General features: G+C 41.3%; 3 protein-coding genes, 2 long non-coding RNA genes and 2 pseudogenes across 12 annotated transcripts in view; 5 read left to right on the forward strand and 2 right to left on the reverse strand.

Moving 5' to 3' along the window:
- Positions 1 to 1,334: 1,334 nt before the first annotated feature.
- LOC144380290 (uncharacterized) lies at positions 1,335 to 8,867 on the forward strand (annotated as a pseudogene). Its single transcript, XR_013444339.1, has 2 exons — positions 1,335 to 1,633; positions 6,206 to 8,867. The product of XR_013444339.1 is annotated as an uncharacterized LOC144380290 (transcript).
- On the reverse strand, positions 6,114 to 10,965 carry LOC144380293 (uncharacterized). The gene is made up of 2 exons (XR_013444350.1): positions 10,906 to 10,965; positions 6,114 to 6,255 (listed from the first exon to the last, which is right to left on the reverse strand). It is a non-coding gene; the product is annotated as an uncharacterized LOC144380293 (long non-coding RNA).
- A 60-nt stretch (positions 10,966 to 11,025) lies between these two features.
- LOC118543248 (uncharacterized) lies at positions 11,026 to 26,890 on the forward strand. 4 transcript variants are annotated; one of them, XM_078063419.1, is made up of 5 exons: positions 11,026 to 11,140; positions 12,408 to 12,598; positions 17,534 to 17,676; positions 18,850 to 18,945; positions 23,039 to 26,890. In XM_078063419.1, the coding sequence occupies exons 2-5, from the start codon at positions 12,591 to 12,593 to the stop codon at positions 24,757 to 24,759; spliced, it is 1,968 nt and encodes a 655-aa protein (XP_077919545.1). In that variant the 5' UTR covers positions 11,026 to 11,140; positions 12,408 to 12,590; the 3' UTR covers positions 24,760 to 26,890. The 4 variants fall into 4 exon arrangements, with proteins under 4 accessions (XP_077919545.1, XP_077919543.1, XP_077919546.1 ...); XM_078063417.1 differs by having other exon boundaries at positions 11,032 to 11,199; XM_078063420.1 differs by having other exon boundaries at positions 11,032 to 11,199; positions 17,550 to 17,676.
- A 1,770-nt stretch (positions 26,891 to 28,660) lies between these two features.
- LOC144380292 (uncharacterized) lies at positions 28,661 to 31,094 on the reverse strand. The gene is made up of 3 exons (XR_013444345.1): positions 30,912 to 31,094; positions 29,061 to 29,140; positions 28,661 to 28,975 (listed from the first exon to the last, which is right to left on the reverse strand). It is a non-coding gene; the product is annotated as an uncharacterized LOC144380292 (long non-coding RNA).
- Positions 31,082 to 50,944, forward strand: ZNF614 (zinc finger protein 614). The gene is given in 5 exon segments (XM_036104086.2): positions 31,082 to 31,221; positions 46,659 to 46,785; positions 47,057 to 47,152; positions 47,489 to 48,972; positions 48,974 to 50,944. Coding segments are annotated over 5 exon segments (1,923 nt in total). The 5' UTR covers positions 31,082 to 31,170; the 3' UTR covers positions 49,139 to 50,944.
- Positions 41,279 to 41,391, forward strand: LOC118543283 (U4 spliceosomal RNA; annotated as a pseudogene).
- Positions 50,945 to 54,733: 3,789 nt separating the features above from the next.
- LOC118543240 (uncharacterized) overlaps positions 54,734 to 67,626 on the forward strand; it is a 15,111-nt gene continuing 2,218 nt past the window's right edge. The window contains exons 1-6 of one of the 4 annotated variants that reach the window (XM_036104055.2): positions 54,734 to 55,067; positions 59,216 to 59,418; positions 60,786 to 60,897; positions 61,580 to 61,706; positions 62,181 to 62,276; positions 65,891 to 67,626. The exon at positions 65,891 to 67,626 is cut by the window's right edge and continues 2,218 nt beyond it. In XM_036104055.2, coding sequence (XP_035959948.2) covers positions 60,874 to 60,897; positions 61,580 to 61,706; positions 62,181 to 62,276; positions 65,891 to 67,626 — 1,983 coding nt within the window. In that variant the 5' untranslated portion in view covers positions 54,734 to 55,067; positions 59,216 to 59,418; positions 60,786 to 60,873. The remainder of the gene's footprint in view (positions 55,068 to 59,215; positions 59,419 to 60,785; positions 60,898 to 61,579; positions 61,707 to 62,180; positions 62,277 to 65,890) is intronic. The other 3 variants (XM_036104056.2, XM_036104059.2, XM_078063411.1) reach the window with 3 other exon arrangements.

Below are 67,626 nucleotides of genomic sequence, written 5' to 3' on the forward strand. Positions count from 1 at the left end.
CGAGCCCCAGTAGAGAGTGGACATCAAGGCTCAGGTGAGCTTTCCCTGTTGGCACTTTCCCCTGCCTACTGTCACAAGTTCATGCTGAGGAAGTGGCACTGCCCATGACTCCATTGTGGGAGGACAGCTGGACGCTCCATGTTTGGAACTTTCCTGTACTCTGCCCTTTGTGCCACTTTTCTTGGCTGAGGTTAATCTATATCCTTTAACTATAATAAACTGTAACTGTGAGTGTAACAGCTTTCAGTGAGTTCTCAGTCCCGCTAGCAAATTATCATGGCCTTACAGAATATTCTCCCTAGTTTCGGTAGCTCAGTGCTGCATTTTGGGTAATTTCTAGTCCACTAATTATCCCTTCAATGCTTCTAATATGCTTTTAAAATATGTATTTCTTTTTTCAGAAATACTCTTCTCCTCAAATCTGCCTACTTGTCTCTTTATAGTTCCTGTTCTTTAGGCATTTTTTAAAAAAGATTTTATTTATTTATTTGACAGAGACAGAGATAGCAAGAGCAGGAACACATGCAGGGGGAGTGGGAGAGGGAGAAGCAGGCTTCCCAATGAGCAGGGCGCCCGATGTGGGGCTCGATCCCAGGACCCTGGGATCATGACTTGAGCCGAAGGCAGATGCTTAACAACTGAGCCACCCAGGCGCCCTGTTCTTTAGGCATTTTAAAATACTTTATTCCTTACAACATTTCTTTTTAGAGAGGAAGAGGGAGGTTGGGAGGGAGGGGCAGAGGGAGAGTGAGAGAGAATCTTAAGTAGGCTCCACGCCTAGCACGGAGCCTGACATGGGGCCAGTCTTAGGACCCTGAGATCATGACCTGAGCTGAAATCAAAAGTTGGACATTCAATCAACTGAGACACCCAGGTGCCCCTACAATGTTTTTTAGAAAACTGCTTGTATTGATGCAGCATATATGGTGACAATAAGCAGAATAACTTCCTTTACATGACATCCGTATCAATAAAAGGGAGGTGCACCTGGCTGGTTCAGTTGGTAGAGCGTGCGACTCTTGATCTCAAGGATGTGAGTTCAAGCCCTGCATTGGGTCTAGAGATTACTTAAAAAAAAAATCTTAAAAAAAAAAATAAATGGGAAGCATTCCTGTTAAAGAGGATCCTGTTGTTACAGGACTTGCTGACACTGGAGGATGTGGCTGTGGACTTCACCTGGGAGGAGTGGCAGCTCCTGGCCCCCGCCCAGAAGGACCTGTACCGGGACGTGATGTTGAAGAATTATAGGAACCTGGTGTCATTGGGTGAGGACAGCTCCCTTGTGTCACTTAGAGGGTCCTCATCAGTGGTCTTTCCTCTGTCAGCCACTTAACGCTTCAGAGTATCTGCAGTGCTCTCAAGTGGTAGATTCTCAGATCCTTCTCTGGCTTCAGACAAGAGTGTATAATGAGTTGTCTCCTGAGAGAAAAGCCTCTGAGTTGCAGATCTGAAAACGTCTCAGTCCCTCAGATACAGCATTCTCCCATCTTGACAGACCCCAGCCCATTTCGAAGTGTTCTGTCTTTTCCATGAGCAGGGCATCAAGCTAGCAAACCAGAAGTGCTTTCCAAGCTGGAATGAAGGCAAGAACTGTGGGCAATAGAAGAGGAAGTCCACAGTCGAACCCATCCAGGTGAGTGGGTGAGAACAGCAAGGTGGACGGCTGAGGAAGTCCCGTTCTCAGCGGTCAGGGAAGGCTCCAGGGCTGTGATGGTGTCTGAGAATGTCTAAACAGCTGCCCCTCATATCCTTCTTCCCTTACTAGATAGAGCTTCTTTGTAGGAGTTGAGGAAAATATGCCCCTTTTATTCTTCCAAGAGCTGATCCCTGTTTATCTTATGTACATCTTGATTTTTTGTTGTTGTTGTTTGGTTCTCCCTACATTTCTCAGATTTTTTTTTTTTTAAGATTTATTTATTTATTTTAGAGAGAGTGAGCATGTGCGAGTGGTGGGGCGGGGCAGAGGGAGAGAGAATCTCAAGCAGACTCTGTGCTGAGTGAGGAGCCCAATGCAGGCTCGATCTCACGACCCCAAGATCATGACCTGAGCTGAAACCAAGAGTCAGACGCTTAACTGACTGTGCCACCCAGGCACCCCAACTCAAATCTCCTTTTTTTATTCATTGTAACAGTGTCTCTAACCACTTCTTCTACCTCCCACCTCCCTTGCTATGAAATCTCACCTTCTAGGCATTACTCCAAACATAGACGTTTGAATTCAACAGTCTTCCAACTAGTTCATCTTCCCATTCCATTGCAAACTAGTGATTTCCCTTCCCAGCGTTCAGCCTCACTTTGGTTGCTGTGCCCACACTGTCCTCTGATCTCTGTGTTTCCATGGTTTCTTAGCTTGTTCTAGACTAAATGTTTGTGTCCTCTCAAGATTAGGATGTTGAAATCCTAATCCCCAAGGGGATGGTGTTAGGAGGTGAGGCCTTTGAGAAGTGATTAGGTTATGAAGGTCCTGCCTCTTCTGCCATATGAGGTTGTAGCTGGGAGCACTGCCTATGAAAAAGGAGGCCTCCCAGACACCAATCTGTTGGTACTCTGATCTGGGACTTCCCAGCCTCCAGAAATATGAGAAATAAATTTCTATTGTTTTTTGTTATAGCAGCCTGAGTGAATTAAGACACTTCTCTTTCCCCACTCTGAAATTGTCCAAAGGTTCTATTTTCTTTTTCTTGCTCTGTTCTGATTTCCTTAAAGCTTGCCTTCATTTTGATGAATTAAGCTGTTATTCTCTATAAAGACTCCTAAGTTCACAGAAACTCCTGAGTGAATTCACAATTTTTCTTAAGGAACTAAAATCACTTTCTCTATAAGAAAATTTCTTCCATCTTCCTCTTTTTTTTTTTTTTTTTTTTTAAGTTTAGGGTCCTCTAATAGTTTAGAAAAACAAGTATCTACTAAAGTAGGCTAAGAAAGAATAGTGGGAGTTAAGAAAGAGGTGGTAAGGTTGGACGATCTAAAAGAGTCTGGTTCTCCAGAAGCAGAACAAAAATGTCTTTCAAGAAAGTAAGAGCTGGGGCATCTGGGTGGCTCAGTCGGTTGGGCATCTGCCTACAGCTCGGGCCATGATCCCGGCATCCTGGGATCAAGCCCTGTGTCAGGCTTGGGGAGTCTGCGTGCTTCTCCCTCTGCCACTCCCTGCTACTTGTGCTCTCTCTTGCTTGCACTGTGTCTCTTTCTCTCAAATAAATAAAATCTTAAAAAAAAAATAAAGTAAGAGCCGTAAACATTATCTGGAGTTGCTGATTCATCAAGTAAGATACAAACTGAGGGATAGGGATGTGATCTTACTGTTGTCTTCCCATTCTTACAGTTGCGTGTATGTGTACTTTTTTCACGTTAAATTCTCTTTTCATGACATGGTCTTTGACCACTCCCTTGTGTTTTCCTTCAATGAATTCTCATTGTACTTTGCGTCCAGACCATTGAAACGCAGCCTTGAAAACAAAAATAGATGGGTACCATCTATTTTTCAAACATTTCCTAAATCCAAGGCTTTTGTTGGAGACTGTGTGCATAATGCATGTATCCAGGCCTCTCCCTCTCAATCTGGTTGATTAGATTTTGGGTACAAGTCTCGGGATGTCAGTATTTAAAGTCCTCTAGAGGATGCTGTTGTGGCAGTTTACTTGGTGACTCATAGCTGAAATGCTGAATTTCAACAGAAGCAAAAAATACTATCTAGTAGCAAAGAGTTTTGTGCTGAATATATGACACGGATACATGAAAATCTGTATGCAATAGAGGTTTTGAACACAAGGTATTGCTGTTAGATTTCAAGGTTGAGGTTACATGTCAAAATGATGAGTAAAGATGTGATATTGTGGAAATCTAGAGGAAACAGAATCTACAGTTATATAGAGAGCATGGGAAATGATGGCATGATATGTGGGAGCATATCTAGATTTTAAATAAAGATCATGTGGGCTGCTCAGGTGGCTCAGTCAGTTAAGCATCCACCTCTTGATTTCAGGTCAGGTCATGATCTCAGGGTCATGAGATCGAGTCCTGTACTGGGCTTCGTGCTCAGTACAGAGTCTGCTTGAGATTCTCTCTCTCCTCCCTCTGCCCCTTCCCTTGCTTGCATATGTTCTTTCTCTCTCTCTCTAAATAAATAAAATCTTAAAAAAAAAAAAAAAGATAATGAAGGGTAAAGAATGGAGGCATAAATAGTAGGAAATCTGCAAAGCCATGGCCAAGACTGCCACAGATTGGTCTGAAGCCAGCCATGTGAAGGCCAGTGTCAGAGGGTATTTGTGGGGGAAGTAGTGGAATGGAAATGGGTAAATGGGGTAATCAAGGCAATGTTAACTTTTATTGCCATGCTGACTGTTTATATTTTATGTATTAGTAATTGAATTATTTGAGGTAGCATGGCTACCTTTTTGTTGTTTTGTTTTTCTCTAGCTCTGGGTAGTCTTAATTTCTATCTGGTAGCAACTGTATAGCAATAATAAGGAACCGCCAGAGGTTGTAGGAAAAACTGAACGTATAGCTGGCTTGAGTCTTGGTTCCAAAGGAGGCAAGTGGTCCTTTAGGCTGCTTAACTGATACCAGCATGGAGACATAAATGCAGGATTATGGAAGAAGATGCAGTCCGATGCAAGATGAGGGGTCAGTGCATTAGGGATATCAAAATGGGAGAAGATCAGCTTGACATCTGTATAGGTACAACATGCAGAATGTGTTTTTCTTATCACGTTTAGAAGCACATATATGGGCGTCTGGGTGGCTGAGTCAGTTAAGTGTCTGCCTTCAGCTCAGGTCATGATCTCAGGGTCCTGGGATCAAGCCTTCTCGGGGGGGAGTCTGCTTTTCCCTCTCTCTCTGCCCCTCCCCACCATTCATGCTCTCTCTAGCTCGCGCTCTGAATGCAGAAATAAAATAAAATCTTTAGAAGCACATCTGCCTCTGGAGAACTCTGTGTGTCCGTCCAGTCTGTTGGAAATTCCTGGATGGTCATTGTCTCTCATCTTTACCCCTTTCTTCAGGAGCAAACCTCAGCTAGACTAAAAGTTGGAGTGTTGAGGTAAGAGTTGCTCTCTAAACGTGTGACCAGTGTGATGGTACTGTGCAGAATAAAGAAAAGGGTAGATTTTAGAAACAGGATGACCACCTAAGAGTATCATAGATACATCGAAATCAAACACTGAGGATCCAACCTTCTGAATTGCCTCTCTGAGCCATTTGTTCATAGCAAGCATCTGCTTCTATCCTTGACCAGCATAATCAGTTTGTTTCCTTTGGTGGGATCTTCCAAACCAGAAGTCTGAATATTTAAGTGACTAACATCTTGGTCCTCTGCCTCAACTTTCTTTCAATCTTTGCATTCTCTGAACATGACCTCAGCTCATCTTTTATCCTTAAATATTTATGTACTGAAGTCTTCCACACTGCTGTGTCCACACAAGCCAATTCTCAACATTGATATATCTAACTGGGTACTGGCACCTTATGGTCTAATAAAAATCTAAATGTTTACATGCTTCTAAAAGTCCACTTATTTCCCCCACATTCTGAACCTCAGTAACATTCACCCCCTTGAAGGCAGTTTCCACTTACCTCTTGACTCAAGCGAAATATTGAGGAGTAAACCTTAATTCCTCATGTTCTTTATTCCCCCACTCCCTATTTTGAACTCACCGGTGAGACTTGTCTTACCCCATAGGGTATCTTCATTTCCTCCACCCCTCTTCATCTCCTTTGCTCCTTCAAACCACTTCTCATAATTTGCAGCTGTCTCCTTTTCTTCTTTGCTTATTTTCCCTAACTAGAGTGTAAGCTCAGTGAGAATAATATGTTTGTGTGTCCCCAGTGCCAGCACTGTGGCCAGTACTTAACAGGCATTTTATCAGGATTTGTGGAATGACTGAATGCAGCCCTTGTAATTTTGGATGATGTTTTTCTTCCACCTCTATTTTCTCTTCTAAAGTGGCTTTCTTATTTTCTACTCTTTCTGCATGTTTTTGCAAGACACTATTTAGAAAGCAGCTGACTCTGTATTTATTCATTGTGAATCATCTAAGCTCATTTGTATGTTTATTGCTTTTTCCACTTGATTTTTGTGTATTGTGTTTTTACTAGTGTTCAAGAAATAAGGAACATTATTAAAGATTCTTTTATCCTGAAATCATGCAGTCAACACTAAAGATTGGCCAGTCCACACCTGGGCATTCATTATTCTCTTCTTTCCTAGAAGTCGAAATTGATGATCATCTGCAGTGATACTTGCATACCCAGAGATCTCTAAAGACAACCAAATATGGAACAATGTGTGAACATAATGTCTTTGAAAATATTGTTCATCTGGACCAACATCATTTTCCTTTAAGGCAAAGTCATGGAAAAACTCTGACATCAAATTTAAATTCAGTCAGTTAAAACAGAAACTGTGAAATAAAGAACCCCGTGTGCATGATGGAGATGGGAAATCCTTTCTCCTTACAAAATATGAGCAAATTCAAACTAAAATGCCTGAAATTGGAAAACCCATCAGCACTAAGGCTCCCATTTGTTAAGCATCGGAGAACTCACAAAATGGAGAAATGTACATATACAGTGAATGTGGTGAATCCCTCATCAGGAAGTCTCAGCTCACTGAAGATGAGAGAATTCACTGGGGAGAGAAACTCCATGGCTGTAGTACATATGGGAAGGCACATACCACAAAGTCTAGACTCACTGAGCACCAGAAAATTCATACACGGGAGAAACCTTATGTAGGTGAATGTGGCAAAGCCTGTTATAGGAAGTCCGTCATTATACATGAGAGAAATGAAAGAGGAGAAAACCCCCGTTGATGCACTAAATGTGGCAAAGCCTTTCTCATTAAATGACATCTTATTTTACGTCAGAAAACTCATACCTGAGAGAAACACTGTATGTGTAATGATTGTGGAAAGGGCTTCACCCAGATTAGTTTCATTGTACATTGGTGAACTCATACTGGCAAGAAACCTTATATATGTAGTGAATGTGGACAAGGCTTCATTCAGAAGATAAGTCCCATGTGACATCAGGGAGTTCATACAAACAAGACTTCCTTTCTATGTAGTGACTGAAAAATCCTGTCCTCAGAAATCAGGTCTCATTAAACATCAGAAAATGCACGCAGGAGAGAAACCTCATAAATGTAGTGAATGTGGGAAAACCTTCATCATGAAACAACAGCTCATTGTCCATTAAAGAACTCATACAGGAAAGAGATCCTATGACTACACTGGGTGTGGGAAAGCTTTTTCCTACAAGTCTTGCCTTATTAAACATAAGAAACGTACACAAAGGAGAAATATGTAGATTCATAAACGTGGAAAACCCTTCCACAGAGAGTTACAGCTTCTTACGTATAAGTGAAACACTATCAATTTGGTCACTGCAAATGCCTTCTGTCACCCCTCAGACATCATTAAGTATTAGTGGAGTCTTAGCAAATAGGAACACAGTCCTTTCAGGAACAAACTCTTGCTAGATGTGCACCCTCAAGAGATAGCAGAAAATTTGCACAGGGGAATAAATACCTTATAACTGCAGTGAATGTGAAGGTGCCTTCACTGGTCAATTAGGTCACATTTTATGTCTAAAAAACCTATGGGAAGGAAACTTAGATATATTTGAGGTAGAAAAACAGTGAACAAAAAATTCCAGGTCATTATATAGCTAAGTATATTTTGAGAGAAATACGAATGCAGAGACTGGGAAAGCATGACAAATTTCATCCTGTTATGTATATTTATGTGTTGATACAGAGACATAGTCTGATGTTATTAATCCCAGCTTCCATCTACCTTGATTGCTCACTTTTGTCAACTAATCTGGAATGTCTGAGATCCTAAGTGAAGCAAAACACTACTGTGATGACAAATAAGATAATTGGTATCTGGATGTTGCTAGGACTGAAAATCTTTATAATATAGAGTTGCTTGGTAGGAAAAAGCAGTATTTGACTAGTGGAGTTTGGGGCACATGTATCTGTTCAGTTTCCCTAGGATAATGTGGAGAATTAATTGAAAAGCGGTACCCCTTTCACAGATTTTCAGGACTTTCTATTATGCAAAGTCACCTGAGAAACAGCCTTACATTGAATCTCTGTTCATTCAGTGAGTATTTGTGAAATACCTCCTTTGGACCTGGTATTATTCTATCAGCTAAGGACACAGGGGTGAACAAAACAGAATGTCTTTGCCCTCCTGGAATGAGTGTTAGCTGAATTACTCCATCTAACATACTCGGGGTATGTAAACTCTACGTTAGGTGAAATGGACATGGACTAACTGGATCATGGGGTTTGGATTTAGAATGATGTGGAGTTAGATCCTAAAAACGTCTTTCCCCAAGGAGGGTATAATAGGAGACAGGGAAACACTCCTATTAATAATGCATAAATAATTGACTGATGAATGGATAAAGAAGATGTGATACACACACACAGGCATATTCCTCAGCCATAAAAAAGAATGAAATCTTGCCATTTGCAACACGTGGATGGAGCTAGAGAGTATTATGCTAAGCAAAAGAACTCATAACTACCATATGATTTCACTCGTGGAATTTAGGAAACAAAACATGAATATGGAGTGGGGGCAGAGAGGCAAACTGACTCTTAACTAAAAAGAACAAACTGATGGTTACTGGAGGGGAGGTGGGGGGGCTAGGTGGGTTTATAAATAGATGATAGGTATTAAGGAATGCATTTGTTATGATGAGCACTGGGTGTTGTATATAACTGATGAATCACTAAATTTGACATCTGAAACTAATACTGTATGTTAACTAACTGGAATTTAAATAAAAACTTGGAAAGAAAAAAGATGTATAAATAATCCAGGATACAAATACTTTTTAAAAAATACCCATGTCTTATCACCCCACATTGATTATACATTCCTTGATAGTTTTGCACTAACTTCAGTAGCCATTAGCTACATGTAGCTATTTAAATGTAAATCAATTAAAATTAAAAATATTTCATCAGTATCAAGGGTTCACATTTCAAAAGTTCAACATTTTTTTGTGGCTAGTGACCACCATGTTGGACAGTACGGATTAGAACATTTCATTGTCACCGAACAGTATGTTGCATGGTGCTGCTTTATAGAGTCACGTATCCTTTGTGATATAGAAAAGATAATTATATATTGACTTGGAAGATGAATGGACTATAAAGAAAAAGTTCTATTATTGCAAAGAATGAATAATTGTAAGGCAGTTCTAAAAGAATGGGATTGTTCAAAAAATGCTTTGTGTACATGTGCATTAGAATAAATGTCGCCTATAAAAGGGGGAGAGCAGAAGAGAAATGGGATGCCCCGGATAAGTCAAATAAAAGGCATGAGAACCTTGGTCTAAGATGGAAGAAAGCTGGAATATGAAAGGATGTAAGATTCCTCTTGGGTGTATTGGAGAAGAACCCTTACATTGCTCACAACCCTATCACCTCTGAAAGTTGCCATAATTCCATAGTTCCCATTTCCTCTGTGACCTGCTTAATTGCACATGTGATCTTCCTTTTCTAGTCCTTCCTCTTAGGACTGGGGCTCTTGTCCTCTCTCATCTACCCAGAGCCTTTCTCTTGATCCAATCAAGGTATCTTGCTAAAAACCCTTGAATCCTGATTAGAGAAGAAGACATGGATATTTGCTATACAGTAGCTGTCTTTCCACCACAAACCTCTGGATTATCAGGGAAATTCAATCCAACATATATTTTTAAGCACCTAAATTTGGTTATCTCAACACTTGAGATTTGATTCTGTAATGCAGTCATTAGATAATTCAGAACAGGAAAATTTCCATGATTGATTTGTATTTTGTACTTGATTTGTATAGGATCACCTTGCCTGCCTTATGAAAACGAGATAGTAGAGACTTAGTATCCGGTAGGAGGCTGGGCCAGCATAGTAATTATGAAGAAGTGACTTCGTGCTTTGACCTGTGGTTACATGGCTTCATCAGGTGCATTCTGAAAATGATGATGGCCTACGGGGTTGAACATAGTGGGGGCAGACAGGTTAACCTGGCATCTGTGCCCCAGCCTGTGTTCTCGCGATCTTTAAGCTCAGTACTGGGGTTGGGGGAGTGGGGAGAATATGAGCTGGAGCAGGGCTAGAAATGGCTAGTAGGCCTGCGAATGGCTGGCAAAGACGGCTTGGTGATGCGGACGCACAGGACTGTGGTAAATCAGTCCTTCGTGGTCATTTCATTTTCTACACATGAACGTTCATAAGATTTCCAGTTGCAATATCCAAAACACTGGAAACAGCCCAAAGGCAATTATGCTGTGTGAAAGAAGCCAGAAAAAAAGAGTACACACACGACTCCTTTGATGAATACGTCTTCAGTGACAAGCGGCTGGCCAGGATGGGTCAGCGGCATGGCTGGGAAGAGGCTGGCAACAGGCGCAACGTCCGCGGCTTCAGCTTTCTTTGCGACCGCCGAACACCCCTCACCATCTCGCTTTTCCGAACCGTGGTGTCCCGAAGGAAGCACCCCTGCTCAGCTCCCGGGCAGCTCGGGCTCCGCCGTCCGGACCCCGAAGTCCGTCCGGGCCAACGCGCACCCGCCCCGGGCGCAACCCTCCCCGGCCACAGCGCGCCGCCTGCCTTCTTGTCAAGCCTGCGTAAATTTTGACACAGCTCTGAGCCTTTTCTCAATGAGAATCGAGACTGCGGAGCCCGGAAGTTATTTTATTTCCCACCGAGCCGCGGCCCTTAGATGGGAAAGGGCTCCGGCCTTTGAAAACGGGGCGCCCTTCCCCGTCCCCTACCACGAGGAGCCCTGCCCCTTCAAAGATGACCCCCACGTCATGTCTGCCTTGCGTGAACTCGAGCCTCTGAACATCTCTCCATTTTCCCGTAAGAGCTGAGGGGCCAGGAAGCGCGAGGGTTTCGGCGGCACTCACCGTCCTGTCACCGCACGAACGCAGCCGCCGTGCCTTCAGTACGTCAGGTGTGCAAAGATGGCGGCCTCCAGGGCGTCGAGGCGGCGGCCGCGCGGACATATGACCTCATAAATAAGCGCCGGAAACCCGTATTCCGTTCTCCATAGAAACGCGCCAGAAACGCCGCTGACCCTCGTCAGGTGTTCTCGGGAGAAGAGTCTGGGTGAGGGGACTAGAGCGAAGGAAGTTTAGGGAAGTAAGTTGGGCCCTGAAGAGGTCGCTGCAGACTCAGGAGAGACTCGATTCCGCGTGTGGGTCAGTCTGTAGAGGAGGGTTGGGGAGGAGAGGGGCGGCCTAACGGTCTCTGGGTCGGTTGTTGGTCCCTTGAGTCTGTGCAGGTAGCGCAGGGGCGGGTGTGTTTTTTGGAGGTGAGCACGGAGGAGTCTGTACTGTATGTACTCGAGATGTCTTTGGGGTCAATCATGGGGGTTCTGGTGGTCAGTGGTTGAAGGTCTGAACAGATGAACTACCGAGAGTCCTGAAGTCAGGGTTTAGAGTCTTGGCGGGTCACTCTCCTTGTAGGTGATTGACAACTGGCGGGGGGGGGGGTGTTTGTTAATGAAGGTGGCGTTTGGCGCGGGTTCTGGAATGATTTGGGAGCTCAGCGATCGAGGAACTATTAAGGGAGGTCAGTGTACGTGTGTCGCTGGTCCGGGGTTGGTATTGCCTGTCTTTTGTGCGGGGTTGTGTGCCAACAGGCTTGGAGGTTCAGGAACACTGGCTGGTTTGTGCGTTGGGCTCAGACTCGCTCCTGAACAGTTGTTGAATGTTAACATTCCTCAAAAGCTTCAGGCCCAAATCCCTCCTCCATATAATTTTCTAATTTCTTTTGGCTCCCCACCTCCTCCCATCCCTTTGAACCTGCAGAAATGAAAGTTTTGAGGGACGTGAACGATTCAGATTTAAAATTAATTAGTCTTTTATTTAAGATTCTGTGTTTATCCTTCTGTAATTTTTGTGTATTCTTTTGGATATTTCCTTTCAGGTTACATATGTATGTAAAGGCTGCCATTTTCCCGGTATTTATATTTTTGAGGGGTTTTAAATTTAAGAAAAAAAATTTTGAGGTGTTTTTAAAAATTTGTATCCATTGCTCATATTCCTTCTCTTTATTTCGGTGTGCTCATTGTTCCTCCTATTGAAATGTAGGTAGGTAGGGTGTGTAAAGACTTTTAAAGAGATAGAGCAAGATAGTTTAAAGGAAAAATTCACTGTTGCTGTCCATATGGCCTCATTTCTAAAATTGATCTGAAAATTACCTGCCACTGAGGCATAGTTCTGTTCTGATTCTCCTTTGCCACTTTCCCCTTGCTTGTTATTTCTGCACATTCAGAATCTTATGCCTAAGGCATGATTTCTGGGGAACCGAATAAAGAGACAGAGATACTGGGACTGTGTGGTAAGGTGAGCGCATAGCAAGAGAGAGTGTAACACTGAAAGTAATTTTGTTCTTCGGCCCACAGGTCCTGACAAGAGACAAGAAATGAATGAAGAAAAAGGAGGTCCCAGGACCTAGATAGTGTCATATCTGGGCCACTTTTGACTGGTGACTAGATTTCTAACTAGAAATTTAGAGCATATCCAGAAGAGACAAAGACAGAATATCCCAGTTGCTGGCCATTTCTCAAAACAGAAGAAAATGATCAATGCCCAGGTGATTTTTGTCTTGTTTTATTCTTTCCTTTGTTCCCAAATGGATGTGTAGGGGCTTGTAAAAGTCAGTTCAGTATCTAGAGAGAAAGAAAGTTTGAATCTAACTCCAACATCGTCACAAAGTAGAATCAAGAATATAGGGTTCAGGGGCGCCTGGGTGGCTCTGTTGGTTAAGTGTCCGGCTCTTGATTGCAGCTCAGGTCTTGATCTGAGGGTCATGAGTTCAAGCCCTGCATTGGGCTCCACACGTGGAGCCTACTTAAAAAAAAAAAAAAGAATGTAGTGTTCATATGATTCCTAGTAAATGACTAATGTTGGAACATCATATGTAACTGAAGGATCCTCTGGCTTACATTAGCTGTCACACTGCATCTAATATGTGTGACAACCAACATAAGAGAATCATGTTATGTGATATGCAGTGACCATGAGGAGAAAGCAGAAAGATTCCTCTGGCACTGAGGACTCAAGAAAAATTTTATATTCTTCTTAGAGGTGATGGGGTGGACAGTGTTGTGAGCAGTAGCCTTCTAATAAAGGCTGCGGCAGACTTCCTACTGCTGTTTATTACAGAGTTCCTCAGAGTCTCCTGTGGGAATAGACCAAGCAAACTCAGTAAACACAATTTTTTTTTTTAAAGATTTTATTTATTTATTTGACAGAGACATAGCAAGAGAGGGAACACAAGCAGGGGGAGTAGGAGAGGGAGAAGCAGGCTTCCCCGCGGAGCAGGGAGCCCGATGTGGGGCTCAATCCCAGGACCCTGGGATCACGACCTGAGCCAAAGGCAGACGCTTAACGACTGAGCCACCCAGGCGCCCCATCAGTGAACACAATTTTTGCAGGAGAGGCTTCACAAACAGGTGGCTGAACTGGCATTGAATTACAGATTTGGCATTAGATAGTTGCAAGAAATTTTGTCTGGTAAGAGCTTGAGTTATAAGGTTCCAGAGTGTTTGCTGTATAACTTCATGTTATCTCAGAAAATGCAGAATCCTTTCCCATTTTAAGGTCTAATTTTTACCTACTCTTCCTTTATTGCTTTTGGTTCCTGTAATTATATAAATGACTCATGAGTACCTTTTTTAAAAAAAAGATTATTTACTTACTTACTTACTTATTTTAGAGAAAGAAAAAACACGAGTTGGGGGAGGGCAGAGGGAGAGGGAGAATCCCAAGCAGATAGCCTCTGAGCCTGGAGCCAATACAGGGTTCGATCCCACCACCCTGAGATCACGGCCTGAGCCAAAATCAAGAGTTGGACGCCCAAGCAACTGAGCCACCCAGGAGCCCCTCATGAATACATTTTTTTTTTTTTTCTCATGAGTACCTTTTAAAGGAAAAAAATCCTCATGATGGTGTACACATGGGCCAAAAAGTAAATTCCCTCTTCATGTCCCCTTTCCTCATTCCCTTGTACCACTTTAGCAGATGCTTGGTGTGTTCTTGCTGTCAGTGAATCTGTGTGTGCATCTGTATACACGTGCCCATTTACAAATGTATTTGGACTTACGTGTATTTGTGTTTGTAAACACACCTATCATGACATTTTGTGTATCAATGGATTCATACTCCAAAGGACATAATCTGTTGGCTTAAGATGGCATAATTCAAGCATCTAAAGGAATAATAACTGCAAATGATTGGTGACTGTTAACTCTACAAAATTCCATTTGTCTGTAGTCGTACTCAACAAAATGAGTTAAACTATGTAAAGCATTTAGTGAGTGCCTCCTAAGTGATATGTGGATCATCCATGCCTGAAATCTTTGCCAGTGCTAATAATAGGACATTATCAGATTGCTAAATTTTCTTTCTTTTTTTTAAAGAAAGATTTTATTTACTTATTTGAGAAAGAGAGAGGGAGCGTGAGGGGGAGAAGCGGACTCCCTGCTGAGCAGAGAGCCCAATATGGGGCTTGATCCCAGGACTCTAAGATCATGACCTGAGCTGAAGGCAGACAGCTGAATGAGCCACCCAGGCGCCCTGAGATTGCATAATTTTCAACAATCCAAATAGTCCCAATATTCTTTTGCCTTATTTTGAGATTGGAATCCTTATTTATTTGTTGGCCAGTTGGATTTTTTCTCTTTTGAAATGCCTTTTACATAAAAAAAGCATTTTTTTCTTACTGATAATTAGAGTTGTTTATATCCACTATATATTAGTCCTTTATTTTGTTTATAAAAAAATATCTCCCAGCTTGTCACTTTTCGCTTTGTCCATGGTATCTTTTTCAATACTGATGTTTTAATTTTTTCCTCTCACAAATTTTATTACTTATTTTCTCCTGTGGATTTTGGCTTGTGACATGAACATCATAGGTTCCTTTGTTTTATGGTTGACTTTAAACAGGAAAAAGTTATTTTCGAGTGTGAAATTAGGTAGGAACCTAAGTTTTCATTTTTCTAAGTGGATCTCCATCTCACATAAAATAATCAGAATGTGATAAGATCAACAGTGTTAAGAATTTGCAGCCTTGCAGCCTCTACCAAGTCTGTTCTCTTCTCTATGTGATCTCTGCAACGATGAGAGATAGATTATCCCATCAGTTTTTCCCTGATAGGGCAATTCCATTGACAAGCAGGTCTCAGCTCATTGCCTGGTGGCATTTGGGTATAAGCTATATGACCACAGGACAGTACACTGAAGACGTTCCACGCTCCTGAACTGTTTTTATTCACAGAACTTCTGACACCAAATGTGTATATTTTCCTCACACCTACTAATTCTGCAACTCTGTGGACACCAGCGAGGTGTCCTACAATTCAACTTAATTCTGACACTCACAACCTGGAGTTAGCATCAGATCCCACAGGCCAAGGGCTTGGTTCCATGAGACTGCCCCCACTTTAGGTGCCAGCCAAAAGTCCCAGGTTGTCACCTATATTTGGGGTGACAAACTGTAAATTTGAGGGTTCCCACAACCCCCCTTTCAGGTTTGGTAATATGCTAGAACAATTCACAGAACTCAGGAAAGCACTTTCCGTACATTTACTGATTTACTATAAAGGCTACAACTCAGGAATAGCCAAATGGAAGAGATGCACAGGGCCAGGTATGGGAGAAGGGGTGAGGAGGTCCTCCCTCAGAGAACCACCCTGCCAGCACCTCAGTGTGTTGGCCAACCTGGAAGCTCTCCAAATCTGTTGTTTAGGGGTTTTATGATGGTTTTCTTATATAGGCACAATTGATTAAATCACTGGCCGTTGGTGATTGAATTCAACCTCCAGTCCCTCTTCCTTCCCTGGATGTTGGGAGTCTTTCAGGTCTCCTATCCTGAAGCTATGCATGGGCCCCCAGCAATTAGTCAGCATGTTAGGATGCAGAAGACACTCATCACTCTAGAGATTCCAACAGATTTAGAAACTGTGCCAGGAACCAGGGAAGGACTAAATATATATTTATCACAACATTTTCCTGGCTTCTATTGTTTTTATTTCACTAAATTTTGTCTTTCTTTAGATGGTAATGAGTCTTCTCTTTCTGGTTGTATTCATAATCTGACTTTTGCAACTGGTATTCTATAGTTTCAGTCTGATGAGTCTAGATATGGATTTCCTGCTTGGTTTTGCTTGCTTGCTAAGTCTGTGTTGTAGGATGTTTAGTCGGTTCTGAACTTTTCTCAGTCCTGAGATCTTCCCATTGCTTCTCTGATTCTCTATAATTGCTTCCAAAAACTGTGTATAGACCTCACTCTATCCTCATTCTCTATTAACTCTCCTTTATATTTTCTATGTCTTTGTGTGTCTGCTTCATTTTTTGTTTTTTTTTTAAATGAATATTCCAGTTCACTAATTATCTCTTAAGTGTATCTATGATGTTAAACTTTTATGAAAGAATAAGAAACATACATTGGTCTCTGCCCCTAGTTTCTGACACAAGGCTCCTAAAATCCTTGTAATTCCCTAAGTGAAAAGAGTACTAGAGGCATCTTTTGTTCTAATATTTGGTCTTGGATGTCATCTGTGACAGAGTTCCTAAATCCCTTGGAATTTCCTGAGTGATAGAAGCATCTCTTGTTCTTTTTTTTTTTAAAGATTTATTTATTTATTTGACAGAGAGAGACACAGCAAGAGAGGGAACACAAGCAGGGGGAGTGGGGGAGGGAGAAGCAGGCTTCCCGCTGAGCAGGGAGCCGGATGTGGGGCTCAATCCCAGGACCCTGGGACCATGACCTGAGCCGAAGGCAGACGCTTAACGACTGAGCCGCCCAGGCGCCCCAGCATCTCTTGTTCTAATGGCATGACTCTGGGTGGTTCCTGGGGGGGCGCTGGTCACCAGAAAGACCAACCCATGATCAGAAGTGTGGGATTTTCAGCTGTACCCCCATTATCCAGAGAGGGGAGAGGGGCTGGAAATGGAGTTCATGACTAGCCATACGTGTGTGATGTAGCCTCCATAAAATTCCGAAGGTGTGTGGTTTGGAGCGCTCCCCGTTTGGTGGATATGGGTGCTGCATGACATGCCCCTCCCCTCGTGCCTCGCCCTGTGTGTCCCTTTGATCTGGATGAAATCTGTGTTCCTGATCATATCCTCTTATAATAAAATAGTATGCAGTAAGTAAACCGAGTTCTCTGAGCCGTTCAAGCAAATTAAACCCCAGGCGGGGGTCATTGGAACCTCCAGTCTATAGCCGGTTAGTCAGAAGTACAGGTGACACCGTGGACTTGGATTGGTATCTGAAGTGGGGGCAGGGGCGGTCTTGTGGGACTGACCCCTTAACCCGTGAAGTGTGACACTAGTTCCAGGTAGCTTGTGTCAGAATTGAGTTGAATTGTAGGCCACCCAGCTGGTGTCAGAGAATTGCTTAAAAACATCCAAACCACACCACACATACATCAGAATTGGTCTCAGCATTGTAGTTACTATTAGCAGAACAACTTCCTTTATATTCCTTATGAATCAATGAAAGAGAAACACTCACATGACACAGGACCATGTTGTTACAGGAATCGCTGACACTGGAGGACGTGGCCGTGGACTTCACCTGGGAGGAATGGCAGCTCCTGGCCCCCAGCCAGAAGGACCTGTACCGGGACGTGATGTTGGAGAACTACAGCAACCTGGTGTCAGTGGGTGAGGACAGCTCCCCTGTGTCACTCAGAGGGTGCCCAGTCAGTGGGCTTTCCTTTCTCCGCTGCTTACACTTCAGAGTCACTGCATTGCTCTGTACGGCGGATTCTCAGTGCCTCCTTGGGCACATGATAAAAGGGTCTGATTTACTACGAGCTGCTCTTACCACCAACACAAATGGTGCCAAACATGGGGGGTTTTTCTACACCAACAACCAGTTCTCCAACTCTCCAGGTACCAGCTAGGTGTCCTGCCATTCATTTCAGTTCTGCCACGACCCAGAGTTAGCATCACACTCCACAGGTTTAAGGGCTTAGTTCCACAGGACTCCCCTCTTTTCAGATGCCAATTGCCAGTACTGGGTACCCACTACCCAGGGTACCCACGCTTCAGTCCCTCTGTAAATTGGGCATTCCCACAACCCCCTTCAGGTCGGCAAGTTGCTGGAAACAGCTCACAGAGCTGCGGAAAGCACTTTACTTAAGATTACCATTTTATCATAAAGGATAAAACTCGGGAACAGCCAAAAAAGGAAGAGATGTATAAGGCATGGTATGGAGGGAGGGGTGTGGACTTTCCACGACCTCTCTAGGTATGCCACCCTCCCAGCCCTTCAGGTGTGTTCACCAACCTGGAAACTCCCAGCCTGGTGGTTTAGGACTTTTTATGGCGGTTTCATTATGTAGGCATGATTGCTTAAATCATGATTAACTCAAGTCTCCAGTGGCAGGGGCAGGGGATTGGAGCTGAAGGTTCCAACCTTCTCATCCCACCAGGGTCTTTCTGGCAACCAGCCCCCATGCTAAAACTCTATAGGGGCCCCTCGCACCAGTCATTAGTTCACAAAAAGACTCATCACTCTAGAGAGTTCAGGGGTGTTAGAAGTTCTTGTGTCAGGAACTGGAACTTAGACCAAATACTCTAACGGAAGATGCTCCTATCATGGCTGTCACTTAGGAAATTACAAGGGCCTTAGGAGCTCTGTGCCAGGAATGGGGTACAAAGACCAAATATATATCATTATATCACGGTATCACATATGCCTTCTCCTGAGAGAGAAGCCTCAGCTTTGCAGATGTGAAAACTGTCTCAGTCCCTCAAATGTAGCATTCTCCCATCTTGACAGACCCCAGCCCGATTCGGTGAGTCTAAGTGTTCTGTCTTTCCCACGAGTAGGGTATCAAGCCAGCAAACCAGATGCACTCTCCAAGCTGGAACGAGGGGAGGAACCGTGGGCGAAACAGGAGGAAGTCCCCAGTGGAACCCGGCCAGGTGAGTGAGAACCTGCCAGCCGGGTAACTGTGGAAGTCACCCTCCGTCAGCGAGAGAAGGCTAGCAGGGTGTTTGAGAACAGAAGCTGTGCTCTGTGCATCTCTCTCCCATAGCAGAACTTTTCCTTTAGGTCTTTAGAGGGAAGTGGAACTCTTTTTTCTCTTCTGATGTCTGATCCTTGCTTTTTTCATTTTACATCTTGATTTTTGTTGGTTTGCCTAGTTTTCTTCCACGGATTCTATTAGCTTACCCCTTCTTTGTACCCTGTCACAGTGTGTGTCCCTGTTCCTTCTGCCTCCCTGGCTATGAAATCCACACCCCACACCCCCCGGGCCTTACTCTAAAGAGAGACGTGTGAATTCACACTGTTTCTGACTACTGTACCTCCCCGCCCGGCTCCTTGGGAAATGCCAGTTTCCCTCCTGACGGCCAACTCCACCCTGTATATTATGCCATCACAATAACCTGGTCTCTTACGGGGCATTAATCCGCTTTCTAGCTTTTCCCTCCACTCGAGATTCTTCAGTTCTTTCCCATTTTCTCTGCTGAATTCCTAATACTTGAGGTTTTTCTTCTGGCTCATGAATTAAGCTCTTTCTGTTGTCTAGAAGAGACTCCAAATTGGTATCTCCCTTCATACTGTATAGTGTTGTAGATATTTTACCTGCCTAAGATTTCTGAGTCCCTGCATGAGGAACAGGAATCCTCTTCCCTCCACAAAAAATCCCCTTCCGTCTCATTTGAACGTTAGATTCTCCTTTAGTACTGCACACCTTACCCCGTCCACACTGCTGTTAGCTATGGCATTCTTGTCTTAAAGGTCTCCGCTGTTTCTGTTGACTGTTTCACTAGAAAAGATGGTTTTACATCCTACATCAGTTCTAGCCAAAATCAGCTTATGCCTGCCTTGATGGCTTCCTTTGTATGGTTGATATTTCTGATTTTCCTTTGGTTCATCCGAGGTCTTCCCATTGTATTCATTTGTCGAAATCATTTATTTTCCCCATTTTTTAAAAGCGGCTTTGAGATAATTCACATAACCCACAATTTGCCAACTTAACACATACAATTTAGTGCTTTGTAGTACATTGATAGGGTTATGTAACCATCCCCATAAGCAATTTTGGAAGATTTTCATCACTTTAAATAAACATTTCCAGGGCGCCTGGCTGGCTCATTCAGTACAGCATGTGACTCTTGATCTGGGGATTGTAGAAATTACTTAAAAATAAAATCTTTTAAAAAATAAAATAAAGTAAAAAATAAAAAGAAACGTTTCTTCCCAGGCCCCCAGCTCTGGGCAGCCACTGATCTACTTTCTACCTCTAGAGATTTGACTATTCTGGATATTTTATATAATCACGAAATATTTGGTCTTTTGTGTCTGGCTTCTTGCATTTAGCCTAAAGTTCCTGAAGTTCTTCCATGCTTTAACATGCGTCAGTACTTCATTCCTTTTTATTGCCAAATAATACTCCCACTGTACGGATATACCACATTTTATTTATTCATTCATCTGCTGATGGACATTGGGTTTTTCCACTTTTTGGCTTTTATGAATTATGGTATGAACATTCATTTTTCTTAGGTATATACCAAGGAGTGGAATTCTTGGGTCATATTGGACCCCCAGGAAGGGTCCAGACATGGTGCTTCCAGACTCATGGCCAGCATTACCTCCTCCCAGCCATGGTGTGTGACAGTATGCAAAGAGTATTGCCAACCAGGGGAGCTCACTTGAGCCTTTGGTGTCCAGTGTTTTTATTGGGGCTCAATCACACATTGCCCACATGGCTGAACTTTAGTTTTTAGCCCCACCAGAAATCAGGCTAATTCCTATAGTCTCCAGTTCCTCTGAGGGTCCGGAGGTTGGAACTGATATGGCATTGCCCAAAGTCTCCTTCATAAATCACATTGTTAGAATATCCAGTGGCCAAAGCCCCCAGGCAAACAAAGGCACTCCTATCAGGTAGGACATTCTGAGGGCCTAGAGATCACTTCCAATAGAGCCAGTGGCAAGGGCCAGACCTCTCTTTGGGTGAAGTTAAATCTTAACTGAAGGTAACTATGAAAATGAACAATAAAGGGATTTACTTAGAAATAAAGAGGAAATAGAGCTTATGGTTGTACAATCAGAATTGAATGACAGCATGATATATACAAAGGACATCTGCATTTTGAATTAGGAAGATGCCACCATGAATTAGGAATGAAGGCATGAAATAGGAAACTGCAAGGCATGGTGTTGACTGTTCAGAATGGCTTGGAGTTGGCTGGATGAAGGCAGTATTAGAAGGTGTCTACAAGAGAAGCACTGGAGTGGACACATGGATAAGTGGGAGTATTCATGATGACGTGCACTTTTATTGCCAGGATGACTGGATTTGATATGCGAGTAATTGAGGTAGCATGGTGGAGGGTTGTGCTTGGTTTTGTATTTTTTGTAGCTCTAGGTTGTATGACCTTTTACTTGGACAGTGATAGTAGAGTAAGAATAAGGAACAGCTAGATGTTCTAAGAAAAACAGAAGGTAAAGCTGACACACCTTGGTCATAGAGGAGGAAGTTGGTCCTTTAGTACAACCAAGACACAAAGGTAGAACTACTGAAATAGATGCTGCTGGTAGCAAGTGAGGGAACAGCGCATCAGGGATGCTGAAATGGGAAAAGCTTGGGTATGATTTCTCTACTGAATGCACAATGTGATCAACATGACAGTTTCTATGTCCTGTGCGGGAGCATATTAGCTTCTGAAGATGGCTACGTGGTATACTGGCCAGCTGCAAAATTTCCTACCAGTCGTGGTCAGCCTATTCAGTATGAATGGAATGGACGATAAAATGACACGGCTGGACTAAGGTTGGAGTGTTGTCCACTAAATCTGATGGATGTTTGTGGAAAGTTAGTTTAATGGTGGTCTACAGAAAGGCAAATTTAGGAACAGGATTACTATGCAAGAGTCTGTCTCAGCTCACTTTAAATTCTGAAGACCTTACTTTCTTACTTGGTAACAAACGCATTTATTCTAGACACCTCAGTTTGCATAGTTCCGCAATGTCTCTAGTCAGATTTTGGGTTCTCTAAGTGAACTTAAAGAATCCCCAGCCTAAATGCTGAAATGTCTAAAACCTTCTTCTGTACCTTCACCATCTTTCATTCTCCGTGTCCTCCCAACATTACACCCAGTCTTCTTTTCTTGGTAACAAGTATGTATTATTTCAACATTGCTATCTCCAGCCAGACCTGGGTGTCTGTACTACAGTATCTAATAATCCTCTCAGAGTTTATGTTCTGCAACACAGACTTTTTCCTACACATTCTGGATTTCAGTAGTGTTCCTCATCTCCATTTGACATGCCTCTACCTACCCAGTGGCTCAAGCCATATAGTTAGCAGGGAAATCCTTCATTCCTCACTGTCATTAACCACTCTCCATTGAACTCATCATTTAACTGTCTTTTCTTTATACAGATATATCCTGATTCCCTCCACTTTCCAGTCTCCATTGCTCCTTCAATCACATTTCACAATATCCAACTCCCTTCTTTTTTCTTTTCTTTGTCATTTGGTTTCCCCTAACTAGATTTACGATCAGTGAAAGTGAGGCCTATTTTATATATTCCAAACACCAGCACAGTGCCTTGTACACAGGAGCCATTCAGTAAACAGTTTGGAGTGAACAAATGCAACCCTCATAGTTCTGGAGAGTAGTCTCTTCTACCTTTATGATCTGGTGCCTTTCCAAGTTCTGTGGAATGGTGTTCCTCCAACCCTGTCGTTTGCTGCCAACAATGACTTGCTTGTGTTTTACTATTCCTGCATGTTTTGTGAGTTCCTAGTTAGAGAGCAGCAAATCTACATACATTGTCAACTGTGTAACCTCATTTATACTTACTGCTTTTTCATTTTGGTTTGTTTATATTACTGTGTTTTTACCAATGTGTAAGAGATAAGGAACATTTATATGTGGCATTTCTTTTATACTGTTATTGTAGGGTTGTCACTAAAATGCCATTTTTTAAGGAACACTAAAGAATTTTTTAAAGTTTTATTCAAAACAACATTACGAAAGGATTCATTGTTCTCTTTTCTAGAACCTAGCAAAGTTGATAATCACCTGCAAGGTCACTGGGAAAATCCAAGAATGCTGAAAGGTATGGAACAAAACCACAAACACAATGCATTTGGAAATACTGTTCCTCAAAGCAAAAGTCATTTTCCTTCCAGGCAAAATCATATGCTTGAGTTCTATATAAAAACTTTGAAATCAAATTTAAGTTTAGTCAACCAGAGCAAAAGCTATGAAATTAAAAACTCTACTAAATTCAATGGAGATGAGAAATTATTTCTGCATGATAAGCATGAAGATTTTAATTCTGCTGTTAAACTCCCTATAAGTGCAAAACCTATTAGCAATAAGTCCCAAGTCATTAAGCATCAGAGAACTCATGAAATAGAGAAACCCCATGTATGCAGTGAATGTGGAAAAGCCTTCATTAAGAAGTCCCAGCTCACAGATCATCACAGAGTTCATACAGGAGAGAAACCTTATGGATGCAATATTTGTGCGAAAGTATTCTCCAGAAAGTCCAGGCTCAATGAACATCAGAGAATTCATAAAAGAGAGAAATCCTTTCTATGCAATGATTGTGGAAAAGTCTTCACCATGAAGAGCCGTCTAATTGAACACCAGCGAACTCACACTGGAGAGAAACCCTATGTATGTAACGAATGTGGGAAAGGTTTCCCAGGGAAGCGTAATCTCATTGTACATCAGCGAAATCATACTGGAGAGAAATGCTATGTATGCAGTGAATGTGGAAAGGGCTTCACTGGGAAGAGCATGCTCATCATACACCAGCGAACTCATACAGGAGAGAAACCCTACATCTGCAGTGAATGTGGGAAAGGCTTCACCACGAAGCACTATGTCATCATACATCAACGAAATCACACAGGAGAGAAACCCTATATATGCAATGAATGTGGGAAAGGTTTCACGATGAAGAGTCGACTGATTGAACATCAGCGAACTCACACAGGTGAGAAACCCTACGTATGCAATGAATGTGGAAAAGGCTTTCCCAGGAAGAGTAATCTCATTGTACATCAGAGAAATCATACAGTAGAGAAATCCTATGTATGCAGTGAATGTGGAAAAGGTTTCACCGTGAAGAGCATGCTCATCATACACCAACGAACTCATACTGGAGAGAAACCCTACATCTGCAGTGAATGTGGGAAAGGCTTCCCCTTGAAGAGTCGACTGGTCGTACATCAACGAACACATACTGGAGAGAAACCTTACAGATGCAGTGAATGTGGGAAAGGTTTCATTGTGAATAGTGGACTGATGTTACATCAGCGAACTCACACTGGAGAGAAACCCTATATATGCAATAAATGTGGAAAAGGTTTTGCCTTTAAGAGCAATCTTGTGGTACATCAGCGAACTCATACTGGAGAGAAACCCTTTACGTGCAGTGAATGTGGAAAAGGCTTCACCATGAAACGCTATCTCATTGTACATCAACAAATCCATACAGGAGAGAAATCGTACATATGCAGCGAATGTGGTAAAGGCTTTGCTGTGGAAACTGAGCTCATTTTACATCAGCAAATTCATACTGGAGAGAAACCTTATGCATGCAATGAATGTGGTAAAGGCTTCACTGTGAAAAGCCGACTAATCGTTCATCAGCGAACTCATACAGGAGAGAAACCTTTTATATGCAGTGAATGTGGAAAAGGCTTCTCCTCAAAGAGAAATCTTATTGTACATCAGAGAACTCATAATGGAAACAAACCTCAATGACACCACGAATAGGGTCACACCCTCAGGAGGAAAATATGCCTTGTGCAACATCAGAGATTTCACACAGAATTGACTTCCTTTATTTGTACTGACTGTGGAAAATCCCATTCATTACCTACCAGGGAATTATGCAGCAAACTATGTATACAGTTAATAGGAGAAAGCCTTCAATACCAAGTCAGCACCCATTGTACATCAAAGAATTCATAGAATAGAAAGACTCTATGGATTTAATAACTGCGGGCCACCTTTCTCTCATTTGTCAAGCCTTGTTAATACACACAAGAAATGTGTAAGTCAAGGTACATAAGCCTTTGCAGAGAATCTGAACTCATTACATACAAGTGAACTCATTCAGGGGACAAACCATGATACTTCAATGAACTCCTTAAGCATCAGTGTGCTCCCAGCATACCTGAATATAGTCAGTATAGATTAATTAGCCTGTTGCTAGATTTTCACCCTTGGGGAATACTGAATTTGCATAGGAGTGAAGTTTAGTGAATGCAGAGAATGTGCTAGTGCCTTCAGTGATCAATTACCTCACATTGTATGTCAAAACAGGAAACAAAACTGATATATTCAATGCAGAAAAGTCCTGAGGAAACATTTCTAGGTAATTACATATCTGAAAAGTATATATTAAGACGAATCTTATGAATGGAGAGAGTAGGAAAGCCTCCTATGGGAATAAAGACCCTGTCTCATCAGTGATCATAATAGATCCCACCAGCGAGCTTACACATAGTAGCAACATGATGACTGTGCAAAAGCCTTTGCCTAGAAGTCAAACCTTAATAGTTGTGTGATATTCATGTTAAAGGAAAATGGCAGTGAATATGAATTTTAGTGATATTCTGCCTCATCATTTCTCATGAATTCATACAGACATAAAACTCATGAACACACTAAATGTGGAGTAACTAGGAAATTATCAGAAATTTTGAAGGAGGGCGCCTGGGTGGCTCAGTTGGTTAAGCGACTGCCTTTGGCTCAGGTCATGATCCTGGAGTCCCAGGATCGAGTCCTGCATCGGGCTCCCTGTTCAGCGGGGAGTCTGCTTCTCCCTCTGATCCCTCCCCCTTCATGCTCTCTCTCTCTCAAATAAAATCTTTAAAAAAAATTTTTTTGAAGGAAAGAAGCCTCATGAAAACGATGCATACCTGAGTTTTTCATCACAAGTCTATACTTCTACATCTGATGTCCATTTTGGGGCAGGATACCTTGAACCATATTCTCAGTGATGCCATCGTTTTAAAGTAGGCTATTCTCAACACTGATTAAATTTTAATGTACACAATGCAGGGGTGTTCTGTACCCAACTTGTATCATATGATTACCTCTTGCATTTCTTGGGTTCTAAAGTCATCTCTTTCAGGCAAAAGAAAAAGGCATATATTTATAAATGTAATTTAACATATTAGGGTGTATTTATTCAAGCTTGTAAGTAGTTTACAAAAATAATCTTATATATGATTTTTTCTAAGTTTTTTTAAATAATTTTAGATTCACAAAAAATTATAAAGTATACAATGTTCCTGAGTACTTGTACTCAGCTTTTTCAGTGACATTATCTTACATAACCGTAATACATAATCAAAACCAATAAAATGACATTGGTACAATGCTGTTAAGTAAACTGTAGACCTTATTTGGTTTTCACTAGTGTTTGCATGCATTAATTTATGTGATGTTTTGTTTTGTTTTTTAGTGTAGAGTTCTAAGAAACTTTATCACATATATAGATTCCTGTAAATCCCACCACAATCAGGATACAGAATTGTTGTGCCAACACAAAGAAACATCCATGTGCTGCCCCTTTATAGTCACACTCTCCCCACAACCCTGACCCATGGCGACCAATGACCAGTACTCCATCACTCTGATTTTGTCATTTCAAGGGTGCTGTTAAAATGGAATGATACAGTGTGACCTTTGGGATAGGCTTTATTTCATGCAGCAAATTGCCCTTAAGATTCATCCAATTTGTTAGGCATATAAATAGTTTTACTTTTTGTTACTGAGTGGTATTCTTTTGTTATGAATGTATCATGGCTTATCTGTTCAATGTTGGTGGACTTTGGGTTGTTTCTAGTGTTTCACTGTTATGAATAAAGATGCTATGAATCCAGTTTTGTGTGAACATAAGTTTTCATTTCTCTGGGATAAATACCCATGTTAAGTTTGTGTTTTTAACTTTATAAGAAACTGCCAAACTTTTCCATAGTAGCCATACTAATTTACATTCCCACCTTCGGTGTATCGATGCTCCAGTTGCATCTTGTCTAGCACGTGGCACAGTCATATTTGATCCTAGACTTCCCATCAGGTGTGTGCAGCATATAATGGTCGTCTTAACTGATCTTTCCCAAACCTCTACATACACTGAGAACTGTATCAGGTAAAGTTGTCATTTTTGCTTTCAGTCATCAAACATAATTATAAAAACTCAAAGGGGAATAGCTTATTACATCTGATGATATATTTACTTTTTCATTCCATTTTCTTCATTCCTGATGTCTCATGTTTCTGTCTGTCATTTCCTTTTTGTTAGAACTTCCTTTATCAATTCTTTTTGAGCAGGTCTGCTGGCAAAAAATCTTAGTTTTCGGACACCTGGGTGGCTCAGTTGGTTAAGCGTCTGCCTTCGGCTCAGGTCATGATCCCAGGGTCCTGGGATCGAGTCCCACGTCGGGCTCTTTGCTCAGTGAGGAGCCTGCTTCTCCCTCTCCCTCTGCCTACCACTCTGCCTACTTGTACTCTCTCTGTCAAATAAATAAATCTTTAAAAAAATCTTAATTTTCGTCTTGTTCTCCCACTTTTTTTTTTCCTGTTCTTCTTTATCCAGTTATTTCCCTTGATGTAAGAATATGTGGGATGCCTGGGTGGCTCAGTCAGTTAAGCCTCTGCCTCTTGGTTTTGGCTCAGGTCATGATCTCACGGTTGTGGGATCAAGCCCCACATCAGGCTCTGTGCTCAGTGCAGAGTCTGCTCCAGATTCTCTCCCTCCCCTTCTGCCTCTCCCCCCACTCACATGTGTGCATGCATACATGCTCTCTCTCAAATAAAATCTTAAAAAAAAAGGATATGCAATCCAGTTTATAAATCCTTGTGCCCCCTCCCCTGCCATTTTGCCATACAGTGTTCTGGCAGAATTCAATTCCCAACTTAGTGTTGAGTAATTCATTCCTTTAAAAATATTTTTTTTGAGCATTTACACTGTGTCAGGCACCGTTGTAGTCACTGGGGACACATCAATGAACAAAACAGGCAAAGTCATGGCCTTTATGGAGCATACGGTTTAGTGAAGGTGACTGAGTAAAATAAATACATAATAGAAATGTCAGTTGTTAAGTGCTATGGAGAAATATGAAGCCAAGTACATAGGTTGTAATGGAGGAGCTATTTTGTTTTTAAAGATTTTTATTTATCTGACAGAGAGAGAGCACAAGTAGGGGGAGCAGCAGGCAGAGGGAGAAGCAGGCTCCCTGCTGAGCAAGGAGCCTGATATGGGACTCGATCCCAGGACCCTGGGATCATGACCTGAGCCAAAGGCAGATGCTTAACCGACTGAGCCACCCAGGCAGCCCTGGAGGAGCTATTTTAGTATGGGTTTTCAAGGAAGGCTGTTCTGAGCAGATGTAATTTGAACTAAGACCTAAGTATACTGAGGGTAACCAGCAAGCATAATACTTATAAGCTGGGAACACTCCAGATCTGTTTCCAAGTGTTTTCTCTGGGCTTCCTGCCTCAGTATTCTCTGAGAAGTTTGTAAAAGATGTGAATTCTTAAGTCAGACCCCAGACCTCCTAAACCAGAACCTCTAGTATTGGGCCCACGACCCTGTATTTATAAAATGATTTTTGTGATCTGTACTTAAATTTTAACATCTCTGCCCTAAATCCTGGATTAGTGCACCTGTTACCACCACTACACTATAACAGGATGGATTCCGGGTAGAAACTCTCTACAGTACAGAATCAGGTATGAGTGTTCTACCAACCAGGCCCTCAGGTCCCCTCCACTTCTTACCCTTTTGTGGATCTACACATCCTGCCATGGCAAGGTCAGATCAGCTCATTCCTGAAACCAATCAGGCAGTGTCCCAGAATGGGCTGCCCAGACTGCCCAGGCTGCCCTGAGCAATCTGGACCAAACGCCGAATTCACTTTTCAGACCTTGACATCCCGAGTGAATGGGGTTACCCATTTAATTCCTGAAGAGAATAAAATACTCTTACTATTAAAAAATTATGCAAACAATAAATTCTTAATGTATAGAAATTAGAAAACAGGGGGTACCTGGCTGGCTCAGTTGGTAAAGCGTGCAACTTTTGATCTCAGGGTCATGAGTTCAAGCCCCATGTTGGGCATGGAGCCTACTAAAAATTTTAAAGAAATTTTAAAAAATTAGAAAACATATATAAACCATTTAAGAAATTTTATATCACCCATAATTGTACCTGAGAGTCTAGCATTGTTAACAATATATTCTCCCCAAATTTTCAAACATATGTAAGTAAATATGAGGCTAGTTTTTAAATATTTACAATGTTATGAACATCTACATCATCATATTCTAAAACTTCTAAAATTGACATTTTTGTAATACTAAAGTAATACAGAATTATGACACAAAGATATAGAAACAATGGAGAATTACAAAAATTGGGAATGTGAAAACTTCTGACATTCACTACCCATAAGTACAAACCCTGAAGTAATCCAAACTAAATGTTTACTTAACCAATCACAAACAGGCAAATGTTTACGATTTGTTTCCATAATGGGGGTCATAAAATTTATATTATCCTGCAGATGTATTTTTTTCTTCTTGAGAATACAGTTATCTTTCCTTATTTATACTGACAGTTGTAGTATATTCTTTTCAGTTGCCATGTACTATTTCGGTGAGTGGATGTTCCATAATTTACCCAAGTAATTGTCTGTCATTGTACATTTAGATTTTTTTTCCTTTTTAATTGCAAAAGCCAATGTGGTTAATATTAGGAAAAGTTTTTTTTTAAACATTTTATTTATTTATTTGACAGAGAGAGACACAGCGAGAGAGGGAACACAAGCAGGGGGAGTGGGAGAGGGCTTCCCGCAGAGCCGGGAGCCCGATGCGGGGCTCGATCCCAGGAGCCTGGGATCATGACCTGAGCTGAAAGCAGACGCTTAACGACTGAGCCACCCAGGTGCTCTAGGAAAAGTTTTTACTAAGTAAACTGTTGCAATTAGGATTTCTAGGTCAGGGGCGCCTGGATGGCTCAGTAGGTTAAGCTGGTTAAGCGCCTGCCTTCGGCTGGGGTCATGATCTCAGGGTCCTGGGATCGAGCCCCGCATCGGGCTCCCTGCTCAGTGGGAAGCCTGCTTCTCCCTCTCCCACTTCCCCTGCTTGTGTTCCCTCTCTCGCTGTGTCTCTGTCAAATAAATAAATAAACTCTTAAAAAAAAAAAAAAAAAAGAATTTCTAGGTCAAAGAGAATGAAAAATTTAAATTGACTGAGGTTGCCTTCTAAAAAGGGAGTAGCTACTTAAATCCTCTAAGATTAAACCTCCTCCCACGCCTAAATAATAATAAAATTTTAAAGTGTGCTCTCTCTTAAAAATTTGGGAACTATGCAAAGTATAATAAATTATCTCGTAATTTCATATTCTCCAAAATCACAGGGTCATCTTAATTTATTTTTGGAAGGAAAACATACATTCCACCTTCACTTCATCCCTTCTCCACTGGAGATAGTAGCTGTGTATCCACTCCCACGGGGGGATTAGCATTTCTTTACGAAGCTCCACCCTATTGGCTTCGCCGCTTCAATGGCGGTCTTCCTTCTAAACGACAAGGGCCTTACCCACTCCACACACAACCACCCTCTCCCTAAACCTAAGACGTTAGGCGACCACTGCTCCTGTCAACTCTGTGACCGCTGCCTCTCCAGCGACGTCTCAGCTTCCTCTTTCCCCAAGTCGGCCTTGGCCTGAGCCCATCCCAGCCGTACGGACACCTGCCTTCCTCTAAGATGGCCGCGCCCACGGTGCTCCAGCCTAACGTCTGCGCTCGGCAGTGCACCGAGGGCGTCGCCATCTCTCTTCCCTCGGCGGATAAACGTGCTTGGTGGCCTTAGGTAGACACCGACCTCTGAAGTCTTACCCAGTTAGCACGGCTTTGTTGATCATCCCTCGCAACACTGAGGTGGCCAGTAATGATTTCGATCTCCCCACACAGCCAGTATGGCCCCTCCCATCAGAAAGGCCGGGGTGGGCGTGGCCGTTAGGTCATTGGGCGGGGCCCGCCGCCCGAGCTCCGAAATCCCGTAGCGCTCCCAGGTCCTCGCGGGAGTCGCTGCCCGGGTGGCTCCGAGACCCTAGGTACCGCGAGGAAGGGCGCTCCGAGAGAAGTGGCTTCGGAAATGGGTGGCTTTTCGTCGCTGCCAGCAGCGTCTGTAGAGGTTCGGGTTCGGGTGAGTCGGGTTCTCGGTTTAGCTCTCGGCCTGTGGGGTCCGTGAAACGGGAGCATGTGTGAAGAACCGCAGTTGGGATTTTACTTGGATCCAGTCCTTGAGGAATCTGAGCAGAGGGGGCCTTTGGGAGTCAGTGGTTACGAGTCTGGAGAAATCTCGACCGAGAGGCCGACTGTGTTAGGGTTTGAGGTCCACGTGGATCACTCGGCTTGTGGGACTCGGCGGCTGAGAAGTGGGGTGGGAAGTATATCCGTGAACGCCTGTCTCGTCCGGCTTCCGTGGGTTGGAGACGTCCCTGTTGGTTATTTGGGCTTGTGTGTGGGTTAGTATGGCATTTAATATAGGGCTCACTCCTGGAGTCGCCTGGTGGGTGCTGTCAGTGTGTGAGGAGGTCCAGGACCCCTAGAAGATCGGGAGGTTCGGGCTCAAACCTTGAATGCCGGAAACAGACCTAAAGGCTGCATTTAATCCCGTTAATCCAAACCCAGTTCGCTCCTTCCGGTCCGTCCTCACGGACCTTACTGAAAACTTTGTCTCCCAGCATCACCACTTTTCTCACTGTCCCCACAAAATTAAGTGTGTTCGGAGTGAGCTAGTGATATATTGACTATTAAAGAGGTAGCTTTTGTTTTTATTGTCTTCAAGTTTACTATACTTTTGGATATTTCCTTTTAGGGTCATTATAAGTGAATGCATCTCCTTTACTCTATATTCTGTTCCATAGTGAGAACCTTCTTTTTTTTCCCCCCCACGTTTAGGATCATCTGTATAAACATAAGGAAAAATTAATTGTGTCATGTAATTTCTCATCCTCAACATATTTGCATAGGAGATGATATTTATACATTTTTAATCATTGCAATAAATATCAATACAGGTTGGTGAACCAGACCATGGTGTCTGAGTCAAACATATTAAGTAATAACAAAGTATTCAATTATAATTTTAGTAGTTTTACTGAGGTTTAATTTACATACCATAAAATTCACCAGGTGTAAGTATTTACATGTCAGTGATTTTTTTAAAAGATTTTATTTATTTATTTATTTGTCAGAGAGAGAGAGAGCACAATCCGGGAGCTGCAGGCAGAGGGAGAAGCAGGCTCCCCACTGAGCAGGGAGCCCCATGTGGGACTCAATCCCAGGACCCTGGGATAATGACCTGAGCCGAAGGCAGACGTTTAACCGACTGAGCCACTCAGGCATCCCTACATTTCAGTGATTTTTAACTGAGTTTCTAGAGTTGTGCAAGCATGAGTACAATCCAGTTTCAAGGCAATCCAAGTTTAAAAGATTTCCATCACCTGGAAAAGTTTTCTTGGCCCTCTGTGCACTGTGTCCACTCCTACCCCCAGCCACACACCACCCTGATTATCTTCTAGAATCTATTAATTTGCAGTTTCTAGGCATTTCATATAAACAGAATCATATATATAGTCTTTTGTTGTTGCCTCTTTTCATTAGCATTATATTTTGGTGTACATTATAATTATCACTAGGTTTTCCCCTTTTTTCCAAGTGATTTATCGAGGTAAAACTGACACACAATAAGCTACAGATATTTAAATCAATCATACCAATTGGTAAATTTGACATATGTACTCATGAAAGTGTCACCACCATGAAAATCATGAACATACCCCTCACCACTGAATTTTCTTTGTGCCCGTTTTTAATCCATCCCTCTCATATTTCCCCTTCCCTCCCCAAGCAACCACTGTACTGTAGGCTAGTTTATATATTTTTTTAAGTTTTATTGAAATGGACTCTCAGAGGATATACTCGTTTTTATTACAATTTGATTCAGCATTAGTATTTCAAGATAACATTCTTGTGTGTATCAGTAGTTCCTTTTTCTCCTTTTTGTTGCTTTGTATTCCACGTGGGTTTATCAGTTCATTCTGTAGAGTTATTAATTCACCTGTTAATGGGCAATTGTTTTTCCAATTTTTAGCTCTTACAAATAAAGCTCTCAAAAAAAAAAACCACTCATGTTCAAGTCTATATTTATGTTTATATGTTTTTCTTTCTCTTGGGTAAATCTCTAGGAGTTGAATGGCTAAATCATATGGTAGGTGTTATGTTTAACTTCTTTAGAAACTGCTGAACTGTTTCCCCAGGTGGCTGCACTCTGTATTCACAAGAGAAGCGGATAATTGTTCTGTGTCTCCATGTTTTTGCCAACACTTTGTATTGTCATTCTTTTTGATTTTAGGTATTCTAATGGGTGTGGAGCAGTACCTTGTGGTTTTAATTTGTATTTACCTAATAATGGCTAATGATGTTAAATATCTTGTCATGTGCTTATTTGCCATCCATATATCTTCCTTGGTGAAGTAATTGTCCAAGTCTTTTATGCTTTTCTGTTGTCTTTTCTTGTTAATTTTTGAGAATTCATTATATATTCTGGATACAAGACTTTCCTTTACCAGTTATATGCTTTGCAAAGATTTTCTCCCCGTCTTTGGCTCGCCTTTCAACATTCTCTTAACGATGTGTTTTGAAGAGCAGAAGGATTTAGTTTTTATGAAGTACAGGACATGAACTTTTCTTAATGAATTATTCTTTTGGTGTTGTACCTAAGAAATCTTTGCTTTATTACAAGAGCAGAGGATTTTCTCCAATTTTTTCTTCTCGAAGGTTTAGGGTTTTTTGGGTTTTGTTTTGTTTTTTAGGTTTTTCACTTAGGTTTATTATTTATTTTGAGTAATATATATGGTACCGTATATGTATCCAAGTTCTTTTTTTTTTTTGTATATGCATATCCACTGTATTGCCTTTGCACCTTTATAAAATGTCAGTTGACTATATATGTGTGGGTCTTATTCTGGGCTCTGTTCTGTTCATTCATTTGTCTATTCTGACATGAATACTACCCTGTCTTGATTACTTGGTTTTGATAAAAATTCTTGTAATCAGGTAGTGCAAACTCACCAACCCTGTTCTTTTTTTTCTCTTAAGATTTTATTTATATATTTATTTTAGAGAGCAGGGGGAGGGGCAAAAGGAGAGGAAGAGAGAATATCTCAAGGTGACTCCAAGCTGAGTGTGGAACGAGACACCGGGCTCAATCCCAGGACCCCGAGTTCACGACCTGAGCCGAAACCCAAGAGTTGGATGGTCAACCAACTGAGCCACTCATGCACCCCAGCCTTGTTCTTTTTTACAGTTGTTTTAGCTTTTCTAGACCTTTTGCATTTCTATGTGAATTTAAGAATCAGGTTGTCAGTTTATACAGAAAAGCCTCCTGGAATTATGATTGAGATTTGTGACTCTAGACCAATTCTGGAGAATGGTCTATTTGGTTCATTTCAAAAAATGGTCCATTTTCTGACATGGACAAAGTGTATCTTTCCATTTATTTAAGTCTTAAAAAATTTCTGTGATACAGTTTTCAAAAGGTGTTTTAAATTTTTGGTAATCTTTTTCCATAAGTATTTCACATTTTTAAAGTCATTTTCACCTTTTCTTTTATCATCATTTTATTTACTTATTTTTTTGTTTCAAGTTTTTATTTAAAATCTGGTTAGTTAACATATAGTGTAATATTGGTTTCAGGAGTAGAATTTAGTGATTCATCACATATATTAACATCTAGTGCTAATCACAAGTGCCCTCCTTAATACCAGTCATTCATTGAGCCCATCCCCCACTCACCCCCCTCCATCAACCCTCAGTTTGTTCTCTATAGTTCTGTTTTGTTTTGTTTTTAAGATTTTATTTATTTATTTTGACAGACAGCGAGAGAGGGAACACAAGCAGGGGGAGTGGGAGAGGGAGAAGCAGGCTTCCCGCCGAGCAGGGAGCCCAATGCCAGGCCCGATCCCAGGACCCTGGGATCATGACCTGAGCCAAAGGCAGACGCTTAGCGACTGAGCCACCCAGGCACCCCTATTCTCTACAGTTAAAAGAGTCTCTTAGGGTTTGCCTCCCTCTCTTCCCCTCCCTTCTCCTATGTTCATCTGTTTTGTTTCTTAAATTACACGAGTGAAACCATACAGTATTTGTCTTTCTCTGACTTGTTTCAGTTAGCATAATATACTCTAGCTCCATCCACATCATTGCAAAAAGCAGGATTTCATTCTTTTTGATGGCTGAGTAATACTCCACACCACATCTTTATCCATTCATCAGTCGATGGACATTTGGGCTCTTTCCATAATTTGGCTATTGTTGATGACACTGCTGTTAATATTGGGGTGCATGTGTCCCTTGAATCAGTATTTTTGTATCCTTTGGGTAAATACCTAGTAGCGCAATTGCTGGGTTGTAGGGTGGTTCTATTTTTAACTTTTTGAGGAACCTCCAAACTTTTCCAGAGTGGCTGCACCAATTTGCATTCCCACGAACAGTGTAAGAGAGTTCCCCTTTCTCCGCCTCCTTGCCAAAATGTGTTGTTTCCTGTGTTGTTAATTTTAGCCATTCTGACGGGTATGAGGTAATATGTCATTGTAGTTTTGATTTGTATTTCCCTGATAATGAATGATATTGAGCATCCTTTCATGTGTCTGTTAGTCATTTGTAGGTCTTCTTTGGAAAAATGTCTATTCATGTCTTCTGCCCATTTTTTTTAAATTAAAAAAAATTTTTAAATTAATTTTTTAATTAATTTTTTTAAATTAACATATGATATATTATTTGTTTCAGGGGTACAGGTCTGTGATTCATCAGTCTTACACAATTCACAACACTCACCATAGCACATACCCTCCCCTCTTCTGCCCATTTCTTAACCGGATTATTTGTTTTTTTGGGTGTTGAGTTTGATAAGTTCTTTATAGATTTTGGATACTAACCCTTTATCAGATATGTTATTTGCAAATATCTTCTCCCATTCCATAGGCTGCTTTTTAGTTTTTGTTGATTGTTTCCTTTGCTGGATAGAACCTTTTTTTTTTTTTTTAAAGATTTTATTTATTTATTTGACAGAGAGAGTGAGAACAGGAACACAAGCGGGGGGAGTGGGAGAGGGAGAAGCACACTCTCACTGAGCAGGGAGCCTGATGCGGAACTCGATCTCAGGACTCTGGGATCATGACCTGAGCCGAAGGCAGACGCTTAACGACTGAGCCACCCAGGCGCCCCTTGGTAGAACCTTTTTTTTTTTTTTTTTTAAGATTTTTATTTATTTGTCAGAGAGAGAGAGCACAAGCAGGGGGAGCAGCAGAGGGAGAGGGAGAAGCAGGCTCCTCACTGAGCACGGAGCCTGATGTGGGACTCGATCCCAGGACCCTGGGATCATGACCTGAGCCGAAGGGAGACGCTTAACGACTGAGCCACCCAGGCGTCCCAATGGTAGAACCTTTTTATCTTGATGAAGTCCCAATAGTTCATTTTTGCTTTTGTTTCCCTTGCGTCCAGAGACATGTCTAGTAAGAAGTTGCTATGGCCAATGTCAAAGAGGTCACTGCCTGTGTTCTTCTCTAGGATTTTGATGGTTTCTTGTCTCACATTTAGGTCTTTCATCCATTTTGAATTTATTTTTGTGTATGGTGTAAGAAAGTGGTCCAGTAGTATTTCACATGTTTTGATAGTATTGTAAATTGTATTTTTAAAAACTAAATGGCCTAATAGAATGAGTTGGGAAATATTCTCTCCTCTTCGGCATTATTCCTGAATGATCCATTGGATGTATATTATGCCTTTTGTTTATCAAGTCACAGTTGTTGGAATTGTTTTCAGTTTGAGACTATTATGAGAATTGCTCTATACATTCAGGTACAAACTGGAAATGTTCATTTCTCTTTGTTAAGTTTCCCTGAGCAGAATGTTTGGTTCATAGGGCAAGTATATGTTTAACATTTTACAAAGTTTTCAAAGTGCCTGTACGAGTTTACATTTCTACCATCAGTGTATGAGAGTTTCAGTTTCTCCACATTCTCATCAACATTTGGAATTATTAGTCTTTTTGATTATAGTCATTCTAGTTAGTGTATAGTAGAATTTCATCATCATCTTAATTTCCCCAGTGACAAATAATGTTGATCATTTTTTCATGTGCTATAATAGACATTAATATGTCTTCTGTAGTGTAATGTCTATTTAAGTCTTTTCTCATTCTCTAAGTGAGTTGTTTGCCTTCCAAACAAATTGTTAAGTTTTTCCAGTTATTTGTATATTCTACATAGTAGTCCTTTATCAGATATATGATTTGCAAATATTTTCTCCCCAAATATAGCTTACTTTTTCCTTTTGCTTTATAAAGTCTTTTGATGTGCAAAATTTAGTACAAGTCCAATTATCAGTTCTTTTATGGTTCACTGGTTTAGTGACATGTCTAAGAATTCTTTGCCTAAGCCACAGTCATGAGAAATGTCTCCTATGTTTTCTGCAAGATAGTGTGTGTATATGTATGTGTGTATAGATGTAGATGTAGATGATGACTTTGTTTTTTAGAGCAGTTTTAGATTCCCAGCAACATTGAGTGGGAAGTGTGCAGAGACTGCTTGTGTATACCCTACTCCCCTACACATACAACCTTCCTCACTGTCAACATCCTGCACCAGAGTGGTGCGTTTGTTACAATTACCATATTGACATGTTATTACCCAAAGTGCATAATTTACATTGGTATAGGGTTCTCTCTTGGTATTGTTCATTCTGTGGGTTTTGACAATGTATAATGATATGTGTCCTCATTTAGTATGTTACAGGTTAGTTTCACTGTTCTAAAACTCCTCTGGTTTCTGCCTATTTATCTTTCCTCTCCCCCAACTCCTAGCTACCACTGATCTTTTTTCTGTCTCCTTAGTTTTGCCTTTTCCAGACTGTCATATGGTTGGAGTCCTACAATATGTAGCCTTTTCCGATTGGCTTCTTTCACTTAATAATATGCATTTAAGTTTCCTCCTTGTCTTTTCATGGCTTGATAGCTCATTCCTTTTTAGTGCTGAATAATATTCCATTGTCTGGATGGATAAAGCTGCTATAAACATCCATTATCAGGTTTCAGCTCCTTTTGGCAAATAACAAGGAAAGTGTTGGATCATATGGTAAGAGTATGTTTAGTTTTGTAAGAAGCTGCCAAACTATCTTCTAAAGTGGTTGAATCATTTTGCATTCCCACCAGCAATAAATGAGAGTTCCTCTTGCTGCACATCCTTACCAGCATTTGGTGTTGTCAGTGTTTTGAATTTTGGCTATTCTAATAGGTGTGTAATGGTATCTCATAGTTGTATTTTATTTTATTTTATTTTATTTTATTTTTTTTTAAAGATTTTATTTATTTATTTGAGAGAGAGAATGAGACAGAGAGCATGAGAGAGGGGAGGGTCAGAGGGAGAAGCAGACTCCCTGCTGAGCAGGGAGCCCGATGCGGGACTCGATCCCGGGACTCCAGGATCATGACCTGAGCCGAAGGCAGCCGCTTAACCGACTGAGCCACCCAGGCGCCCCACTCATAGTTGTATTTTAATTTGTAATTCCCTAATTATATATGATGTTGAGCAGCCTTTCATATGCTTATTTGCTATCTGTGTATCTTCCTTGGTGAGGTGTCAGTTTGGGGCTTTTGCCCATTTTTTAATTGGGTTGTCTTTTCTTATTGTTGAGTTTTAAGAGTTCTTTGTGTATTTTGGATGTTTATCATGTATGTCTTTTGCAAATATTTTATCTAGTCTGTAGCTTGTCTTCTCATTCTCTTGAGATAGTTTATATTTCTAGCTGTTACATTGAAATTTATTATCTTTTTTTTTGAGAGAGAGCACCCACGTGTGCGAGGGGTGGGGGAGGGACAAAGGGAGAGGGAGAAGGAGACTCTTAAGCGGGCTCCACACCCAGCATGGAGCCCCATGCAGGACTTGATCTCACAACCCTGAGATCACAACCTGAGCTGAAATTAAGAGTTGGACGCTTAACCAGCTGAGCACCCAGCCAACCAAATTGGCATTCCTGGGCTAAATCCCCCTTAGTCACTGTCTGTAATCCTAGATTTTTTTATGTTATCCTAGATTTGTTTTGCTAATACGTGTTTTTTTCCCTTTAAATTCTAGTTTGTTGACATACAGTTCAATATTGGTTTCAGGAGTAGAGTTCAATGATTCGTCCTTTACATATAACACCCAGTGCTCATCATAACAAGTGCCCTCCTTGATACCCATCACCTATCTGTCCCATCCCCCACCCACCTCTCTCCATCAACTCTGTTCTCTGTAGTTGAGTCTCTCATGATTTGTTACCCTCTCTCTTTTTTTTCCCCTCTCATGTGTTGTTGTTTTTTTTTTAAGATTTTATTTATTTATTTGACAGAGACAGCGAGAGAGGGAACACAAGCAGGGGGAGTGGGAGAGGGAGAAGCAGGCTTCCCGCCAAGCAGGGAGCCCGTTGCGGGGCTCAATCCCAGGACCCCAGGATCATGAGCTGAGCCGAAGGGAGACGCTTAACAACTGAGCCACCCAGGCGCCCCCCCCCCATGTGTTCATCCGTTTTGTTTTCTTAAATTCCACATATGGGTGAAATCATACTGTATTTGTCTTTCTCTGATTGACTTATTTCGCTTATTGTTTTGGTAATATGTTAGCAATTTTTCACCTATATTCATGAAAGAGATTGGTCTGTAATTTTCTTCTTCTGTGATGCCTTTGGCTTTGGTATTTTGGTGATAGTGACATCATAGAAGAAATACATCTGGGCCTAAGCTTTTCTTTGTGAGACTTTTGTTTTGTTTTTGTTTCTTAAGTAGCCTCCATGCCCAGCACGGAGCACAAAGTGGGTCTTGATCTCCTGACCCTGAGATCAAGACCTGACCCTGAGATCAAGACCTGATCGCTTAACCAACTGAGCTACCTGGGCGCCCCTGTGAGACAGTTTTTAATTACTAATTCAGTTTCTTCTTATATGTCTATTTGGGTTTTTTGGAACTGTTCTTCTGTCAGTTTTGTTATTTGTCTCTTTCCAGGCATTTGTCCATTTCATCTAAGTAATATTTATTTTTAATCCATGGTTACTCAGAAATGTGCTAATTAATTTCCAAATATTTGTGTATTTCCTGAATTTCATTCTGAAGCAGATATCTAATTCAATTCTGTTGTGGCTGGAAAATATATTTTAAATTTATTGACATTTGTTTTCTATCTTAAATTACGGTCTTTCCTGGAGAATGTTTCATGTACCTTTGAAGAAAATGTATATTTTGTTCCTGTTGAGTGTGGCATCAAATAACTGTCAGTTGATTATGGTGTTGAAGTCCTAAGTATCTCTGCTGGTTTTCTTTTCTTTTTTCTTTTTTTTTTGTAATTATTGACAGTGGGATTTTGAAACTTTCACCTATTGTTGTTGAATTTTCTATTTCTCTCTTTAATTCAGTTTTTGTTTGTATTTTGTGATTCTGCCATTAGGTGTATATAGATTTATAATTTATAGCTTCCTCATTTGTATACCTTTTCTATCATTATTGCCAACCAGAGAAAACTCATATAAGCCTTGGCGCCAGAGTTTTTATTGGAGTTAATGAACACAGACATGACTGACTGCCTGTGGCTGACCTTAGTCTCCTCCAGCCCCTCCAGAGGCCCGGCTGATACCACGTGGTCCAAGGCCCTTCACCATAAATCACTTTATTAGAATAGACTGCCTTGCATGGCCCAAGCCTCCCAGGTGAGCAGAGACACTTTTATCAGGCAGGATATTCCAAGAACTTAGAAGTTTCCTCTTAGAAACTAAGGGCAAAAGCCAAACCTCTGTTGGGCAAGGTTAATCATTTAGTGCATCAAGTCAATAAGACAGTCTTTATGATTTGCTTGGTACATTAGTCTTCACACTGAAGTGTGTGTACCCATGGAACATATAAAGACTTCCAAAGCAGTGCATGAGCATACATGCTTTTTATTTTATTTTATTTTTTAAGATTTTATTTATTTATCTGACAGAGAGAGACACAGCGAGAGAGGGAACACGAGCAGGGGGAGTGGGAGAGGGAGAAGCAGGCTTCCCGCTGAGCAGGGAGCCCGATGCGGGGCTCGATCCCAGGACCCTGGGATCATGACCTGAGCCGAAGGGAGACGCTTAACGACTGAGCCACCCAGGCACCCCACACATGCTTTTTAAAGACACAGTGTCCAAGCTTTGCGCAGTGGCAGTATCGTAGCCGATGAGGTTTATCCGAGGCGCGATTATTGCTAATTAAAGACACAATGTCCAAATCTTTGGAACCTCCCATATGTCGTGAATGGATGTGCTTGATAATCCCACCTCTGAGGCATCATGCTCTGCTGCCTTTGCTTTCCCACCTCCCCTTTAATACCCATGCCACTACTACTTCACAGAGGAAAGGGATACCTTTCACTCATTTAGAACCCTGCTTTACTGCCCTAGAGTGTGAAAGCCTCGGAACAGTTGGAAATATTGAGGTCCTCTAAGGTAAGTGCATAGCAGCAGTGATAACACCTAGGCCCAGAGGAAAAGTACACTCAAAGTCAGTTTGCTCTTCAGCCCACAGGTCCCAGGTCCCCAAGAGCAAGAGTGATCAAGTGAAGGAATGAAGGAAGAAAAAAAAGGTACTTGGACTTGGATATCATTATTTCTAGGGACAACTTCAAGCAGACACCAAGCTTTCTGACTCTAAGAACTTTGTGGCAGATGCAGAAGAGATGAAAGACAGAATCCATGTTACTGTTTTGTGAGCACAGAAGAAAATGATCAAGGCCCAGGTGATTTTTGTTTGTTACGTTTTTCCTACGTTTTCTGACAGATTTGTGGTGACCTGAGAAAAATCAGTTCAACCTTTTAGTATAATTGGATTCTGGGGATAATTGGATTCTGGGGAGAAATTAACTTAGATTCTAAATTCAAAAGCAGAGCAAAGTGAAATCAGGAATATATTACTCAGAGGGGTCATCCTGAAGGATTAATACTGGAACACAGCGTGTGACTGGTGCATCCTGTGGGTTTTGGTAGCTGTCACTTTGAGTCTGATATCTCTAACAAACATCATAACCAAAGAGACATGAAAAGCTATGTGATGTGCACGGACTCTGGGGAAGGCAGACCAGTTTCTTGGGGGATTCAGTAGTTTATGCCACTTAGGTCTCCTGAAATTTCTTTGGTGGATTTTCTTGGAGGGCATCAGTGAGGTGTATTCTCACCTGCAGCCTTCTGGTAAGTGGGAAAGCAGATTTCTATAGCTGTCTCTTACAGAGGGCCTCCTCTGGGAATATGTCAAGCAGAGGTCAGTGGGTACAGTTCTTCAGGGCACCATAGTCTGGTGATCCAGGGACCCAACTTTATGGCAGTCTGGAATAAAACCACTGAAATGGCGTAGGAAAATGAAGATTGCATGACTTTCAAATGGTCCTCCATGAACAGGTAGTTGAAGTGGCGTTTGAGTACAGATTTGGCAGTAGTAGTAGTTGAGAAAGTGTTTTTCTCTATTAAGGGTTTGGGTTGTTGGCATCCATGGGGTTTGATTTAAAACTTTCACTCCATCTCAGAAAGTGGGGTATTTTTCCTTGTGTTTAAATTACCTTCCTATTTGTGTTTTTATTTTATTTTGTTTTTACCTTTTTTCTTTTATGTACACAGGTGACTCATGGTAAGAGAGTGCCTCTTAATCCCCTGGTGTAGCATTAACAAATACCTGGTAGTGCATACTTCTTATATGTATCTGTTTGTGCATTTACATACCTAAATGTATATATCTATCATGTTTTATATGAATGGAACAATACTCCAAACAACACATAACTATAAGGAGCTTGCTATTAGTTGAAGTACCACAGGCCTAGTACCAGTTGAGCATCTAAAAGAAAGATGACTGCACTGGACTGAAGCATAGTAGCTATGCAGCTATGGAAAAGTCCATGAGTTAAGGGCGCCTGGGTGGCTCAGTCGGTTAAGCATCCAACTCTTGATTTTGGCCGAGGTCATGATCTCAGGATCGTGAGATTGAGCCCTGAGTCAGGCTCTGTGCTGAGTGTGGAGCCTGCTTAACATCCTCTCTCTCCCTCTCCTTCTACCCTCCCCCGCCCTTGGCTCGAGCACACGCACACTCTCTCTTTAAAAAAAAAAGAAAAAAAGTCCATGAGTTCATAGTCATACTCAAAAAACAAATAAAAATCTTTGGAGTTTGATGGGAACAAAATACTTGATTTTTGAAATGATAAATAACACAGTAACACATATGTTCAGAGGTTCACTCTGAATTTAATAGAGTTAGTGTGAAATAGTACAGACTTCGTTGATAGCAGCTTAATACTCCTTGACCCTTACACTCATGTATGAATCACCTCTCCAGAGTGAGCCACAGTTATTTTCATGTACATCCTCCAAACTCTCTTAAGTGTGTTGGCATTCTCTTCCTGTTGGTACCTATAAGCCAACTTTCTTCTTTTTCACCTGACACGATGAACTTCAGATGTTGTGTGAGTAATAATTAAATAATTCACTTATTGATGAATATTTAGATATTTTTGTTATTACAAACCATGAGAATGAACTGCCTTGTTAATGGCTTTTTGTAAAGTTGTATCAGTGTTTGTTCAGAGTAGCTACAGAGAAATCAGCTATGGGGTGTGGTCATTTCACATTTTAATGTTCCGACTCATGGTCAGTGTGGCATCATGTTTAAAAGTGTAGGTTTTGCAGCCAGTTGCCAGCCATGTGACTGCATTCTTCAGTTAGCCATCACACCCCTTTTCTCACGTGTAGAATGGGGTTAATGACAATGGCACTTCATCATAAGGTGGGGTCTAAAATGCGGCTCAGGTCATGATCCTGGAGTCCTGGGATCGAGTCCTGCATCAGGCTCCCTGCTCAGCGGGGAGTCTGCTTCTCCCTCTGACCCTCCCCCCTCTCATGCTCTCTCTCTCTCATTCTCTCTCTCAAATAAATAAATAAAATCTTTAAAATAAAAAAAATAAAATAAAATAAAATGAATTAATCTAGACAAAGCATCTAGAAGAGTGCCTGGTTGATAGACAGCGTTATGTAAGAACATCCAGTGCTCCTCAGCTTGCCAACACTTGTTATTATGTTATCAAATTGCATATTTTCCACGGTCTGTATGAACCAATATTCTTTTGCCTTATTTTATTTTGCATTTTCCCAATCACTTGTGAGGTTCAGATTCTTGTCCCTTTGTTGCTTTTTTGGATTATTTCTTCTGTGATATGTGGTCTTCATTCTTGGCTCATTTTAAAAATTATTTTTTGTCTTACTGATTTGTAATTGTTTATCTTGTGATATATTGATCTTTTATATGTTGCAGTTATTTTTCTAGAATCTTGTCTGTTAGCTTTTCTTAATATCTTTTTCCATGCAAAAGTTTTATTTTTGATTCAAATTAAAATTTGTTAGCCTTTTCTTTATGCTTTTTACTTGTGCCATAAACATTCCATATTTTCTTCTATTCTTCCATAAGTTCTTTCTTTAAAAGCTTATGTCTTATATTCATTATCTGTTGGTGTTGTGGCATAATAACATATATATATATCTGCCTAATATATAGTCTTTTACCCTGGTTCCTGCTAATATTTAGTCTTTTACCCTGGTTCCTGACACAGAGTTTTCTAAAACTCTTATAATTTCCTTGGTGATAGGAGTGTCTGTCACAGAGCTCCTAAATCCCTTGGAATTTTCTGGGTGATAGGACCGTCTTTTGTTCTAATTAGGTGACTCTTGGTGTGGGCTCCTGGATGTCTTCTGTGGGGGCTGGTCTCTAGAAAGATCAAGTCATGATTAGAAGCTTGGAACTTGCAGCCCTGCCCCCATCCTCCAGAGTGGGGAGAAGGACTGGATAATGAATTAGTAATCGATTATTAGATCATGTCCATGAAATGAAGTCCCCATAAAATCCCGAAAGTACAGGGTTCGGAGAGTTTCTGGATTGGTGAACACATCTACATGCTTGGAGGGTGTAGCATACCCCAACTCCACAGGGACAGAAGCTTGTGGGTTCAGGACCTTCCAGACCTTGCACGAGGTACGTCTTCATCTGGTTCATTTGTATCCTTTATAATGTCCTTTACTATATAATAAACCAGTAAATGTAAGTAAGTGTTTCTCTGAGTTCTTTGAGCTGTTCTAGCAAATGACTGAATCCAAGGAGAAGGTTGTTGAATCCAAGGAGAAGACTGTGGGAACCTCTGATTTGTAGCCAATTCCGACAGTGTGTTACCTGGAGACTCCTTCCAGGCGGGCAAGCAAGCATGGCTTACCTAGTCTGTGTTGTTTTTACTCACAATACTTTTGATATCAAACGAGGTTTTTTCCTCCTGACACCAAATATGTGATCTCTTTCAACACCACCTCTCCAGATTGACATTGGACTCTCTGACACTGACTACCTGCAGTTAGCATCAGATTACACAGATTTAAGAGTGCAGACCTGCCAGAAAGCCACCACTTGGGATTCCAGTCTCAAGTCTTGGTCTCCTGTACTGACGGGCTCTAAATCATGGTTTCTACGGTCCCTTTCTCAGGACAGAGTATGGGGGTGTGCCACCCTTCCAGCAGCATGATGTGCTCACCAGCTTGGAAGTTTGCTGAACCTGTGGTTTTGGGGGCTTTATGGAGGTTTCATTGCTTAGGCATGATTGATTAAATCATTGAACATTGGTGATTGAACTCAGGAGGTGGGACTAAGTTCCAACCCTGTAATCATGTAGTTTGTTTCTCTGGTGACCAGCCCCCATCCCGCAGCTGTGTGAGGGCTTGGGTTACCAGTCATCTCATTAGCACACAAAACACACTCATCACTGTGGAGATCCTAAGCATTTTAGGAGTTCCTTGTAGTAGGAACTGGGGCCAAAAGCCAAATATTTGTTTTTTGTCATATCGCTGCTGGGTACTTTGTTTCACAGTCACTCATGAGCCTGTAAGCAAGGTGTAAGCCAGGGTGGCATCTGATCTGGAGGCTCGGGTGGGGAAGGATGCACTTCTAAGCTCACTTACTGGGTTGTTGGCGGGATTCATTTCCAGAAGGGCTGATCAAGTGAGATCCTCAGTTCCTACCTGTCTGCTCATGTAAGATTCTTATTTATTAGTTCCTTGCCACATGGGCCTTCCCTACATGCCACTTGTTTCATCAAAGTCATGAAAGGACAGATTCTGTTAGCAAGATGGAAGTCACCGACGGAGCCACCTAGGCTCCTCATTTCTACTAAAATGTGTATAAGAAAAGTATATATAGGGGTACCTGGGGGGGGCTCAGTTGGTTGAGTGTCTGCCTTCGGCTTGGGTCATGATCCCAGGGTCCTGGGATGGAGCCCCACATCGGGCTCCCTGCTTGGCAGGAGGCCTGCTTCTCTCTCTCCCTCTGCCTGCCGCTCCCCCTTCTTGTGCTTTCTCCCTCAACCTCTCTGTCAAATAAATAAAATCTTTAAAAAGAAAAAAAAAAAGTATATATAGATGAGGCTATATGGTGATTAGAACAGCCTCCCTCATGCTTCTTCCATATTAACAAAAGTAATTCACATCATATTAAATAGGACCGTGTTATTACAGGAATTGCTGACACTGGAGGATGTGGCTGTGGACTTTACCTGGGAGGAGTGGCAGCTCCTGGACCCCGCTCAGAAGGACCTGTACCGGGACGTGATGTTGGAGAACTATAGCAACCTGGTGTCAGTGGGTGAGGACAGCTTTCTATGTCACTTAGAGGTGCTCAGTCACTGGCTTTTCCTCTATCACTCGATCAAAGCTTTGCAATCACTGTGGTCTTCCGAAGAGTCCCCTATCTTGGCCCTAAACAAAGGGGTATAATCTTTTCTATCCTGAAAGAGAACTTTTAACTACTTTGCATGTGAGAAATCGCTTTGTCTCTAAAATGTAATATTTTCCCATCTCAACTTACTATACCCCAAGTCACTGCATCTAAGTCTTTTGTCATTTCTCACGAACAGGGTGTCAGGCTACCAAACCAGATGCATTGTCCAAGTTGGAACACAGAGATGAACCATGGATAACAGAGGATGAAATACAGAATAGAACCCATCTGGGTGAGTGAGTACCAGCAAGGGGAGTGGCTGAAGAAGTTTTATTCTAGTCTTTAAGAGAAGGTGTCACAGCTGTGAGGGTGTCTGAGGATACCTAATCAGCTCCTCCCCATATTCCTTTCCCCAGATAAGAACTCTTTTCTTTTGTGCGTATTTAGCTCTAAATATGCTCCTTACCTCTTCTTGGATCTGATATTTATTTCATTTTAGATCTTTATAATTTTCTTTTAAAATTATATAGTCAAAACAATAAAGAGCCACCCCCACCACATCATCTTTAAAACACTTTTATCCCATACCATCCTTGTGAGAGAATTTGTTGTTCCCTTTTTTTCCTAGGATTCGGGAAGCTTGATAGTCATCTGCAAGAGCACTCTCAAAACCACAGATTTCTGAAGAGCACACAACAATACGGGGAACAGAGTACATTTAGAAATGCTGTTCATTTGAGCAAAATACATTTTGCCATAACGCAAAATCATGTGTTTGATTTATGTAGAAAAGCTTTGAAATCAAGTTTGAGTTTAGTTAACGAGAAGAGAAGATATGAAACAAAGAAGGCTGTTGAGTTTAATGGAGAAGAAAAATCTTTTCTGCATGGTAATCATGAACATTTGTATTCTGGAATTGAATTCCCTGAAAGCGCAAAATATATCAGCACTAAATTCCAAGACTTTAAGTATCAGAGGACTCACAAAATAGAGAAGCCCCACACGTGCATCGAAGGTGAGAAAACCTGCATCAGGAAGCCTCGGCTTATTTACCATGAGAGCAGTCATAGAGGTGAGAAACCCCATGAGTGTGATCCATGTGGGAATTCCTTCTCCAGAAATGTCGTGTTCGCTAAACATCAGAAAGCTCATACACAAGACAAAGTCTGTGTAACCAGTGAATACAGAAAAGGCTCTGGTGTGAAGAGCAGTCTCACTCTGCCTCAGCAAACCCAAACAGCAGAGAAATCCTACACATGCAGTGAGTGTGGAAAAGGCTTCACCATGAAGCGCTATCTGATTGCACATCAGCGAACTCATAGTGGAGAGAAACCTTATGTGTGCAGTGAATGTGGAAAAGGCTTCACTGTGAAGAGCAATCTCATCGTGCATCAGCGAACTCATACAGGGGAGAAACCCTATATATGCACTGAATGCGGAAAAGGCTTCACCATGAAGCGCTATCTTGTTGTACATCAGCGAACTCACACTGGAGAGAAACCCTATATATGTAGTGAGTGTGGAAAAGGCTTCACAGTGAAGAGTAATCTCATCGTACATCAGCGATCTCATACTGGGGAAAAGTCTTACATGTGCAGTGAATGTGGAAAAGGCTTCACCACAAAGCGCACCCTCATTATACATCAGCGAACTCACACAGGAGAGAAATCTTACTTATGTAATGAATGTGGAAAAGGCTTCACCACAAAGCGCACCCTCATTATACATCAGCGGACTCACACAGGAGAGAAACCCTATGAATGCAATGAGTGTGGTAAAGCCTTCAGCCAGAAGATATGCCTCATACAACATGAGAGATGTCATACAGGAAAGACTCCCTTTGTGTGTACTGAGTGTGGAAAATCCTATTCTCACAAATATGGTCTCATTACCCATCAGAGAATTCACACGGGAGAGAAACCCTATGAGTGCAATGAATGTGGAAAAGCCTTCACCACAAAGTCAGTACTCAATGTCCATCAAAGAACTCATACGGGCGAGAGACCATATGGATGCAGCGATTGTGAGAAAGCCTTCTCCCACTTGTCAAACCTTGTTAAACATAAGAAAATGCACACAAGAGAAATGGGTAGATTCAGTCAAGTTGTAAATTCCTTTAACACAGAGTCGCAGCTCATTACTTATTAGTGAACTCCTGCAGAACAGAAGCCCTATGAATGTGATGACCGTGGAAACGCCTTCTGTGGCAACTGAGACTTCATTAAACATCAGTGTTCCCAGCAGATTGGAATGTAATCATGGTACTGCTGGCTGTTGATGTGTGTCCTGCGGAGATTAAAAACTTGTCTAGGAGGTAAATCTGGTGGCTACAGTGAATGTGTTGTAGTGCCTTCAGTGATCCTTACCTCATATTTTCTGTCAGTGAAAACATGTTGGGAAAACTCTGATACATTCAATGTGGAAATGCCTTGAGCAAAACTTTCTAGCTTCATTATATTCTGAAAAGTGTATACTGAGATAAATTCTGTGAATGCAGAGACTAGAAAGGCCTTCAGGGGGAAGGTAGACTTTATTATCAGGGATCATCATAAATCATCAGTGAGCTTATTGTTCATAGAAATATGATTTTTAAAAAAATTTATGATGACCATGGGAAAGCTTTTACCCAGAAAGAAGACCTCAGTGAGGGTCAGAGTCCACAGTGGAGAAAAACTTTAAGAGGACGATATATATATATATATATATCATCTGAAATATATATATATATATATATTTATTCCGATATATATATATATATATATATATGGCAGGATATCAGTGACACATTCTGCCTCGTTTTGTCAGGAAATCATATAGAAATGAAAACTTCATGAACATACTAAATGTAGAGCACCTGTAGTCAAATATCAGAGAACTTATGAAGGAATGAAGTCCTGTGAAAGTGGTAAATGTCAGAGTGCTTTTAAATGTTACAAGTCTGACCTCAATATACATCAGATAATTCACCTGATGTACATTTTCAGATGATACTTTGAAACCCTTTTCTAGTGGCCTTGTCAGTAATTCCTTAGTTTTAAAAAGTATAGTCTGCTTTCCTCATCACTGATTAATATTTATTGTTATACACCGTGCAGAGTGTTCTATGGAGTATTCTAGGACTACTCTGTATTATTGATTTTTTACCTTTCTTTGGCTCTAAACTTAATTGTAAATTTAGCATACTAAAGTAGTTTAAAAGGAAACAATGTTTTAAATTTATAAAATAACAAGTATTTGTACTTGCTTAACTAAGTTTATAAATATGACCAAATATTTTATAAAACCACCTTCCGAGTTATTTTTATAAAATGTTTAATTTGAAATCATTTTAACTTAGAAGAAATTGCAAAATAGTCCGGAGACTTCCCTAGTATCCTTTACCTAATGCCTCCCAGTAAAAACATTTATGTAAGCCACATCTTACTGAATCCAGGAAAATGACATTGGTAGTATACTGTTAGCTAAGCCCTTAACCTTATTTGGATTTCATTAGATTTTCATGGTTGTTTTTTTTTTTATGTTGTAATTCTAAGAAGTTTTATTACATATATAGATTCATGTAACCACTACCACAACCATCATGTAAGACTGTAATCAACACAGATTTCCTCATTATACCTTTTTATGCTCATTCCCTTTATCCAAACCTACCTCTCGCAACCACTTACCTGTTTTCCATCAGTATAATTGTATAATTTTGTGAATGTTACAAAAATCATTTTTACAACTGGATTTTATATATTTTATATATAGGTTGTATTTATTTATATAATTTTCTATTTTTTTCCATAAAAATTATATTATTGACTATATACAAATTTATAATTTTTTATTAGTAGGAAGTGTGTAAGCTTTTCATGTTTTTGTCATTTGGCAAATTGCTCTGAAGACTTATGTGAGTTAATGGATGGTTATTTTTATTAGTGAGTAATACACATACTGGATGACCAGTTTGTTTATCCCTTCATTCTTGGAAGAGATTTCCTCATTTCAACTTTTGTAAAGATGGTATGAAATCTGCATACGGGGTTTTGTGTGAACATAAATTTTCATTTCTCTACAATAAATATTCAGGTGTATGATTGTTGGGATGTATGGTAAGTTGTATTTAGCCTTATAAGAAACTACTCTCTTCCATCATGACTGTGCTCTTTTACATTCTCACCAGCAGTGTATGAAATATTGTTCTGTATCCTCTCTAGCACTTGGTATTCAGTGCATTTGACACTTGAAGAACATGGGGGTTAGGGGCACTGACGCCCAGGCAGTTGAGAATCCATGTATAACTTAACTACCAATAGCCTGCTGTTGCCTGGAAGCCTTACCAGTAACATAAACAGTCGATTATGTGTTATATACTATATTCTTAAAGTAAGCTAGGGAAAAGAAAATCAGACTTCTGGGGCGCCCGGGTGGCTAAGTCAGTTAAGCGTCTGACTCTCGGTTTTGGCTTAGGTCATGATCTCATGGGTTGTGGGATTGAGCCCCGCGTCAGGATCTGAGCTCAGTGCCATGTCTGCTTGAAAAATTCTCTCTCTCTGCCCCTCCCTCTGCTTGCTTGCTCTCTCTCAAATAAATGAATCTTTAAAAAAAAAATAAGACTTCTGAGGAAGACAAATACCATGTGATTTCACTCATATGTGGAATTTAAGAAACATGAACAAAGAAAAAAGACAAACTAGACTTTTTTTTTTAAAGATTTTATTTTATTTATTTATTTGAGAGAGCGAGAATGAGAGAGCACGAGAGTGGGGAGGGTCAGAGGGAGAAGCAGACTCCCTGCTGAGCAGGGAGCCCGATGCAAGACTCCATCCCAGGGCTCCAGGATCGTGACCCGACCTGAAGGCAGTCACCCAACCAACTGAGCCACCCAGGCGTCCCCCCAGACTCTATTTATATAGAGAATGATCTGGTGGTTACCAGAGGGGAGGTGGGTGGGGGAATGGGTGGAAAAAAGGGGGATTAGGAGTACACTTAAAGTGATTGGCACTAAGTAATTTATAGAATTATTGACTCACTATATTGTACACGTGAAATTAATATACTATATGTTAATTATACTGGAGTTTTAAAAAATTGTAAAGCCTAACAAAATCATAAGGAAGAGAAAATACATTTACAGTACTACACTGTAAAAAAAAATCCACATATAAGTGAACTCATGCAGTTCAAACCCATGTTGCTCAAGGGTCAACTGTGTATTTCTTTTAGCCATTCCACTAGCAACATAGGAGAGATTTAGTTGCTCTCCATCCTCCCCAGCAGTTGGTATTGTCACTATATTTTACATTAACTATTCTCTTAGGTATATAGTAGTAAACAATCTTGAGCTTAACTTGCATTTCCCTAATGGCCAATGACGTTCAACACAGCATTATTACTATTAGACTTATTTATCTTATAACTGGAAGTTTGTACATTTTGACCATCTTAAGGTATTCCATCCACACCCCACCCCCAACCCTGCCTGTCACAACCACCAATTTTTCTCTCAGTTTAGTTTTTTTTTTCTTTTAGATTCCACATATAAGTGAGATCATACAGTATTTGTCTTTCTCTGACTTATTTCACTTAGCATAGTACCCTCAGGGTCTATTCATGAGTCATAAATAGCAGGATTTTCTTTTTTATGGCTGAATAATATTCAATTGTGTGTACATTTTCTTTATCCATTTTGTATAGGAGGACACTTTGGTTTCGATGCCATGGCTATTGTAAATAATGCTGCAATGAGCATGGGAGAACAACTGTCTTTTTAAGACAGTGATTTCATTTCCTTTGGATAAGTTCAAGTAGAATTAGTGGATCATATGGTGGTTTTATTTTTAATTTTTTGAGGAAATGTCACGCTGTTTTCCATAGTGGCTGCACCAAATTTAGTGTCCTTCATTCTTTTTATGTCTGTATGCATGTTCATTTATTATTTATTTAACAGATCACCTACTGGTGTACATTCATATTGGTATTAGTTACCTTTGCATTACAAAATTACTTTCCTAAAAGTTAATGTCTAAAGATAAACATTTACTAATTATGCTGTGTGGGTGTAGGGTTGGATGTCTGGTGGGGCTGTCTGGACAGAGGCTGCGTGAACTAGATGGCTACACCTCTAAGCCTCCACTGGAATTGATGGGGTCTTTCACAGGCTCTCATGCTGCAAGAGGCTAGCCTGGGCTCTATTCTAATGTGTTAGAAGAGCTCCAAGAGACAGATAGACCATACCTTACTGAGCAAGTCTAGTTCTGTCCTGTTTGTTATTTGTCCTATTGGACACATTGGTCAGCGTCACTAGGAAGGGATGCTATCCAAAAGTGAACATAGGGGTCTCCTGGGTGGCTCAGTGGTTAAGCGTCTGCCTTCGGCTCAGATCATGATCCCAGGGTCCTGGGATTGAGCCCCGGGTCAGGCTCCCTGCTCAGTGGGAAGCCTGCTTCTCCCTCTCCCGCTCCCCCTGCTTGTGTTCCCTCTCTCGCTGTGTCTCTCCCTGACAAATGAATAAATAAAATCTTCAAAAAATATATATAGAGAGAGACCCAAGAGTAGTACATTTATGTAACAAGCACAAGAGTGTTTATTTCTTTAAAATTGTCAAAATTGATGCCATAATTACCCTTGCACATGGTCTCAAAAAAATAAATTTCTACTGAATCAATTCTTGAAATTAATTGCTGGCTCAAAGAGATGAAAAGTTTAAATTGGATAATTGCAGGATTTTACTGAGTTATATGCTCTAGTCTGAATCCTGCCTCCCTAAAAACACATCAAATATCTAATATTAAATGTGGTGTGCATTTTAAACTTGCAACTATGATAAGCAAGGTAGTAACATCTCAGTTCACTCAAAGCTGTATGTGGTGGACAACACTTAATTTACCTATGCAGATGAGAAAAACAAGACTTCGCATAATCGAGTGCCTTTATCCCATGGCCTCGCCACTCTGAATGTTAAGTCATCGTTCAATCTTTATGAATCTTAAGGCTTAAAATATTTTTGCTTCATGTTTACTTTGCATTTATTTGAATATTAGATGCACTTGAAAAGTCGAGTATTTGCAATTTTTAGTTTTATTTTTTAAGATTTTATTTATTTATTTGACAGAGAGACACAGCGAGAGAGGGAACACAAGCAGGGGAGTGGGAGAGGGAGAAGCAGGCCTCCCGCGGAGCAGGGAGCCGGATGCGGGGCTCGATCCCAGGACTCTGGGATCATGACCTGAGCCGAAGGCAGCTGCTTAACCAACTGAGCCACCCAGGCGCCCCGAGTATTTGCAATTTTTTAAAAATAAGTGGCTTATTGAGCTATTTAAAAAATTACGTTAGTCTTTTTCTTATTCCTTTTATAATAGGATGTGGAGAGTGGATCTCATATATTGATGGTGGAATGGGTTGGTATACTGACTGGAAAAGAGTTGGCAATTTCTCTTTCACATGCATACGCCTTTCCCTCCATTCTTCCCTATTTCTGGCCTTTGGTCCTCAAAGCCTGTCTTCTCTCTGGCCCCAGGGAAAGCTCCGCCCGCGTCCTCGGTTCCGCCCTTCGCCCTGGGCACTAACCTATTCTGACTTTCTGTGGCCTTTTCCCCTATTACTCGCCCCCAAGCCTAACTGGCGCGTTCCGGCGCTTTTATTTCCTAGTGAGTGACCACCATCCTGTGCCCTCAGAGCTGCGCACGTCGTTCTCTGTCCAAAAGTCGCTTCAAGCCCATTTTTGCTAGAAACTCGGTGGAGGAAGCTTCTGTAGGTGGGTTCGCCTTTTCCCAAGCGTGTTTTGTGATGGACAAATACCTCCACTTCCTGTTAACAGGGTCGTGCCAACTGAGCCGTCTAATTTTTAATTTTCCAGTCGGCTAGCTGAAAGGGATTTCCGCCGCGTCGTTTTTGCCTGGTTTAAGCTTCAGCCTGGAGACACCTGTGCGTTTCCGTCGGACCGACCTGCCCTTCCACTTTCCCAGCCGCCCCTGCTCGCGGGCGCAGAAGCGGCCCCTCGGCTCGCCGTACGACCGTGATCCAAGATGGCCGCCCCCGTGGGGCACGGCCAGGGCGCGGCCATGTTGCCGCGGCGGAAAAACCGGGATCCGGTTGCCTTTTCTCTAGAAATGCCTCAGACCCTTGTTGGCCACCGTCCTGGGGTGCTGAGGGACGCGGGCGAAGTTTAGCGAAGTAAGTTCAGGCGCCGACCGGTCGCGGTGGTGTGTGGCGAAAATCAGGTCAGCGTCTGGGTGTGTTTGTGGGTCGGCGTCCGCCTTGGGTGATGCGGCTGGGATTCCAGCGGGAGGAGAGCGTGGGTGGACGTTCTTCCATGTCAGGGTGTGCGCTTGTCGGTGCCCCGGCCTCAGTCGGGAGGTGCCCTCGGGCTCGTGGTTAAAGATCTCTGGAGAACAGCGATCTGGTGCCCAGGGCACGTTTGGGGGCCGCTTACTCTCTGGGGCTCAGAGATTGCCAGCCGCAGGGTTGTGGCTGTGGAGAAGGCTGCATGTGGTGCGGATTTTGTTCGGGGCTCAAAGATGAGCTGTTTCGGGGTTCACGTGCAGGGGTCTCTGGGGGCTCACGGGGGCGCTGGTGCGAGTGTGGGCCGCGCCTGGAGGCCCGGGGCTTGGCCGGGGCGTGCTGAGCCCAGTCCCCGGCGGCGGCCACAGACGCGACGTGCGTTTGCGTCCCCCTTCTGCCCTGTCGCCCCAAGTCTTCAGCTCTAGTTCTTAAACCCTCCTTGGCATCCGACATCACCCCTTACTCTCGAACTTTCAGAAATCAAAGTTTTTGGCGGGGTGAATGATCCAGCGTCTCTAATAGCAGTTTCATATTTAAGATGCAGCCTTTTATCCTTTGTCCTGAAAGATTCCTGCACATTCCTCTTGGATATTTCTTTTCAGACTCCGACTGACACAAGGAAAATAACATCTCTTGTCACTGTAAATTCCGTTCCCAAGGGATAATCCTTGTCAAAATTTTATTACATTTTAGTTTGAGGCTTTTATATTATGTGCTTAATATTGATAATTCAGATAAATTGTGTAAATGGTACTATGATTTTCTCTCTTACCTTATTTCATGTAATAAACATTTACAGATTATTTTAATGTATGAACCTGTGGTATTGTGAGTGGAGTCGTATTCAGTGTTTGCATATATTTATATAAAGGTGAAATGTTTGAAATGTTTAGGTATCATTTTGGGGACATTTTATGATTATGCATTTACTCATGGATTTGTTCCCCTGCCTTTCATCTCCAATGTAGACTTTATTTTTATCTCAGTTGTAAGCCTGTTATTCCTTTCTGAGTCTCTTTTCCTTATAATTTTCTATAATATAAAAAACCAATTAACTTTAAATATCTCCTTGCTGCAGGGCGCCTGGGTGGCTCAGTCGTTAAGCGTCTGCCTTCGGCTCAGGTCATGATCCCAGGGTCCTGGCCCTGGCCCACATCGGGCTCCCTGCTCGGCGGGAAGCCTGCTTCTCCCTCTCCCACTCCCCCTGCTTGTGTTCCCTCTCTCGCTGTGTCTCTCTCTGTCAAATAAATCAATAAAATCTTTAAAAATATATATATATATATATATCTACTTACTGCTTGGCCACCCTATTAAATTCTTACTGTAGTGTCTTTCTCTCCACCTAACATTTTAGTATGGAAAATTTTCAAACATACAGAAATACTGAAAGAATGTTAAAGTATCCATCCATATACCTACCACCTAGATTCTACCATTAACGTCCTACTAGACTGGCTCTACCAGTTATCTAACTCTCTATCCATCCTCTCTTCATGAATCAGTCTTTTTTATTAGAGGAGGGGAGGGGTGGAGGGAGAGGGAGCGAGAGAATCCCAAGCAGGCTCCATGCCCAGCACAGAGCCTGAGACTGGGCTCCATCTCACAACCCTGAGATCATGACCTGAGCCAAAATCAAGAGTCAAGCCTAACCGCCTGAGCCACCCATACGCATCCTGAATCAGTCTTCTGTTGGTGCATTTTAAAGACAGTTGCAGTCCTCTACAATTACTCTAAATGCCTCTGCAATTACCTGACTAATAGAGTTCTAATAGCTTTTTACTTGTTTCCTTTGTTTCCTTAATGAACAGAGATCTTATTTACAAGTAGTCTTGGCCTACTGTGAAGTGGAATGAAAGTGAATTTTAGAATGAGTTGAATCTGATATTTATTATTTTTTTAAGATTTTATTTATTTGAGAGAGAGGGTGAGCGAGAGAGAGAGCACGAGCTGAGGGGCAAAGGGAGAGGGAGAAGCAGACTCCCCACTGAGCAGGGAGCCCAACCAAGGGGCTCAATCCCAGGACTCCAGGATCATGACCTGAGTTGAAGGCAGACGCTTACCTCACTGAGCCACCCAGGTGCCCCTGAAATGAGTCTGATTTTTCAATCCCATTGTGTAATTGTGACCTGTCTGTTTCCCTGATAGCAAAAAGAAATTAGAATCTCTCCCTCAGGTGTTGTTTTGAAGATTAAGTGAAGTAAAATACCTAAAATAGTGATCTGTGATGGCAGGAACCTAGTATATTTGAATAAAAAGGCTGATAATTTCCACATATTTATGTTTCTGTGCTTTGTAAAATTTGTATTTATAACTCATTTTCTCTCTCCCTGCCTCCCCCTTGTTTCTCTCTCTTTTTTTTTAAAGATTTTATTTATTTATTTATTTGAGAGAGAGAGAGAGAGAGAAACAGCATGAGAGGGGATAGGGTCAGAGGGAGAAGCAGGCTCCCTGCCGAGCTTGGAGCCCGATGTGGGACTCGATCCCAGGACTCCGGGATCATGACCTGAGCCGAAGGTAGTCGCTTAACCAACTGAGCCACCCACGCGCCCTCTCTTTTTTTTTTTAGTATGAAAACTTTTAAAGCTATGAACTTACTTTAATGATCTAACAATGGCAGTTTTAATTGTAGAATGCTGATAATTTTCTGATTTAAAATATAAGTGCTCTTATGAAAAATATAATGAAGAAAGTAAATGTCCTGTCAAATATTATACTGTTGCCAGTATTTCCTTTTCAGAAATTCTTAGAAGTAGATTTTTAAGTTACTAGCAATACTTTTATTGACTGTTTTAAATTGAATGTTAAGTTATTCCCATGAAATGTCCTGTTCTTTAACACTGACCTTGACCTATGTGTGCTTTAAGATGGCATAGAATTTTTTTATTTAAATGTTGTAACTAGCCACCTGACTAAAGAGGTATATAGATATGTTAGGTGAATACTGATAATTTGCCTCTTTTTTTAAAGATTTTATTTATTTGTCAGAGAGATAGAGATAGAGATAGAGCAAAAGCAGGGGGAGTGGCAGGCAGAGGGAGAGGCAGGCTCCCCACTGAGCAAGGAGCCCAATGCAGGACTCGATCCCAGGACTCTGGGATCATGACCTGAGCCAAAGGCAGTCGCTTAACTGACTGAGCCACCCAGGCATCCCCATTTGGTACTAATTTAGACTTAAACTCTTACTTACCAGTTTTGTTCCTCTTGACTCCTTGCTCCTCTACTTATGTTAGAGGATCCTTTCCTTTTGCTTGAAGAACATTCATGTTTGCTGTAACACAGGTCTTCTGATGAAGAATTTTCTCTGCTTTTGCCTGAAAATGTCTTTATTTCAGTTCTATTTCTAAAGAATATTTTTGCTGACTATCCTATATAGGTTTATACTTATAATACTCTACAGAGTATCAAGAAATGGATGGTAATGAGAAATTAAATAAGACCCTGCTTATTATTTGCTTAGCGCAATGTTCTCAAAATCAAAGTGTATGCGTCCTGGGATGTAAGAAGACTTTTGAAGAGGTAGATGGACATGCATGATTTAAAAGATAAATGGGGTGCCTGGGTGGCTCAGTTTGCTAAGCATCCAACTCTTGGTTTTGGCTCGGGTCGTGATCTCAGGGTCATGAGATTGAGCCCTGTGTTGGGTTCCGTGCTGTGCGTGGATCCTGCTTGGGATTCTCTCTCTTCCTTCCCCTTTGCCCCTCTCCTGCTTGCAGGTGCTTTCTGTTTCTCTATAAGTAAGTAAATAAATAAATAAATTTTAAAAAATAAAATAAAAATGTGTACATTTTAACTATCTGTATGTCCTCTTTCCTAAAATGGACCCACCTGAGGAGTCCCCTGCCACTGGGCGTCACACTCTTCTGGGTCTCTGTCCCACATTCCCTTTGACAGTCATACTACTTCTACTCTACAGAAGAAAGGTGTGCTTCCCAGACATTCTGAATGTCATGTTTTCTTGGCCCAGAGCACTTAATAAAAAAGACAGATCTTTTGGGGCCTTGGTTTAAGGTGAATACACAGCAACAGTGACAACATCTGGGCCTAAAGAGAATGTACCACTCAGAGTAATTTGCTTTCCGGCCTGTAGATGCTGGCTCCCCAGGACAAGAGGGATCAAGGGGAAAAGGAGGAGAAGATTCCAAGACTTAGGTAACATCATTTCTGGGGAAACCCTTGATTGGAGACTGAGACTTTTGAACAGAAATTTAGAGCTGATCCAGAAGAGCTAAAGACAGAGCATCCAAGTTAGCAGCTATTTCCCAAAATCAGAAGAAGATGATCCAAGCCCAGGTGACTTTTGGTTTCTTTTATTCTTTCCTTTATTTCTCAATGGATTAGTAGAGATCTATAAAAGAAAAATCGGCAATTAAAAGAAAAATTTAAATTGAGAATAGCAGGATCTGGAGAAATCGGGGCAAAGCAGAATCAGGAACCTGTTTTTCATAGGATTCATACTTTGTGATTCATGTTGGAATGAATATATGTGACTGTGTAAGACCCTGTAGGTCACATTAGCTGTCAGTGTGCTGAAAATATCTCTGACAGTCATCACAAGGGAATCTTGGTAAGTTTCATGGTAGGCATTACTGTGATCTGTTTCTACTGCCAACACTTCTGACACCAAATGTGAGTTTTTCCACTCCAATGACCAGTTCTCCAACTCTCCGGATACTGCCTGTCTACAATTTGATTCAATCTTGACACTGACTACATGGAGTTACTATCATACTCAAGTTTAAAGGGCTTGAGTATGATAAGGGCTCATTCCAGAAGCTAAGTACTGAGTGCCCAGGGTACCCATACTTCTGACTTGACTACAAATAGGCAGTTCCCACAGTCCCTTCGTTGGTTTTGATAATTCACTACAGTGACTGACATAACTCAGGAAAACACTTTACTTCACATTTACCAGTTTATTATAAAGGATAGAAGATGGGAACAGCCAAATGGAAGAGAGGCATAGAGCAAGGTATGGGAGAAGGGGCAAGGACCTTCCATGCCCTCTCCAAGCAAGCCACCCTCCCAGCACCTTGCTGTGCTCGCCAACCTGGAAGTTCTCTGAGCCCTGTAGTGTAGTGTGGGTTGTTTTTTTTAAAAAATATTTTATTTATTTGAGAGAGAGAGCATGTGCATGTGCGCAAGTGGGGGAGGGGACAGAGGGAGAGGGATAAGCAAACTCCCCACTGAGCGCAGAGCCTGATGCAGGGCTCATTACCAGGACCCTGTGATCGTGATCTGAACCAAAGTCAGATACTTAAACCACTGAGCCACCCAAGTGGCTCTGGACTGTTGTGTTTTTTTATGGAGGTTTCATCATGTAGGGGAGATTGATTAAATCACTGGCCATTAGTGATTGTCTCAATCTCCAGTCCCTCTCCCCACCCTGGACAGCTGGGATGGGGCTGAAAGTTCCAGCCCTGTAATCAATAGGTTGGTTTCCCTAGTAACCAGCCACATCCCTAGGTTTATCTAGGGGCCCACCAGAGTTACCTCATTAATATAAATTCATGTATGGCTGAAAGGGGCTTTTTATAAATAATGTAAGATGCCCCTCCCACCCCAACCACTTAGGAAATTCCAGGACTTTAGGAGCTCTTGTGCAAGGAACCAGAGATGAATACCAAATACAAACTTCTTATTATATCGCAATATCACAGGCATTGACTGTGAGGAGAAAACAGACCGGTTCCTTGAGGGATGTTAATGTTTCATGGCACATAGGTCTGAAGTGCACGTAGGTCTTTGATGGTTCTTCAGAGAGATGTTGTGGTGAGTGAGATCCTTAACTGCCCTTACTACTTAGAAATGTAAAAATGTATTTCTTACAGCTGTTGCTTCATTGTATCTATTGTGGTATTAACTCTGCCTAATTATATGCACACATACATATATATTTGTCTATGTACATATACGTGTCCATAAATATGTTCTTTATAGTTTTTTTTACAAATTTGTTTAATTATCTGTTAATCCTTTTGTTTTATACATGTTTTATACAGTTTCTTCTATTTTGTTTATTAAGCACTGAAATTAGTATGTATTGTCTTGTGACTATTACCTGCAGTCTATTCATTACTAGTTTTGGTATTAGCTCAAATGCTCATGGTGAATTTAGAAATCTGTATTATTTGTTTGCTTATAAATAAGTATTATATAGTTCAGTATTGGCAAGTAGATGCTCAAATATATATAGATTACACATATTCTTACACTAGGCAAGAGGATTTAGTGATACATATTACAGAAACTTTCTTAAATTTTCAAGTTTGTTGAATGAATAGAAGATTGCACAATGACATAATATTATACAAGATTTCTTCTATCACAATGTATCAAAGAATAAAAACCACCATTTCCTATATGGCAAAATGAGCAGAATAATTTCCTTTATCTGTTTTTTCCATATCATCACAAGAATATCACTTCATTAAACATAACTGTGTTATAACAGGAATCCCTGACATTTGATGATGTGGCTGTGGACTTCACCTGGGAGGAGTGGCAGCTCTTGGCCCCCGCTCAGAAGGACTTGTACCGGGACATGATGCTGGAAAATTATAGGAACCTGGTGTCAGTGGGTGAGGACAGCTCCCCTGTGTCACTCAGAGGGTGCTCTGCTAGTGGCTCTATCTCAGCTACTTAACTCTTTATTTATTTATTTTTAAAAATATTTTATTTATTTATTTGACAGAGAGACACAGCGAGAGAGGGAACATAAGCAGGGGGAGTGGGAGAGGGAGAAGCAGGCTTCCCGTTGAGCAGGGAGCCCGATGCGGGGCTTGATCCCAGGACCCTGGGATCATGACCTGAACCGAAGGCAGTCACTTAACCAGCTGAGCCCCCCAGGTGCCCCAAACTTAACTCTTTAATACTTTGAAATGGTAGATCCTCAGATCCTTCTCTTGCCTTAGACAAGTAGGTATAATGTCCCATCTTTTGAGAGAAAAGCCTTGATGTTACAGATGTGAAACCTATTTAGTCCCTAAAATGTAACATTATCCCTTCTTGATGTACCCCAGTCCACTAGGTCTTCTGTCTTTTCTCACGAACAGGGTATCAAGCCAGCAAACCAGATGCACTCTCCAAGTTGGAACGAGGAGAAGAACTTTGGATGACAGAAGATGAAATCCACAGCCGAATGTGCCCAGGTGAGCGAGAACTGCCAAGATGGGCGGCTGCAGTAGTATTCTGGTCAGTCAGAGACGGCATCAGAACTGTGGCAGCGTCTGAGGAAACGTGAACAGCCCCTCCCTGTATCTCTCTTCCCATATGAGAACGCTTTTTCTTTGTTGAAGTTTAGAGGAAAATATGCCCCTTTTTTTTCTTTTGAGACCGGATCCCTGTTTACTTTATATACTTCCTGTTTTTGTTTGCATAGTCATCTTCCTAGGATTTTCTTTTCTTTTTCTTATTATTTTTTAAAAAGATTAATTTCTTTTGAGAGAGAAAGCATGCGTGAGCATGGGGAGGGACAGAGGGGGAGGGAGAAAAAGAATCCTCAAGCAGACTCCCCGCTGAGTGCAGAGCCTGATGCAGGTCTCAGTCCCACAGCCTGAGATCATGACCTGAGCCGAAATCAAGAGTTGGATGCTCAACCAACCCAGGCACCCCCTTTTTAATTTTTTTAAGGATTTTTATTTTTAAGTAATCTGTATACCCAACAGGGGCCTTGAACTTACAACCCCAAGATCAAGAATTGCATGCTCCAGTGACTGAGCCAGCCAGGCTCCCCCTCCTAGAATTTTCTAATCTTCTTCTTGATCCACTGTGACAGTGTTTTTACCTGTGTTACCACCTCTCCTGCTATGAAAGTCCACTTTCCAGGCCTCTCTGGAAAGAAACAACTTTGACTTCATCACTTTTTTCTTACTACTTTGCTTGCCTACCTTACTAGGAAATAATGATTTCGTTCCATAATATCTAACCCCACCTTGGATGCTTTGTCTCCATGATAACCTGGTTTTTGCTGTGCGTTTATGTCGTTCTTTGGCTCCCCTCCCCCACTTTCCCACCAGAACCCTGGAGGTTCTCCATACTTCTGTTTTCATTTTCTTCTCAGTTCTCATAACTCTGAAAAGCTTCCTTTATTCCCGTGAATTAACCTTTTTCCCTTCTCTCAGACATCCAAATTGGCTTTTCTCTCTCTTTTTTTTTTTAAAGATTTTATTTATTTATTTGAGAGAGAGAGAGAGCACAAGAGGGGGGAGCGGGAGAGGGAGAAGCAGACTTCCTGCTGAGCAGGGAGCCAGATGCAGGACTCGATCCCGGGACTCCAGGATCATGACCTGAGCTGAAGGCAGTCGCCTAACCAACTGAGCCACCCAGGCGCCCTTGGCTTTTCTCTTAATATTGCCTAATGCATGCTTTCTTTCTATGTATTTTACCCTTCTTCATGGCAGTTAGCCTATGACTTCCCATTTTGTGTGTGAGAACGGGAATTATCTTCTCTCCATCCTTTCTTTTTTAAATTTAGGTTCTTTTTCAGCTCAACACAACTACACATTTTAAATTTCTCCCTATCCTGGCATTACCTCATTACCTTGAATGTTCTCTACTTGCTGAGCTTTCTTCTTTTTGTGGGGTGGGGCGGGGTAGAGGGAGAGAGAATTTTAAATAGGCTCCACTGCCTGACACGGCTCAGTATCACAACCCTGAGATCATGATCTGAGCGGAAATCAAGAGTTGGACACTTAACCAACTGAGCCATCCAGGTGCCCCTGAGCTCTCTTCTTAAAGGTCATTTGATTAACAAGAAAATATCTTTTTTTAACATGCTATATGATTTCCACCCAAACCACGTCATAACTTATGTCTGCTTCAAATTATTTTCTTCATGGTTTTGTTAATTCATATTTTCTTTTAGTTATTAGATGTTATCACTGCATTTATTTTCCTAAAGCTTTTGTTTTCACATGATTTTTTTTTTTTGTAATTCAGTCAATCATGCCCTGACACCGGCTGTCCTGATTTATTATTACTTTTCAATTTGTAAAGTGATGGCAAAATGGAATTTTGCCATCACTTTACAAATTGAAAACTAATTTTTTAAGACTTGAGTCTGATTCATTCAATTAGTTACAAATTGAAACTAATTTTTTAAGACTTGAGTCTGATTCTTTTTTTTTTTTCCTATTTAAGTATAATTAACATACAGTGTTATTAGTTTTGGGTATACAATATAATGATTCAACAATTCTATATATTTCTCTGTGCTCATCAAGATAAGTTGCACTTAACTCCCCTTATCTATTTAACCCATCCTCCCACCCACTTCCCCTCTGGCAATTATCAGTTTGTTCTCTGTATTTAAGAATCTGCTTTTTTGTTTGTCTCTTTTTGCTTTGTTCACTTGTTTTGTTTCTTAAATTCCACATATGGGTAAAATCACAAGGTATTTGTCTTTCTCTGGCTGACATATTTCACTTAGTATTATATCCCCTAGGTCCATTCATGTTGCAAATGGCAAGATTTCCTTCTTTTTTATGGCTGAGTAATATTCCATTGTATGTATACCACATCTTTTTTTATCTTTTTTTTCCAAATTTTTATTTAAATTCTAGCTAATTAACATATAGTGTAATATTGGTTTCAGGAGTAGAATTTAGTGATTCATCACTTACATATAACACCCAGTGCTCATCACAACTACCCTCCTTAATACCCATCATCACCCAGTTAGGCCATCCCCCACCTCCCTCCATCAACCATCAGTTTGTTCTCTATAGTTAAGAGTCTCTTATGGTTTGCTTCTGTCTTTTTTTTCCTTCCTGTGTGTTCATTTGTTTTGTTTCTTAAATTATACATATGAAGTGAAATCCTATATTTGTTTTTTTTCTGACTGACTTATTTCACTTAGCATAATACACTCTAGCTCCATCCACATCATTGCAAAAGGCAAGATTTCATTCTTTTTTTTTTTTTTAAAGATTTTATTTATTTATTCATGAGAGACAAAGAGAGAGAGGCAGAGGGAGAAGCAGGCTCCCAAAGAGCAGAGAGCCCGATGTGGGGCTCGATCCCAGGATGCCGGGATCATGACCTGAGCCAAAGGCAGACGCTTAACCATCTGAGCCACCCAGGCGCCCCAAGACTTCATTCTTTTTGATGACTGTGATACCACATCTTCTTTATCCATTCATGTCGGTGGGCATTTGGGCTCTTTTCCATAGGTTAGCTATTGTTGATAATGCTGCTATAAACGTCAGGGTGCATGTGCCCCTTCAAATCTGTATTTTTGTATCTTTTGGGTAAATACCTAGTAGTTCAATTGCTGTATCAGAGGGTAGTTCTATTTTTTAAAAAATATTTATTTATTTGAGAGAGAGCATGTGAGAAAGCACAAGCAGTGGAGAGGGAGAAGCAGGCTGCCCATTGAGCAGGGAGCCCAAGGCAGGGCTCGATCCCAGGTCCCTGGGATCATGACCTGAGCTGAAAGCAGCCGATTAACCGACTGAGCCACCCAGGTGCCCCAGGGTAGTTCTATTTTTAACTTTTTTTTTTTTAAGATTTAATTTATTTGAAAGAGAGAGCACGAGTGAGGGGAGGCGCAGAGGGAGAAGGATAAGCAGACTCCCCGCAGAGCAGGGAGCCCGATGTGGGGGCTCGATCCCAGGACCCTGAGATCATGACCTGAGCCGAAGTCAGACACCTAACAGACTGAGCCACTCAGGTACCCCGACATGAAGGCATTTTTAAAACAGTTTTATGCCAAGCTAAGATTATGAGAGATTACAGAATAATTCATTGTTCTTTTCTCTCCTAGAAATCAGGAAAGTTGATGATCCTCTGCAGTGTCACTTGCAAAATCGAAGCATTCAGAAGAGTGTGGAACAATGCTATGAACATAATACATTTGCAAATATTCTTAATCAGAGTGAAAGTCATTTCCTGTTAAAGCAAAATTATATGTTTGACTTATGTGAAAAACCTTTAAAATCAAATTTAAGTTTTGAAAGCCAGAGTATAAACTGTAACTCAAAGAACTCTACTGAGTTTAATGAAGATGGGAAATCCTTTCTGCATACTAATCATGAACAATTTTATAGTGTAATAAAATTTCCTGTAAGTGTAAAACCCACCAGCAATAATTCCCAGGTCATTAAGCAGCAGAGAACTCCAAACATGCGGAAAGCCCATGTATGCTGTGAATGTAGGAAAGTCTTTGTCAAGGTGTCTCAGCTCATTGATCATCAGAGAGTTCATACTAGAGAGAAATCTCATGGATGCAGTCTGTGTGGGAAGGCATTCTCTAGAAAATCCAGGCTAACTGAACATCAGAGAATTCATACAGGACTGAAACATTATGAATGTACTGAATGTGACAAAACATTCCTCAAGAAATCACAGTTCAATATACACCAGAAAACGCATATGGGACAGAAGCCTTATACGTGTAATGAATGTGGGAAAGCGTTCATCAAGAAGTGTCGGCTTATTTATCATCAGCGAACTCATACAGGAGAGAAGCCCCATGGATGCAGTCTATGTGAGAAAGCCTTCTCTACAAAGTTCAGTCTCACTACACATCAGAAAACTCATACAGGAGAGAAACCTTATATATGCAGTGAATGTGGAAAAGGCTTCATTGAGAAGAGGCGTCTTGTTGCACATCATCGAACTCATACTGGTGAGAAACCTTTTATATGCAATGAGTGTGGGAAAGGTTTCACCTTGAAGAACAGTCTTATCACACATCAGCAAACTCATACAGAACAGAAATTGTATACATGCAGTGAATGTGGAAAAGGCTTTTCAATGAAGCACTGTCTCATCGTACATCAGCGAACTCATACAGGAGAGAAACCCTACACATGCAATGAGTGTGGAAAAGGCTTCACCTTGAAGAGTCCTCTTATCAGACATCAGCGAACACATACAGGAGAGAAACCCTATGTATGTAGTGTATGTGGAAAAGGCTTTACCATGAAGAGTGATCTCATTGTACATCAGCGAACTCATACTGCAGAGAAGCCATATATATGCAATGACTGTGGGAAAGGCTTCACTGTGAAGAGCCGTCTGATTGTACATCAACGCACTCATACAGGAGAGAAACCTTATGTATGCAGTGAATGTGGAAAAGGCTTTCCAGCAAAAATACGGCTGATTGGACATCAGCGAACTCATACCGGAGAGAAGCCCTATAGATGCAATGAATGTGGAAAAGGCTTCACAGAGAAGAGTCATCTCAATGTACATAGGCGCACTCATACAGGAGAGAAACCCTATATATGTAACAAATGTGGCAAAGGCTTAACTGGAAAGAGCATGCTCATTGCACATTTGCGAACTCATACTGGGGAGAAACCGTATATATGCAATGAATGTGGGAAGGGCTTCACCATGAAGAGTACTCTAGGTATACATCAGCAAACTCATTCTGGGGAGAAACCATACAAATGCAATGAATGTGATAAAGCCTTCAGGAAGAAGACCTGCCTCATACAACATCAGAGATTTCACACAGGAAAAACTTCCTTTGCATGTACTGAATGTGGA

Source organism: Halichoerus grypus, chromosome 15 (genome assembly GCF_964656455.1).
Source record: "Halichoerus grypus chromosome 15, mHalGry1.hap1.1, whole genome shotgun sequence".
NCBI classification, from domain to species: domain Eukaryota; kingdom Metazoa; phylum Chordata; class Mammalia; order Carnivora; family Phocidae; genus Halichoerus; species Halichoerus grypus.

Coding starts and splice junctions, on each gene's coding strand:
- LOC118543248 (XM_078063419.1), top strand. Junction 17,677..18,849: donor CAGCAACCTGGTGTCAGTGG/GTGAGGACAGCT, acceptor TCCCACGAGTAG/GGTATCAAGCCAGCAAACCA. Junction 18,946..23,038: donor CCCCAGTGGAACCCGGCCAG/GTGAGTGAGAAC, acceptor TCTCTTTTCTAG/AACCTAGCAAAGTTGATAAT.